The 71,755-nt window shown below is 34.8% G+C and overlaps 6 protein-coding genes across 11 annotated transcripts in view; 4 read left to right on the forward strand and 2 right to left on the reverse strand.

The window, feature by feature from the left end:
* Positions 1-3,873: 3,873 nt before the first annotated feature.
* LEA18 (Late embryogenesis abundant protein, group 1 protein) lies at positions 3,874-5,044 on the forward strand. The gene is made up of 2 exons (XM_006847659.3): positions 3,874-4,110; positions 4,540-5,044. Exons 1-2 carry the CDS (start codon positions 4,015-4,017, stop codon positions 4,807-4,809), a joined length of 366 nt encoding a protein of 121 aa, XP_006847722.2. The 5' UTR covers positions 3,874-4,014; the 3' UTR covers positions 4,810-5,044.
* Positions 5,045-11,158: 6,114 nt separating this feature from the next.
* On the reverse strand, positions 11,159-16,836 carry LOC18437452 (uncharacterized). The gene is made up of 2 exons (XM_006847660.4): positions 16,207-16,836; positions 11,159-11,551 (listed from the first exon to the last, which is right to left on the reverse strand). Exons 1-2 carry the CDS (start codon positions 16,426-16,428, stop codon positions 11,321-11,323), a joined length of 453 nt encoding a protein of 150 aa, XP_006847723.1. The 5' UTR covers positions 16,429-16,836; the 3' UTR covers positions 11,159-11,320.
* Positions 16,837-17,588: 752 nt separating this feature from the next.
* On the forward strand, positions 17,589-31,980 carry LOC18437453 (Clathrin adaptor complexes medium subunit family protein). The gene is made up of 13 exons (XM_006847661.4): positions 17,589-18,259; positions 21,397-21,574; positions 21,695-21,785; positions 21,897-21,991; positions 22,179-22,268; positions 22,355-22,403; positions 22,501-22,639; positions 29,637-29,753; positions 30,557-30,647; positions 30,860-31,002; positions 31,240-31,354; positions 31,439-31,483; positions 31,588-31,980. Exons 1-13 carry the CDS (start codon positions 18,177-18,179, stop codon positions 31,666-31,668), a joined length of 1,317 nt encoding a protein of 438 aa, XP_006847724.1. The 5' UTR covers positions 17,589-18,176; the 3' UTR covers positions 31,669-31,980.
* Positions 31,981-32,744: 764 nt separating this feature from the next.
* LOC18437454 (AT-hook motif nuclear-localized protein 10) lies at positions 32,745-37,065 on the reverse strand. 2 transcript variants are annotated; one of them, XM_088856104.1, is made up of 6 exons: positions 37,014-37,065; positions 35,581-36,561; positions 35,245-35,297; positions 34,455-34,586; positions 33,711-33,872; positions 32,745-33,478 (listed from the first exon to the last, which is right to left on the reverse strand). In XM_088856104.1, exons 2-6 carry the CDS (start codon positions 35,972-35,974, stop codon positions 33,179-33,181), a joined length of 1,041 nt encoding a protein of 346 aa, XP_088712230.1. In that variant the 5' UTR covers positions 35,975-36,561; positions 37,014-37,065; the 3' UTR covers positions 32,745-33,178. The 2 variants fall into 2 exon arrangements, with proteins under 2 accessions (XP_088712230.1, XP_088712231.1); XM_088856105.1 differs by having other exon boundaries at positions 36,729-37,065.
* An 8,797-nt stretch (positions 37,066-45,862) lies between these two features.
* LOC18437455 (uncharacterized) lies at positions 45,863-54,540 on the forward strand. Its single transcript, XM_011626287.3, has 3 exons — positions 45,863-46,340; positions 54,040-54,136; positions 54,213-54,540. The coding sequence occupies exons 1-3, from the start codon at positions 45,863-45,865 to the stop codon at positions 54,538-54,540; spliced, it is 903 nt and encodes a 300-aa protein (XP_011624589.3).
* An 11,813-nt stretch (positions 54,541-66,353) lies between these two features.
* Positions 66,354-71,755, forward strand: part of LOC105420914 (uncharacterized) — a 10,538-nt gene continuing 5,136 nt past the window's right edge. The window contains exons 1-4 of one of the 5 annotated variants that reach the window (XM_020669165.2): positions 66,354-67,129; positions 68,445-68,912; positions 70,820-71,008; positions 71,400-71,552. In XM_020669165.2, the coding sequence (XP_020524824.1) occupies positions 66,766-67,129; positions 68,445-68,912; positions 70,820-71,008; positions 71,400-71,552 (1,174 nt within the window). In that variant the 5' untranslated portion in view covers positions 66,354-66,765. Of the gene's footprint in view, positions 67,130-68,059; positions 68,165-68,245; positions 68,318-68,444; positions 68,913-70,819; positions 71,009-71,399; positions 71,553-71,755 lie in introns of those variants that run through there. The other 4 variants (XM_088856106.1, XM_088856109.1, XM_088856108.1 and 1 more) reach the window with 4 other exon arrangements.

A 71,755-nucleotide genomic window follows, 5' to 3' on the forward strand; every position in this document is an offset into this window, starting at 1 on the left:
CTCATGATAGGGTGTTACCCTTAAGGGACAACTGTACAACCTGGCTACACTGAGAAATAAGCAAGGCATATGTAGAGCGTTCCCCCAAAGCAATATGTTGCATCGATACATAGATGCGGTAAGAAATGAGCAAAAGTTAGCTAGGGTATGTCCCCAAAGCGATGCACCGCAAACAACGCCCAATTGTGATGATAAGCAAGCAAGGGTTCCGGCGTCATTCTAAATAAATTAGTCTAAGATAGTAGGATCCGTATAATCATATTGAATGTAAGAATGCTAACAGGTAAGAGCACGGAGTTAGTGATACAATGAGATGCATAAGAGTTAACATAGCTTATTTATAGGAAGCTAAGTGAAAAAGGGAAATGTTGTAGGTATAATAGTATATAAATATTAAACAGATAAAGTAGTTAATGTCAAGAGAGTAGTTAATTGGCTTCCATTAATCAAACTCATGTTTGGGGAGGTATATACACGACAGGTAGGGAGTAGAAGATAAAATTAAGAGACAATTATGGGAGGACATGCATAAGGTAGTCCAAAAAATACTAAATGAAGAGATGACATTTTTAAGAGAGGACTTAAATGGTCATGTAGGAAAAGATAGTAGACGACACGAAATGGTATATAAGGGATATGATTTTGGGGAAATAAATGAGATGAGTGAAACTAGTCCGGATTTTGCTATGGCCTACGACATTGCAATAAAAAACACCTACTTAAGAAAACAAGATGAACATTTAATAACTTATAAAAGTAGAGCGTATAAAAGCCAGATAGACATCATTCTAGTCAAGAAAATAGATCAACCATCATGTAAAGGCTGCAAGGTTATCCTAGGAGAGAATTTGACCACACAACACAGGGCCATGGTTATGGATGTCTACCTAAAGGGTTGGAAGAGAAAGAGTGAAACTACGTGATAAATTAGTTAAAAAGGAAAATGGAATTCTATTCACGAAATTAGTACTATGTGGAATAAGATGATCTTCTATATTAAGAAAGTGGCGAAAGAAGTTTTAAGAAAAACTAGAGGGAAAAAAATTTTGACAAAGAAATTTGGTGGTTGAGTGAAGAGATTCAAAAGGTTATTAGTGAAAAACGATTATATTATAAAGCATGGTTATGTAATAGAAATGATCAAAACTTGTATGGCTAAATTTAAAGCATATGCTGGAGACAAAAGAAGGCGAAAAAGATGTATTCAAATGAGCAAAAATGAGAGATAATAAGTATAAGGATCTAGATCATATTAGATGCATTAAGAGTGAGTATCAGAAGATCTTGGTGAAAGATGATGTGGTCAACGAAAGGTGGATAACATATTTTCAAAAATTATTAAATGACAAATACTATAGGAACACAACGTTTAGAGGAATCTACGACATAAATGAGGGCAGAGGTCATAGTTACATTCGCAAGATTGGGATATCTGAAGTTTTGAAAAAGATGAAAATAGGAAATGCTTTAAGACCAGATGATATCACAATAAAAGTTTGGAAGTGCATTGGGGATATTGGCATATGCTTACCAAATTATTCAACAATGTGTTGAAAACAAAGAAAATATCAGACAAATGAAGAAAAAGTATTGTGGTACCTACTTACAAGAATAAATGAGATATATAGAATTGTACGAACTATCAAGGGATTAAACTTATGAGTTATATTATGAAGCTGTAGGAAAGTGATTGAGCAATGGCTAAGACTTGAAATGATTGTATTATGGTACCTACTTACAAGAATAAATGAGATATATAGAATTGTACGAACTATCAGAGATATATAGAATTGTACGAACTATCAAGGGATTAAACTTATGAGTTATATTATGAAGTTGTAGGAAAGTGATTGAGCAATGGCTAAGACTTGAAATGATTGTATTTTGCTTGATTTTATGTCATGAAAGTTAACTATCGAAGCCATTTTCCAATTTAGCCACATGGTCTTTATTGATTTAAAGAAAGAATATAATAAGACACCTTGATAATTAATTTAGTGGATGTACGAAAAAAAAAAAGAAACACCAAAGGCTATATTAACATAGAGAGACATGTACGAGGGAGCACTAACTAGTGTACGAACAACTAGGGGACAGATATGTGAGTTCTTAGTAACAATGGGCCTGTATCAGGGGTCAGCGCCAAGCCCTTATATCTTTTTTTGGGTTATAGATGAGTTAACTAGGCTCTTGCAAGATGAAGTACTGTGGTGTATGTTATTGTTGGATGACATAGTTTGATCGATGAGATTAGAAATAACGTTAACGTAAAGTTAGAACATTGGAAGGATGCTCTAGAAACTAAAGGTTTTAAAATTAGCAAGATTAAGACATAATACATGGAATGCAAATTTAATAATAACAGGAGTAGAAACAAGGAAGTAGTTAAATATTGATGAACAATAAATACCTAGAAGATATTCTTTCCGATATCTAGGGTCAATAATCCAAGAGAATTGAGAGATCGAGAAAGACGTTACACATAGAATTAGAGTTGGATGGGCGAAGTGGAGATGTGCATTTAGGGTTTTATGTGTCGCTACGTACCAATGAGAATGAAGGGAAAATTCTATGGGACGGCAATAAGACTAGCCATATTTTATGGGACAAAATGTTTTTGCGGTTCAGAAACAATATGCATAAATGAGTAATCTCAATGTAAGACAAGCCATACTTTTATTTTAAGAATTAAAAATAATTATTTGCATCATATTTTACAATAGAGATTGAAGTTTTGATAAGGCAAAGTTTCTATAAGACTTCGGACTCATCTATAAAAATGAGTTCCTTATTAAAAAACTATTTTTCAGATGGCTATTGAACCTAATTTTTTAAAAAATACGTAATCCCTAATATGGAGATCACAAATATATAAAAATAAAAATTTCAAACTAAAACTGATAAATTATATATATATTTAGGCTATTGATTTTAACTCTTTTGTAGGGTCCGTCTATTTGGAATTAAGATGGATGTTATGTCACTTAGTGACTGCGCCCCCATGCATACAATAATTTTTCTTTTGATAATAGTATAATATTTTAATTTTAGTTAAACTAGAAATGTCCGGAATATGTTTACGAACTTAAGGCAATCATTTGTTTTTTTTTAGATTGATCTGGTTTAACTTTAAACAATCTAATTAAGGAGCATCTCAAAATTTTGTCATAAATATAATTTTAATATATATTTTTTAAGATGGGTTGAAAATCTATTTATAAAATTTTAAACTATATAAATGGTTAAAATCAAGTGGATATATAAACATATGAAAATCTTGAAAACAGACGGTCCAGATAATATGTTGGAAGACACTATTTTGTGGACTTCAAATAGTGGTTTATTTACACATTCTTATATGTTGAGATGATCAATTTGAGGATTTTTCAACATCCAAACAACCTTTTATGATGGATTTTTGATGTACAATTTTGATTCTATATTTTAAAATTACAATCTTATATAAACTTTTTTTTTAATTTAATGAATAGTTAAAAACTTACATTAATACATTATACACCAAAACAACAATGGGGCAATGAGAGTAAAATGTGAATAGTAGAAAATCTAATCTACTTTTTCATTAAAAAATAGAGAAATTTGCTGTTTAAATTTCCCTCCAAAATTGAACATTTAATATCTTTTTGAACGAATAAAGAGACAATTTCAAAAGGAATTTTCTGGACCGTCCGTTTGAGGGAGATCGTTGGATGCTACGTGGGCGAAGACTATTATGAACCCTAAAACGTGGCGCAAGCTGAGCCCTACGACTTCATGCGCGCTATCGCCACACCACGTTTCGTACACGTGGCAGCATGTAGTGAGCTTTCGGACAAAAAGCAAAGGCTCAATAAAGGGGCACAAGGTTTGCTTTTGTTGTCGATAAAAAAGAAAAAGGAAAGGTCAAAAAATAGAAAAAAATAATTTTGGCGTTATTTTTGCTGCTGATTAATTGGGTTTCTTTAGTTATTGAGATTTAGAGAGAAAATTGTGATTGAGATTTAGAGGGAGAAAATGCAAGCAATGGCGAGTGCAAAGGAGAAGGTGAGCAACATGGTGAGCTCAGCTAAGGAGCATGCTGATATTTATAAGGCCAAAGCTGAGGAAAAGGTACAAATTTAAATATTGATTTCCTTTTTTGAACAATTTATTGAAAATAATATGGAAAAGTATTATTTTTTAATATTATTGTCTTTCTTTAACAATTTATGGAATATCATTCTGAAAATCTTGAAAATAGACAGGAAGATTAATAGGTCATTCTTTTATTGAAAACAACGTGGAAAAAGGAAAAAGAAGAACCATGAAAATCTTGGTATATTTTTTCAAGATATTCAGGAATTTATAGATTGAAAATGATGTGGAGAAGATATATTCGGTCGTGTTATTTTTTGAAGATTTTGTTATTACTGTTATTTTCATGCAAGGAGGGAAAAAAACACCATAAAAGTAGGTTCTAGTGGGTTGCTTTTTCCATGGTACAAGGCATAGAAAAAATTGATATTTGTTCCTTAATGTTAGTGTTGAGAGATTTTGCAGGCTGAGAAGGCAAGAGCAAGGAACAAAGAGGAAAAGGAGATTGCAGATGAGCGTGAGAAAGCAAAGGTTGCCGAGGCGAAGATGCAGCATCACGGAGCCAAGGCGGAGCACAAGGCTGAAAAGGAGCATGCCAAGCACTCCCATAGTTTGCATGTCCCTGAAGCTGGTATACGCACCCATGCCCATGGCCTTGGCCTTCACCATGAAGTGGATACTTGTGATACCGTCTACCCCACTGCCGGAGCTCCACCTCCAAGCAAATATTTGTAATCTCTCTGGTTTTTTTATGCCTCTCTCTCTCTCTCTCTCTGGTTTTTCGAGGTCTGTGTTTTCAGTCTTCCTTGCACACTTGATTTTGGTGCGATTTTTATTTTATTTTATTTTATTTTTGAATGTGGGGCGTGAGGCTCTGTTGAGCTTCTTATTTGGAGTGGGACTGGGAGTGCAGCAATGTATGTATTGCTTATTAGTATTATGAATTCGAAGCTTGTAAATTAATTACCTATATTGGGCGTGTTAATTACATTAATTAAGCCTGACCCCTACAGGAGGAAGTGGTATTTTTAAATATACTTCGATTGATTAATATAGTTTTTGTGATTACTAAGAACTGGTTTGATTGGAAGTCTATTGATTTACTTCGATTTGAACAATCTAAGAGATAAAAATATGAATAATAATTTAAAAATATGTAATATATTAAAAAAATTAGTATTATTTTGTTTATTGAATTCGTCAATATCGGTGTTAAAATTGGTAAAATAAGATACTAGTTAGTACTATTTTGTTTATTGAATCGGTCAATATCGGTGCCAAAATTGGTAAAAAATAATTTAGTCGGTGTATTTTTTTTGTTTGTTTTTGTTTCGATCTTATGGTTAATGGTCTCCGGTTTAATCGGTCGGGCCACCAGTCGAACCATTCGTTTAGTATAGTATACAGACTCGTTTAACATAGGATACAGACGGAAGGTTGATGTCCATGGATCGGCCAGACTACTGGTCGAACTATTGGTTTGATAGCACGGTATAAATAGAGTGCGCATGTCAGGACTATGTGCACTAACAAAGGTAAAAGTCCACAAAAAATATCAATCGTTTTATTAGAGGTTGGTATTGTGCGAGATTTGTAAAGAGTGTACCAAAGAATTATATTGTAGAAAAGAGAGTTATGTGAAGCTTAATTCTACCTCGAGATATGTAGATATGATGAAAAATAGTCTCTAATTCTTTGGACTGCTATGTAGGACTTGTGGATTGAGTTAAGACTTGTATTATTTTTGATATCTTCATTTTTAAAATTTTTTGTAATTAGGCTTTCAAATGGATTTTGAAGCCATCACAAGTTTTGACATAAGTTTTACTTTAAAAATAAACTTACACGAGACTGGCGATTTACAAGAATGTCCGATCATATCGACTTCGACACAAGAATAATCTCAAAATCCTAAAAAGTAGTGTAATACTTGGGACGGTTAAATTTTAGGATTTTAAAGTGTATATAGATTTGCTCGATTAATGGATATAATCTAACAATTTGGGTAGATCGCTAAGGTCGAGTTTGGTACACGTGAAAATATTATAAAAATATATTCACACATATTAACTGGTTTAAAAAACTCTCATATCTAGTCATATGGATAAATTTGTGTTCGAAGCTCACAAAGGCTTTTGGGGAATTTTGAATCTGATCACAATTGAAGTTCACACAAGTTTTTCTTTTTTTGGAGTTTTGAGTATGATCAATGGTAGACTTCCAACCCTTCATTTTGACGGTGGACATGATTGTGATCTTCTTATTTCAAGTATAGATAATTCAAAAGTAGATAATGGGTATTGATTTTATGGCTATGTAGTAATATAATGCAATAATATTAAAAAAAATCATGTTAGAGCATTTGTTTGATCCAAATTTTAGAACCTACACTTTTTTAATTCTAACGAACCAAGGAAAATTTTGAAAAAGTAATTTAAAAACTATTAAATTTTTGAAAAAATAATCGAGAAAGTATTTTTTTAACTCAAATAACAAAGGCCGTCAATCTTGATATGATGTTTAGATTTAAGTTTTTCATAAGATGTTTAGATTTAAGTTTTAGAAAGATTTTTTTTATTTTTATTTTTTAAGATAGTTTTATTTGTATTAGATGAATAATATTAAAAAATAATAATTTTGAATTTTTAAAAGTTAAGATTTTAAAATTCAATGAATGGTTTAGATTCGTTGTTGGGGATTTACTTTGACCGTAACTAAAGTTCAAATCAAATGTGTTTTTTTTTTTTTGGGATTGACTATTGAGAAGAAAAATGTGTGTAAAAGTTTGGGCCATATATGCTTTTTTTAGAAGTGTGGATGTATTACACTATAATATAACCGTTGTATTAGATCATTGTCTTAATTTTATTGTTCTATTGGCAAAAAAATGTATATAAAGTTGTAATTTTAAAAGAAAAAATGTATATAATTGTAATTTTAAAAGAAAAAATGTATATAATTGTAATTTTAAATTGTAGAATAACATATGCACTTCAAAAATCGATTGAAAATATTGTTTTAATGTTGAAAAAATACTTTAATTGATCATCTCGACATCGAGATGTATGAATATGAAAAAAAAAAGGTTTTTGAGTTTTGAAAATAGTGCATCTTGCAACACATTATCTAGGCTGTTCATTTTTAAGATTTTCATATAGTTACGGATTTATTTAATTTTAATTATTTTTTAAAATTAAATTTTTTTAATTAAGTAAAAAAAAATAGATTTTAAGATAATATCAATAATTTTTTATAACAAAATTATATGATATGATAAAAATTTAAAGTGCACCTTAATTGGATTGTTCAAGGTTGCAACCTTATAGAAACCGCACCCTTAGATCATTGCCCTAATTCTATTCTTCTATTGGGTTAGAAGACCTTTAAATTCTTCCAATGGACCTCTTTAACCTCCAATGGACCTCTTCAGTAGAAGGGAACTGAAAAACACCCATCAATGGGAATGGGAATGGCGTATGCTGAGCCTCAAAAGAGCTATAAGACTTGTATTTATTTTCTATGTCATTATTAATCATTAACTAGCGTACCGTCAATAATTTAAGGAGTGCAGTTTATACAAGGCGGCATCTACTTTTATAGAAGTTAGGTTAGTGGTTTATACTGTTTATTTAAACTTGATGGTGTAAATTTGGTGCATCTTAAAATTTGTTAGATTTTCAAAGGAGAATATTTTGATTGAAAATTGTAGTTCTAGCATTAAAAAATCTAGATTTTCAAAGGAGAATATTTTGATTGAAAATTGTAGTTCTAGCATTAAAAAATCTTCAAATCAATTATGGTTGTGAAAAAGTAAGATTTTAAGCCTTGAAAATAGTATATATTGTGATACGTTATCTAAACCGTCTATTTTGCCCTAGAAATAAGTTTTCACATATATGTAAGATTTGTATTATAGTTGATTTTGGGAATTGATTTTAAAGAAATTATGGAGATTTTCAATGGCTAAAGTGCTTTCTCGGTGAGGATTCGAAAGTGAGGTTCTACCATGTTTTCATAAAGCTTAGACCTTTTAGATATGGGTGTGGTTTGTATAGAGCCTAGGCTCTAAACAATCAAATTAGAACTTACATTCAAATAGTATTGAGAAATGCGGTTTCAATACTGGAAACCTTTGTAATAGCTTTAAAATATATTTTAATTTTAATTTATAAAAGTTTTAAAAATAGTGTAGATCGATAGATCTATGAAAATCTTGAATATTGACGGTCAAACACATGCGTCACAAAATACACTATTTCTAAAACTTGAAATATTTTTTTTTCTCATGTCTATGCTTCTTGATGTGGAGATGATCAATTTGAGGATATTTGGGCATCAAAACAACTTCTTCTACGAAAACTTTGAGATAGGCTCAAATTTGATTGTTTAGAGCGTCTGCTATATATAAAATTTTTCCTTTGTCATACAATGAATTATTAAATGGTATGGTTTGTACAGAGTCGAGGCTCTAAACAATCAAATTAGAGCCCACCTTCAAATAGTATTGAGAAATATGGTTTTAATATTGAAAAGTTTTGTGATAGTTTTAAATTATATTTCATCTATTCCGTTTCTTACAAACAGAATCTAGTTTCAATGACACGCGTATGGAAATAAAGATCTTTGTGAAAATTGAAAACCTTAAAAATTGATGGTCAAAAAATGTGTTATAAGATGCACTACTTCCAAAACTTGAAATCTATTTTTTTTATCATGTCCACGTATCTTGATGTCGAGATGATCAATTTGATGATATTTGAGGATCAAAACAACCTCTTCTAGTGAAGATTTGAGGTAGGCTCTGACTTGATTGTTTAGAGCGTAGGCTCTATATAAACTTTTCCCATTATAAAATAACTTTTACAAAATTCTTGAAGCGCTTTGGCCAGGTGTTGTTGGATACGGATGCTAATCCAAATAGCCAGCGCTAATTCAACCCTTTCCATCTTAAACAATCTTAGCCATGTTGTTATTTTCATTCCCACCATTAATATTATCTTATTAATATCTTCAAAAAATTAACTCCTAATTTTTTAATCTACTTAAAAAATTGGATAGAGACCTCTCTTTTCCACTTAATTACTAAAAAAATAAAAAATAAAAAATAAAAATAAAAATAAATAAATAAATAAAAATATTAATAAAATAAAATAAATAAATCTGCAACATTGAAATGGTGGTCATGTTACAAAAAAATACAACCACATTGAAACCTAAAGTAGTCTAAGGAAGAGTAATAAAAGACTCTGGCCTTGGCTTCATCTTATAAAGACCTTTACATGTCCTTTATTTGCTAAAGGTTGAGATGTGGGTCATGCCTCTACGGTCCAAAATTGAAACCTAAAGTGGTCTAAAGCCTCGTGCTTAGGAACAATAAACAGTAAAAACTTGGTCATGGCCCTAGGTTGCATAGATGCATTGAAGGAAAAGTCGGGGTTCTAATGGGTAACTGCCCGGTTAGAACGGGTCGGTTATGGTTACGGCAGGTTTTGATGAACGGCCGAGTATTTTTAAATTTTTGTAGAAATATTATATAAAATCTTAAAAAAATAAGGGATTTTATTTGTAATGCATTTTTGTTTTTTATCATTATAGCAAATAAATTGTTCTGGCCATTAATATTTATTTATACATTTTCTCATTTTTTTAAATTTTTAAAAATACTTATGGATATACAAATTGATTCTTTAAAATCCATTTTTCATTAATTTTTAACTTCACTTGGAAGTATTTTGTTTAATCATTCTTTAATATACTTTTCATATTTTACTATATTTTTTTTTGGTATTTTTTTATTTATTCAACATTTTTTTGACAGCTTGAGACTTGCCCAATGAGAATGGTTGAACCGCTTCTGGGCCCATGTCTGGTTAACCGTTATGTTTTGATTTTTTCTACACTGCATAGATTTTTTTAATGTGTTTGTTAGTGTAATATAGAATAATCCTCAAGAATGCTAATATCAAAACTAATCTTTTCAGATACAAAATATTTTTATATCATCTTCAAAAAGAATTATAAGATTTTAGGTGATATAAGCATTTTTATATTTTAAAAAAAAATGTTAAAAATGAAAAAATAGTTTCCTAAATGATTCATATCGTGTGCTTAGTGTATTGACATGCACAAAAAAATCATTATGCTTACGACTGTGTTATATAACCTTCGCTTAATTCTAATTTTCATCTAATCATGGGCAGAACTAGGAGTAAAAGAAATGTGGAGCAAACCCATTAAAATCAAGTTAAAATTTATTTCTTTATGCAATCTTCTAACGAAGGCATAATATGATCCACATAATAATAAAATCTCCATTCTCCATAATCATTAGTGTCTTCACCATTACTAAGGCATGGACAGAGGAAAGCAGTGGGTGGCATTATGTTGTGGTGAGTCCTGCTCTTGCCATCACCATCACCATCACCATCACTACTGAATGGTGATGACACTTATGAACATATTTTTTAAGGCCACATGATCACACCATGCCTCCCATGACACATTTGGTTGCTAAGTGAAAAAACAATTTAGTTATCTGTAATATATGCCACTCTTGAGTTGGTGGTCCCTGATACCTAGGAGCAGGGGCATGCTCTACATTACAACTGCATTACAGATAGGGTGGCAATCAGGTTTGGTCGACCTACGGAACTGATAGGTTGACCCAGGCTGGGGTTCAGACCCAAATATTGGAACCAGCGGATTAAATCCAGTTCCATCCAGGATTTTATCCAGTGGGTCGCATCTAGGTTGGAGTTGACCCAGACAAATCCAACCTGATAGAGTCATAGTTTTTACATATTATAAATGTGTTAAAAACTTTTATAAAAACATTTTTTAATTTAAGCCTGAACCCAATACAACCTGGTGGGTCGGTCTAGGTCCAATAATCTGGACCCAACCGGGGCCTAGGTCAAAGTCCATGTCCAACTAGGACCCAATTGAGGAAGTATCCACCTGAAGCACCACAGACCGATTTTAACTCCCAAATCTCTCACACACACACACACACATATATATATATATATAGATATATATGGAGAGAGAGAGAGAGAGAGAGAGAGAGAGAGAGAGAGAGCACCCATACTGGAATACACTTGACTTAATTGAAAGAATTAGCACTTTGTCCATCAAGCAAGGGGACGAAAACCAGAAACCAACCAAGACAATCAACGCTCTACTTTCAAACCCGCTGCAATTTGCCTTGGTTCCACCAAACGAAGAAGTACATACCCAAGAAAGTCCATCAAACCCATTGCAATCTCCCCTTACACTCTACACTTTGATGAATATTTCCATCAATGGCAATTGCTTGGCTACCAACCTTAGCAGGGCGTATTGCATACTTTAGTCGAAAAGTGGGTTTTGCTTTTTGCGTGTTGGATTCCGATGGTTCAGGCAGAACCTCATCAAAGAATTCCTCGGCGACATCACCATCTTCATCCATTTGAAGCCTTTTTGCATACCATTTAAAGCCCTGTCATTTTGCGCACCACAGGACGCAAGAGGCCATGGTGAATTAGTTGTTCATGGTTTCAGATATTAGTCATATTTTGGCTGGAAAAAATATCAAGACAGATCATGGTTCACTAAAACCAATTGTGATTGTTATTGGGGCTGATACAGTGAAAGAAATGGAAATGATGGAAAATACGGGTTTAGTACCAGTCCAACTGCTAAAGTAATGAATATTTCCCATGGAACTCAATGCAATCACAAGTCTTTATGGCTTTGTTTTCTTGAAATTCTTGAAATCTCTCTCAGGAAGTCAGAGATAAAAATGGGTGTCCATTGGCTTTTTTTCTTAAAATCTTTTTCAACTTTATTTGCTTAAAAAATTGGTTGGTAAGCATATAAAAGAAATAACAAACTATAGAAACCAAAGAAGAGAAACCAGTCAGGAAAAATAGAACATAAAACATCAGAAAGTTTTCAAGGCATTTCAAAATTTAAATATGCAATCCTTCTGTATTCTGGCACTATTGATTTGATTTAAACTGTTACAGAAACAAGTGTCCACAGGGGAAGCATCTCAAATGCAAAAAAGAATGTAGCATAGAATGTTGTATGTTCATGAACAATTAAGTGGTGACAGTTATCTATGCAAGACACTTGCACTGTCAACATCTCTCTAGACAGAGAAAGTAATTCAAGTAACAAGTCTTGTACTTTCACTCTCTACAGATAGCTAAAAGAAAGAGAATAACACAATATTAAACCTATATATGCAAAATGCAACCAATCTAGACTTATCAAGAATCTGAAAAGTTTTGTTTGCTTCGGAGACTTTTTTCTTGATTCAATTTGTTCTATTGACCTATTAAATGGTTTTCCTAGGTAATTTATCAACATCAAGCAATAGGTAGAAGAACCATAATGCTAATAAACTTGGAATTTGGAAATAAAGCGAAATGTAGACAGCAGCATCATATCTGTACTTTTCTGTATGTGTTAGCCTATCTTCATTACCCAACTATCCAAGCATAGCTTTGTTAGTTTGTAACCTACGATGGGCTTCTCTAATACTTGAAAATGTAAAATGATCTCGTGCGCTTGAAATGAGAAACCATCTAACAAAATCGTATTGCCACATATTATTCATTAGTTGGCTGCTGACATGGGGTAACACATGCACACCACTGATATGAAAGGAAACATTTTGTATTCGACCCAGAAATATGGGAGTAGTTGTTGCAAATTAAGATTCCAAAGAATAAGCATCTGAGGCTCCTCCCTCACACACACCCACACACACACACACACACAAGTCACAAAAGTGATACTCTATTATATCATGAACCACTTTATAGAACGAACAGCATCAATTTCATGTAGACTTAGGAAAAGCTTTTCCCATAATTAACTTAAGCTGTAGACTCTGGGCCCATGTCCAAAGCATGGGGATTCTTGGATTATTCTTCAAAAATTATTTTTCAGCCTATTTATTGAAGAAAATAGATTTTCTATACATTAGATCTTAACAATTTTATTACTTTTTTTGCTCGTGGGTTTATCAGAGTGGGTCTGTGTATATGTGGACTGATTGTGAGTCAACAGCAAACTGTCAATAATAATATTACATAAATCCAATATCCACATAGCAAGACACACCATACCATTGGAAATGCGCATTGGCATTGTCATATGCCAACCACATAGAGGTTAGATTCGATAGATCGTTGGCCAAAAAAAAAAATCTTAATACGAAACTTAAATCTCTAGCTTCTATGGTGCTTTTTCTCCCCCAAGAAAGAGGAGCAACTTTCATACAAGAGGGCCTTATTTCTTGACCAGTGCAAGGGCCTTTATATCTTTTCATTTTTCTAATGTACTCATCTGTTTAGTTATTTAGATAAGTCAGAGTTGGGGTTTGATGGCAAGCTAAGATCTCATTAAGCAAGAGAGCTGCGTGAGTGAAGGCTCTCATTAAAAAGCTTCGCAATCCGCTCTGCTTCATGCCTATGAGAGTTCATGTGAAAGTTGTTCAGTTATAAAGGCTCAGTTCAGGCAAGAATGCTCACCTCATTGAGTGAAGAAGAGTTGCAGAAGGTAGTGAGTGTAAGCGGCTCTCTTTGCTCATAGAATGGGCGGGCAATCACAGCATCTTTTTGGCTTTTCAAAGTTAACTGCTCCTTTGATATAAAAGAAAAAAAAAAAATTCCTTCTACGAGATAAAGCAATCACAAAGCATTCCTGATAATTTAAACTCTTCGGGTTCAATGTGATTTCATAATATACCTCAAGCTTCTGTTACGTGTATCTCTTGGTTTATTATCTTCATTTTTTCTTTTGGATAGTTCAGCAGTAGGAAACAAACTTGCGATGTAGAGAATAACAAACAACTAAATAATCAAGCACAAGCCCAATTCCTAGAGCATTCTTTTTCTTGTTTTACTAATTCTTCTCAAACTCGCTAATTGTTTCAAACGTCACTACTTTTAAATATACTTTCCCCCAAAAAATTCACTCAAGACTTTATGCAAACCTCATTGACTAGAGGCCCAATTAGCTCAACTTTAAACCATGTGAGATGTAAAGAAAGTAAGAAATAAATGAATCTCACAACAGATCCACAAATGAAATTGCAAAGCAACTTGACTGGGCTATGCTATATCATTAGAAAATTTTTCTTATACTGAGTTAATCTCTCTAGATTTGAGTTAATACATCCCCTTGCTTTATATCAAGGTTGATTTATGGAACAGTGAACCAAACTAGACTTGCCCACTAAATATTTGTTGAAATGAGATGACTAGATTTTTAATGAGAAGCTCCTTTCGTTTTGCTACTTTATGATAGATTGAGCAAAATAGGAAGAAGAAGAACTCTGGATGCACTTCCCACTCGAACAAGTAATGCCAAATCAGCCTGAACATTGGTCTTGGAGCAAAGATCGACACCTCAATAACAGGTTAAGACAATTCAACAACCACAGTATGATATTTTTCTTTTCCAAGTCATCATTTCAATGCCTCACCATACATTTATTTCATGAACATAAGGTCAAAAGATTTCCCATCATTCATATCCAGTCTTCTACCATTTCTTTTTCTCTTTCTTTTTATGTTTTTCCTGGAAAATAAAATTCAGGCTCCATCACTTTGCTTCTTGACTTCATGAAGAAACCCTTGGTGCATCTTTATGAACCTTCCTCTCTTTGAAATCTCCAAAAATAATTTAGGGTTTCAATTCATCAACCATAAATGGAAGAGGTTTTCTTTCCTTCTTACACTGTCTATACTTTTTCACATGTCCAGACTCCAACCCTCATAAATACATATAAGAATACAATATTATCATGCAGCAAACTTGGAAATTAAAGATTCTTTTTCGAAAGTTGGGGCATTATTCTTCACCAGAATTCATAATTCTTATACTTAGGAAGCCCATCCCATGATTTTTTTCAAACGAAAATAATGCATCGGAAGCTGGATCTTATTCTGGTATAAAAAAAACAAAAAAATGACCCTAGCACAACAAAGTAAGTAAAACTAACATCATTCAGAAAGAAAGTATGTACACCTTCCAAATACACTAACCTTAATGGTGGACAAGCAGTACTATAGGGTATTCAATCTACAATAATTTTGTCACAAGCAAGAAACTACAAACAAGGTCAGACAGCTTGATGAAAGTACTCTTTCTCTCTCTTTCTTCCCCCACTGCCCCCCCCATGTGACTGTATTATTGAACGATATGCACTACGTTCCTTTCTGTTGTGCCAAGTGCCAATCCATGCAACTTGATACTAGAAGTTTATCCTCCATAATAAAATATCCAAAATTAGTTCACAGACCAGTTAAGAAGAAAATAAAACATATTCTAATTTTTAACGGCACTAAAATTGCAAGCTCCCAACCAACAAAATCACTGGAGGCCTAAATAATACTTGCAATGATAAAATAAAATAAAAGAACTGAATAAAATTTGTGAGAGTACCTATGTTTCAGTACTAGAACTGCAGTAAAGATTAAAAAAAAAGCCACATAACTGCATTTAAGCAAAAGCAATGCATCAAATGCAACTTAAGTTTATTACAAAGAACTAAAATGCCATAAACCAAAAAGAACAATCATAGAAAGCATGGAAAAGAGAAGAACCACAAACAAATACAGTTCAAGACTTGATAGTAATGCTAGAAAGTATGAAATTGAGAAGAAACACAAATAGATACAATTCAAGACTTAGTAGGAACAAGATTAAAACAAACCAGAGGATTCCGAGTAAGACAAATGAGAAGGAAAGAATGAAAGAAAGAGGGAAAACAATCTGCACACAACTAGAAATCTCATAGGCTTAAAAATGAGGAATAAGATAAATGGATAAACCAAACGGGACATAAAAGCAAAAGGAATTCAACAGTGCACAGATAACTAATGATAACCTCACCTCAACAATTGCCAAATCGTGAATCAAAGCACGTGTGCCAATGTGAGAGAGAGAGAGAGAGAGAGAGAGAGAGAGAGTTTCAACAAGACCAACCAATGAAATGAGCCCATAACCATGAAAAACAGTCCAATGAAATGGGCCCATAGACATGAAAAACAGTCCAATTAGAGAGAACAAAAATTCATCAGAAACACAGCAAAATCAATGGGGTAAAAAGGTCAAGAATTGAGAAGAATTTCATACCTGAACTCCACCTTCACCAAGGCTACACTGTGACATCACCGGGCCTTGATAAGCCCTCTCCACCATGACTGGTACCTGAACACTGAATCCCTTCGTAGTCCCACTAACCCCATCACCGTTTCCATCAAAACCCACTTCACCATCATCACCATCATTCACCTGGTTGCTATGATCATCTCTCACAAAACCTAAAAAATTAGCAATCTTCCTGAGAAACCTCATTGGACCCAAAAGTCAAACGACGGTCCTTTACTGAACCCAAAACCCAAAACCCAAATTCAAAACCAGATCTTGGTTAATGGAGCTTCTAATGAACATGGGTCAATGGAGGAAAACAATAAAAGGGGATGTTGGGGGTCCTAATAATTCTCTCTCTCTCTCTATCTGGGTCGGCCTTTTTCTGTTTTCTCCCCTATCGGTATTTTTCCCTTGGGATATCTCTCTCTCTCTCTAACTAATCTGTCTCTAGGTTGGAGTTTTTAGGAGCGCGCTCTCTTTACCTTGAAGGTGCAAACAAAGGTGACGTTTTATGGAAAGGGCTTTTTTTAGTTTCAAGTTTCAACACGCCATCTTCTCCGTTCTCTCTCCTCGAACGCGCACTTTCTCTCACTAAAGAGCTCTATCTCTTTTGAGTATTGTGATCAGTTTTGTTATTTAAATTTTGGATAAATTTTTTAGACTAATCTACTGCTGCTGGATTTTTATTGATCTCGATCTAGTTCATACGATCCTATACATTTTGAAGAAATAAAATTTTTATAATAATAATAATAATTTAAAAATAAAAAATATGAGTATAAGCGGAGTAGGTCGATTTTGATCTGGTATGGATCAATGTTTTTTTTCATCCAAATCACTTAAGAAATTTATCTAATTACTCATAAGAAATGAATTATTTAGTATTTTATCTTTTTGTAAGGATTGGCTTTTTCTATTTTAGTTGAGAGGAGCCTTTGATGATACAGCTATTCTACATCGCGTCGTATGTCTATTTTGAAATTAAATTTTTTTTTTAAAAAAAGGTATTGTAAAAAAATTAAATAAAAAATTAGGAAAACCTGGAAATAGTTTATATCTAATTAGTTTTTTTTGATAAATATCCCTTCAATCACAGAGAGTAATTAATGAAAGGTTAATTATCGTTTCTTGGAATCATGGTTGATAAGTTTCGTAACTTCAGTTCACCCTCATGGCCGAAACTCACCGAAATGTCCGAAAGTTTGAAAGTATTCCTTAAGTGGGCCCACGTCCTAGGACAATGCCCTAGAGAGATGACTAAGACTCGAAAATTAAAAAAAACAACAAAATTAATTTATAAAAAATTAATTCTAAAAAGCAAGAAACTGAGAATAATAAAATGAGATCCTTGACCCTCCCCCCTTGGTCTGGCCAATTTTTTTTTTCCATTTGTCCGTTTTTTCCATTGATTCAAAAGTAATCATCTCTGTGATTTCAGTTACTTGTGCCCTAGATCTGAATTCTAGGATTTAGAATATCCTGTGCTTTTCTCCAAAGTCATTTATCTCTCGAGAATTTGCTCCTTTTCTCCCTTTTCGATCTGGTTTCGGGTTTCTTATTTTCTAAGGCTTTTGGGTTTGATTTCTCTCTGCTACGTGGGATTTCTGGTCCAGGAAACGCTCTTTGATGCTTGAATTCGCGGGTTTCTAGATCCTCTGTCTTATTGGTCCCGAATCCTTCAATTTGATCCTTTTGTTGCATTTCTGAAGGTATTGGGTTTCAGAATTTTTAGGGACCCTTTTGTGTTCTATTTTCTCCCCTTTTTCCTGCATTATCTGGATGGAGAGCGGTCGTCTCCCCATAGATTCAGTGTAATCTCAAGTTCTTGGGTTCTTGGTTATGAGGTTCACTAATTAGTAAATCAATGCGAGGGTCTTTCTAGAAGCAATGAAGTTCTAGGGTTTATTTTGGCCAACTCTCTCCCTTTTGGCCTGCGAGTTTGTCGATCCAAAATGCCAGTTGCTGCGTCAGCCATATATTTCTTAAATCTCAGGGGAGACGTCCTCATCAATCGACTCTATCGAGACGATGTCGGGTAATGTTCCTCTTTGTAATTTTTTTTAATTTTCTGCGTATTTATTCCTCTCGGTTCCATTTTTTCGTTGTTGTTTTGAACTGGTTTCCTCTAATTTGAGTGCTTCTTAATGTTCAGAGACCATGATATTTATATGTAGCCATATGAATTGACAGATTGAAATTTTTTTGCCTTTTTGTTATCATACTCGAGTCGTGACATGGTTGGGTGATTTATTTGCTTGTTTTACTTTTTGCTCGGTTTCTGATATCTCTTTAGGTGGAAATGTTTTGAGGTGATCTTGCGTTTCTTAATTATCACTGGAGGAATTGTGTAGTTAGGTTAGTATGATCAGAGTGAAGATTTATGGCAGTGCAAAAAAAAAAAAAAACGGGGAGTTTTATTGCATAAAACCTTGATCAGACCATGGGGATTGAATTTTGGAGCCCTTTATTCAATGAACTGGAGATGTCTCTTTGGGAATTGTTTTCATGATAGCTCAAAATGAAGATTGTGGTTTCTATGATTCATGACTCAGTAAATTCTCTCAGAGAGAGAGCAAAGTTAGGGCTTACTCTGGATGCATTTTTCATGATAGCTCAAAATGAAGATTGTGGTTTCTATAATTTCTGACTAAGAAAATTCTCTCAGAGAGTAAAATTAGGGCTTACTCAGGATTTATAAATCGGTTCTTTAGTGAAAGTAGCAAACTGATTGATGACAAAAATTTACTTTTTAGGCTTGACTTCATGGCCTAATTGGAAGGCTCCTGTTTGTAGCCTTGACATTGTTAGTTCAGATACAGTTTACCTTCCTAGAAAAATTGACTAGGATTTGGATGCAAATTGAACCCGTACAAAGTTTGAGAAACAATGACTGAATCGTAGATGATGCAAATGATGATATCGAATTCCCTGTTAGCAATCTGGTAATATGACATTAGCAAGTTTTCTTTTTATTTCATTGTTAACTGAAATGCATTATCAACTTCTCAAAATGGTATAAATTTTGAGGAACCACGAACTTTTTCTAGATTTTGGTTACTATGATCATCACAAACACTTTAAAATGGTAGGAAGAATGGGCACCAAACAACTCACGTTGGCCCTCTGTATGGACTTTTTCCATTACAACATATGGCAGTGTAGCGTCCAAACGAGAGTTATATCATGTAATAGCTGCTGTGCATCACTATTTGGCATCATTATTAGCTAGTGACTAATAGGATGGTTGTTATCTTTATTACCAAAAGTGTGTTGGGCCAGTATCAAGTGAAGGCTCTAGATGAGGTGATCCCTTCTCCTTGGGGATCTTTAGGTGACTATAAGGGAGTGTCCTGTTTGTATTTTGTGTCAAGATAGTGCATGTTGCCATCAACTTTGGTCCCTTTTGGGGCTGCTTAATGTGGGAAGAACCAAGTGGGTGCCTGAAACTATAGACTTGAGATAATTTACCAAAAAAAAATTTAAAATTGGAAATAAAAAGTATTGAAAAGCAGAGTATAAATGTACAATATACACAGTAATATAGTCGAGACCATATCAATCTAATTTGTTCAATATATCTGTCATGCTATTTGCATATTTCATGATTTGTTTCTGCTTGATATAATAGTGTAGCCATGTCTGATTCATTTATTATTCTAATTTAGACTGTCCACAATGTGATTTTGTATAAACTTTCTAGTTCTATTAAAAATAACTAAGTCAAGTGTATGATATATGAATTATAAAAAGCCTAAGAACTAAGAATGTGTTAAGGTGTTAGACTCTTGGCTTTTAAATGCTACTTCCCATGTTCGAATCTTACTGCTGAATTGCTCTAATTACGAATTGCAAATGCACCTACTACTTATTGCAGGTGTATGATCAAATTTGTACACAAAGTGAAGTGATGAACTTAATTGCAAACAATAAATGATAAGTAGCAATTTGACAACTAAGAAATGACCTGTCTAATAGTTCCATACGGAATTTTCTACACATCTACTAGTAACGCATTCACTAGGCTCGAGCGAGTTTGTATGACTTGACAACTACATCTTGTTCTTCATCACTTGCTGATGCCCAGTCTTTTTTAAAACAAAACAACTTAACTAGTATATCTTGCTACTAAGCCATTATTTCTCATGTGATCATCTTATTCCACATGCCCTCATTCATCATCAATATCTTAGGAATCAACCTCTTACTTTTTCGCGGGATCTGGATTTGATGTGGCTTTTGCCCTGTATCTTCAAGTTCTTGGTGCGCTCTACTAATCCTTGTACCGTTACAGCCGCTTCGCTTTTCCAGTTTCCTATTCTTTAAATATTTTAAGTCCACTGACAATTTCTTATCCTGGTTTCTTTGCTTTGCTTAATATCTATGAAATTCACTTTTCTTTACTACTTTTAATTATTTTATCTCTTTAGTTTAGAAATAAAGATGGGTCTGGTCTACTAATTTTCTTTAATGGGGTGGCTTGGATTGGGGCCGGTCGAATGGTGTGTAAATCCTTCTAAAGCATATCTCCCTACTAAAGTTAGGGAAAATTCAACAAAATACGACATAAGCCATGCCATTGTACCGTTTTCCTCCTCTGAGGACATGATGCCAAGGTGGCAGGTTCCTCTCCTTGGCAGGCCAAACCAGGAAAGATTTGACCTCTCTTGTCTAAGTGTTGCCTAGGTTCCCTTTTAAGGTGCTTTTGACTAATTTGGGTATGTAAAAACGAAGATCATTGCCTCTAACATTACCCATGAAATTGAGTACTTTTGATTATATGATTCTTTCAATATCTGTTCCCCAAATCCCTCAGTAAGGCCTTTAGCAACATGGTCCTTCTTTATGATTGTTGTATATGCAGATATATTCGTTCTACTATTGGAATTATCATTCTTTTTGTAGGAATCCAGGTATTTTATCTCATAGTCCCTATATTGACAGTATAGCTTGTAGTCATCTGTTTTTTGGGTTTCTAGAAAAACTAGGCCTTTGTTTTTAACATAGTGCATTGTGGATATGGTTTTTATGCCTTACGGGACCTTTATTGTTTGATGCCAATTGGAAATGCTTTTCCTATGCTGTTTGTATTTTATTTTGGGAATTGGATGTGCTTGTTTGCAAGATTTTATTTATGATGATTTGTCATATTTGTATTAATTGTTGAGAACACAGGGGAAATATGGTGGATGCATTTAGAATGCATATAATGCAAACAAAGGAGCTTGGTACATGTCCTGTTCGGCAGATTGGTGGGTGCTCATTCATCTACATGAGAATCAGCAATGTGTACATTGTAATTGTTGTCAGTAGCAATGCCAATGTAGCTTGTGCATTCAAGTTTGTTGTTGAGGTACCCCTTTCTTTTCATGAGTAGGAGCTTCTTATATTCTACTATCTTGGATGAGGATTCAAGCAATTATATCATGTCTTTCTGCATGAATGATTGAAAGGGATTTTCTTTGTGCACCAGGCAGTTGCGTTGTTTAAATCTTATTTTGGTGGTGCTTTCGATGAAGATGCTATCAGGAATAACTTTGTTCTGATTTATGAGCTCTTGGATGGTAAAATTTCCATCCTTAGAAGGGTTTCCTTGATGTGAACTTTCAGTCTTCTTGTCTAATGATTGGCTTAATGTCAGTGAGACCTGACAGATGGTTCTAAAATGTTTACAGAGATAATGGATTTTGGATACCCTCAAAATCTTTCTCCTGAAATTTTGAAGCTTTATATCACTCAAGAAGGAGTGCGATCACCGTTTTCGTCCAAGGTTAATGCTTCAAAGAGTAGATGTTTTATTATATATTATTGAGTAACACAAATGTACCTGTTGTCTTTTGGAGTAGTCTTTTCTTCTGGAATAGCTTATCATGCTACTCTACTTGTGTCAATAAGAGTTGAGAATATTGTTTTGTTGTTGAGTTCTTATCAGTTTTTGTTTTGTGAAACTTAAATAGCCAGCTGACAAGCCGGTGCCAAATGCGACTCTACAAGTTACTGGTGCCGTAGGTTGGCGTCGTGAGGGCCTTGTATATAAGAAGAACGAGGTGAGTTTTGTTTAACATTATATTCAGTTCAGGTTGCCAGGGTTTGTGTGCATTGAAGATGCATTTACAAGTGTCCTCTTTGGCAGGTTTTTCTTGACATTGTGGAAAGTGTGAATCTTCTGATGTCATCCAAAGGTAACTAATGCAGACTCAGGATGCTCTTAAAGTGTTCCTGCTTGGTATGCCTTCCTTTGCCTTGAATGGAATCATTGAACATTTCATTTTGTTGCAGGTAGTGTTCTTCGTTGCGATGTGACTGGGAAGATTCTCATGAAGTGCTTCCTTTCTGGCATGCCTGACTTAAAGCTCGGTTTGAATGACAAAATTGGGCTTGAAAAGGAATCACAACTTAAATCACGTCCTGCTAAAAGGTAATGGTTGGGACTTTGGCGCTCATATTTTTCTATATAACTACCAAGTTGCTATGAACTTGTGCTTTAGAATATTCTTCACTAAGCAAGCAATATATATATATATATATAGATAGAGAGAGAGAGAGAGAGAGGGGGTAAACCTTCCAATAGGTGGGCAGCTATAATGAATAGTAATATAGGTAGAATCCCAGCCGTCAGACCTTCATCATGTGGTGCAAACTGCATATTACTATATGAAGTTTAATTTTTTTGTCTATAAATTTGATTAAGATGAAATTTTGGGTGTATATACCTAACACTATTGTGCACCATATAAAAATATAAAAAAAATTACTTTCAATCATTTAAAATGACCAAATTGCCCCCATCAGTTTTCAGGGGTATTTCAGTCATTTTATATTTTGGGAAATATTTTTTTTCTATATTTTTTAATTGTGTGCCCTATTTTTTAGTACACACATCTAAACTTTCATTATGATCCGATTTCTAGCAAAAATATTAAAATTCATATAGTGATATGCATTCTGAGCCACATGCTGAAGATCTGACGGTTAGGATTCCACCTATATTGCTATTCATTATAGCTGCACCAAATAGATATATATATATATATATATACATATTTTGTTCTCACACTACAATTCGTACTACACTTCAGAATCATACTCTCTGTTACCTGTCATGTCATCCGTCATTTGTTTTCTTGATTCTTCTGCACATATGGATGATACAAGCTGTATTTTGTAAGGAAAATGCATAAATATTTAAACTGTGGCATTACTTTAATGTCTATGCTTGGCTTCTTATTATGTATTTTCTTCCTTTCCTTTCCTCTTTGAACTTCGTATAAAGCTCCTATTGCTTTACGTGATGGAAATAAGCGCATAAATTACCTTTCCATGTTTGGTTGTTGCTGGGGAATTCATCAGTGGAAAGATTATTTTGACTGAGCAAGCATCTCATTACACAAAAATATCAGTACCAGAGTACTGGTTCATATGGTATCCCATAAAATTTGAGATGATTCCATGGTGCCTATCACAATATCCTGTTTTGTACCTTTTATATGTGAATAAAGTATGACTTTAAGAAAAGGGAAGTTTACTTTATGCTAGTGTTTAGAAACACGGGATTTGGAGTCGGGACTTGCTGCATCCCTGGCCATTTGCAGATTCGGCCGAGTTCTAGCAAAAAATAATAAAAATATTATGTATTGGCGAGACTCAGTTGGTTCCCATCTATGTTGCATGGATGTGGGTATGGGTGTCAGTGTAGGACACGGGTACGGGATGTTGGTTCTTCGTGCCCAAAAAATAGGATTCAGCGACAGGGCTATACACACACACTCACACTCACATTCACACTCACACTCACACTCACACTCACACACATACATATATACATACATATACAAACATGCGCGCACACACACACACACACACACACACACACACACACACATATATATATATATATATATGAAGTTTTTCTAACGGTAACACCCCATGAAATCCTATAGGTTACATATAGAAAGGGGGTGTGAAGTGCTAAAATTACTCTGGTTGCTCCTTTCTAAATCCTATTTTATAAAATGAATAATGGTAGTATTCTTTTCATTAGAAAGGGTAATGGTGATATTTGCACAAATGAGAAGGGTATGTTTTTCATCTTGAGAAGGGCATATTTGAAATAATCACCAAAAGACAAGGGCATTTGTATAATAAAGTACATGAAACTTCACTCTATAATTACCCTTATCTTTTAGTGAAAATATTAACAACACCCTCTATAACGATAAAATGCCCTTATTCATTTTAAAGATATTGAATAATTAAAAGGACAACTATAAAAATTTTAATTGTTCACACCCCTTTCTAAACGTAATTTATAGGATTCTATCGGGCGTTCATCATCATCATCATCATCCGCAAAGCCTTTTCCCAACTATTCATGGTGGCTACACGAATCCCAGTTCGCCACTGTGCTCTATCAACAGTCATTCCCTTAGTGAGGCCATAAATCTCCATCTTTTTCTCACTACTTCCAACCATATCCTTGTGGGCCTGCTTCTTACCCTTTTAAAGCCTTCCACTTGAAGGATTTTATAGTGTTACAGTTAGAAAAACTCACATATATTCCATTCATGATGATAGATGCTTACAAAGACTAGTAAAACATTCATTATATTTCATTCATGATATCATAGAAGATAAGAAGTGTCCGTAGAAAACAAGATGCACCATGACTCTAAAGTAATAAATACAAATAAAAAAATTTGCATGAAATATATGATAGGTCATAGATGCTTTTGATTCAACACCAAAATTGGAACCCCTATGGTTTGAGCCCAGCATGCTGTTAGGTCTACTGTATAATGCTTTGCCATAACCTCCCATTTCCCGAAATCACCCCATCCAACTGAGAGTCCAGAAGAATCCGTATCGGTAAGCGTGTCCATATGTCTCTCACACTGGTATGGGGCCCTTGTCGAACAATCCATGTTACATATGCTCCCATATGTTTGGTTCTGGACTCAGCAGTCTGTGGAGCCATGTACTCGCCCGAGTCAAGGTTCCAGCACTGCTTTTATCATAAGTAAACCAATATGCACAAGTATGTAGGTGCTACATGTACATTGCATTTCTAGTAGGGGATTGCTATCTACACCTAAGTTTTGCTCCTTGCACTTAATTTTTGTTTATTCCTCCCAAAACATTGGTGGGAATATGAGAAATAGGTGATGGCTAGATTCCAAATCGAGCTAATAAATGGGTCTTACAGCAAAAATATTGGTAGAATAGTAATGCTTTTACAAACATAAAGACATCATGGAACCTCATACAGAAATTACCATATGCTCTACTATTAGAATAAATGATGTTCTCACTCAATTTTTTATTATGCTGTCCAAAAACATATATATGGCAAAAAAATGGTGGAAGTAGCACTCCCTTTGTAACAATATATCATAGGACTTCATATAAATATTAGCAAATGTAATTCTATAAGGGCGCTAGCACTATGTTTTGACCAAAAGGGTAGATTTGGACTTGGTGAGCAGTGGGTTCTATATATAATTATGTACATCAATATTTTGGGTAAGAATCCTTGATTGATTCTTTCGAGGATTTATTTTGAGCTACCCATTACTAAAATAGATATATTACAGTAGTCACACAAGATTACCATAGAATGAGTCAAAGACATGGTCAGAAGGATCTCTGCAGATATTATAACACACCATCCCCTGCAAACTAATCTGATCAGTTTGGATCGTTACAAGTGAAAGCATCGCTACAGCAATCCTTTTGCGAAGATGTCAGGCAGCCGATCCTAGCTAGAAACATTGAACTTCGAAAAATACGTGTCGATGGAATTTGACTCTAGTTTGATGCTATGCTTAATTGACATTTGAGATGGAAAGCCATTGCGGTGGATTGCTAGGTAAAAGACCGTTCAAGAGCAAGCCAAACATCATGAGAAGTATGAAGACCAATTACTCGAGCAAGATCAGATTTTCATAGAGTAGTATTGATGCTCATAAGAAGCATTTGATCTTGAGGATACCACTCGGTGTACTTAACGTTGGCGATTGTAAGCTTCCCATCTTTATCTTCGAGGAACTGAGGGGGAGCGGGATATGCACCATCCACAAACCTATGAAGGTTTTGATAGGCAAGCAATGGCCGAAGTTGGTGGAACATTATAGATAATTCTCTGCCTTAAGTTTGACAGAGATAAAGTTTGTGATGTTGTTCACGAGAAGAGGAGTGGAAGAGTTTGATGTATCCATGAGAAGAAAGAAGAGAAGGAGAAGTTGTTGGTTGTAGAGTGAGAGAGATTCAAGTTGTTGGTTGTAGAGTGAGAGAGATTGATTTTGCTGGTTTTAGAGAGAAATTAGAATGGGTTAAAAACAAAGAATGGAAGTTGTGGAGGGAAAAGACATCCACATGGTCTTTATTGATCTAGAGAAAGCTTATAATAAAGTACCTAGAGATTTTGAGTTGGTAACTGTTGGAAAAGAAAAGATTCTCAAGACATTACATCGACTTGGTGAGAGATATGTATGAGGGAGTGCTATCTAGTGTATGAACAACTAGTAAAGAGACGATTGAATTTTTAGTGATAATAGATCTACATCAAGGGTCAGCATTGAGCCCATACCTCTTCATCTTAGTTATGGACGACTTAACTAGGCACCTATGAGGTACCGTGGTGCATGCTGTTCGCGGATGACATAATTTTGATTGATGAGACCAAAACAACGCCAACACAAAGTTAGAACTTTGAAGGTAACATAGGAAAATGGAGAGATTGAGGAAGATGTCACATATAGAATTAGTGCTGGGTGGGTGAAATGGAGGTGTACAACCGGAGTTTTATGTGATCGCTGCATACTGATGAAGCTAAGGGCAAGTTCTATAGGATAACTACAAGACCAACATATCAATGAAGCTAAGGGCGACATACCAATGAAGCTAAGGGCAAGTTCTATAGGATAACTACAAGACCAACATATCCATGAAGCTAAAGGCAAGTTCTTCGTGGGGCGAGGATGAGTGTTGTTGAGCTGAGGATGTTGAGATGGATGAGTGGCACATCAATAAGGAATATAATTTGAAATGAATACATTTGAGAGAGTTTAGGTGTGGCACCAATAGGTGATAAGATGAGAAAAAGTAGACTTAGGTGGGTTGACCATGTGTGGCGTGGACCCAGTTTAACACTTGTTAGGAGGTGAAAGTTAGTTCAAGTGGAAGATTTAAAAAAGGGCAAGACTAACATACCAATGAAGCTAAGGGGAAGTTCTTCGTGGGATGGAATGTTAGGTGGTCATGAAACAACATATCCATAAAATGAGTGTAGCTGAGATGAGGAAGTTGAGATGGATGAGTGGCACAACAAGAAGGGATAGAATTCGAAATGAATACATTCGGAAGAATTTAGGTGTGACGTCAATAGGTGATAAGATGAGAGAAAATAGACTTAGGTGGGCTGACCATGTGTGGTGCAGACCCAGTGTAGTACCTGCTAGGAGGTGGAAGTTAGTTCAAGTGGAAGATTCAAAAAGGGCAAGGGTAGGCCCAAAAAGACATAGTTGGAAGTAGTGAGAAAAGATATGAGGACTTATGGCCTCATTGAGCATATGGCTCTTAATAGAGCAGAATGGCGGACCAGGATTCGTGCAGCCGGCGTCAATTAGTTGGGAAAAGGCTTTGATGATGATGATGGAGGTTGCTAGTTTAGAGAGAGAGAGAGAGAGAGAGAGAGAGAGAGAGAGAGGTGTTTTTGGTTTGAGAGAAAGAGACAGGAGATGGGGCGGTTTTCGTACTTATGAGGCCCTGACCAATGTGTTGAGATTTGTAGGTGGTATTTATAATGCAGGAGAGGGAATATGCGATTGTTGGTTTTAATCGGAGTTGTGGAGCCAAGAGTACGCGGTAACTTGTGGACCATGGGCTATGGGATAGTATGGACCATGGATCGTGAGCAAAAGGAAAAGTTGTGGGTGAAGTGGATATACTTGCCAATGTGTGTGTGTGTGTGTGTGTGAGAGAGAGAGAGAGAGAGAGAGAGAGAGAGAGAGGACCTATCTATGTCATGGGTTTTCAGATTATATACAATATAAGGAGAAATATGGAGTTAGAGAGGGGCTATGAGACTATTATGAGAGATATGGAGGTAGAGGGAGTGATGAGAGAAAGAGGGTGGAGTTCACATGGGAGAAGTAGATAGGAAATGGAGAGAGAGCGAGAGAAACGAATTGTGGAAGTGAACCAGTGAGTGCGGGTGATGCTTTACAATCTAGAGAGATTGAGAGCATAAATGGAAATGAGAAGAGAGAAGGACTCGCTCTTGGAAGAGAAGTGGTTGATCGGTGGGCTTGCTCTCTTGCTAGTGTTGCCTGTCGAGAAAGGAGAGAGTAGATTGGGTTGTAAGACACCTAGACCTCTAATACCATGAAAGAGGGTAGATTTGAACAAACTATGCACATTTACTCAACTCTTTATGAGCAGCAGGTTCTAGATATAACTGTTTGGTACATCTATGTTTTGGGTAAAGAAATAATAATCGTTGATTGATTCAATCTACGATTGTTTACAACTACCCTATACAAAAATAGATAGATTACAAAGTATAAAAAAAAAAAAAGGGATTACAATCATGCAAGATTGCAGCAAAATAAGTCAAAGATATAATTACAAGAATATCCATGGATATCATCTTTCAACACTAACTACATTTTTAATAATAGACATTTATTTATAAAATATTTCTTTTATATTTATTTTATTGCAAGGACATGGATGGGACATGGGAGTAGTGAGAAATAGTATGGTAACTTATGGTCTGACTGAGGGTATGGCCCTTGATAGAGCAGACTCGCGGACTGAGGGTATGGCCCTTGATAGCCGACTCTAAATAGTTGTGATGACAATGATGATGATGGTGATGGTGGTGACAGTGATGATGATGATGGTGGTGATTTATCTTATTGCAAGGAAATGTTTGCCTTGTCAACGATCATTGGAATGCTGTGTTGCACCACCCTACCATGTGCTAGAAATGACATGTTTCTTGACAGCCGTTAATTAGTTTTCATTGTCTAATTTTTGTTTTTGAGGTGATGATCTCATGGGATTTTCCTGCACTATTATTCATATGCAATTTCATATATTAATTGATCGACTATTTAGTTTATTGGGAAATTAGCATCACTTAGTTGAACCTTAATGCTGGAACCATGCATTTTTTGTTCTTTGAGTAAATGCTTGATGTTACAACTCAAAAACGACATCAATGTTATAGAGAGGTTATGTTGGTAACTTTTTGTTTTCTCATGTTGAATTAAGGTTGATAATGATCTTGCTTATTGCTACGTTTTTTTTATTGCTAAGATCGTGTACTGATGTTCATTTCTTACATTTTGTAAGAAAGAAAGTTAATAATTTAGTTAGATGTGACATCTAATACTGCTTTTCCTTGTCTCCAGTGGGAAGACAATTGAGCTTGATGATGTTACTTTCCACCAATGTGTGAATTTGACAAGGTTCAACTCTGAAAAGACTGTTAGTTTTGTTCCACCTGATGGGGAATTTGAATTAATGAAGTAAGTTTACTACTTTGTGTTCTCTTTTCACATTTTATGTTACGTTAATTAACTGTAGATTATTCACTCTTGCTGAATGCATGTCGTACATTGGAACCAATACATGGATTATTCACTCATGCATGAACAGTTTTAAGCATGGACGTGTTAATTGTCGAATGTTTTTCCCTTTTGGAAGCTTTTAGCAGAGAGGTTTTGTTTGTTTTCCTGTTTGCAAATGATTGATGTGTAAATCTGGACTACATAATAGTTAGGTTGTGAGCACTGAGCTATTGCTCCTCCATGGATCAAATGGTGGCCTGCTAGAAAGTACACAGATAAGGGACGATAGAGGCTGGCTAATATGGAAAGGCTCTGATTTTGAGTAGATGTGATCACCACCAGTTTAGCGAAGGGAAGGCCAACCTATGGCTCTTACACTTAAAAACTCTTATGGATGATACCTATTGTTGGGAGCTTGTCAGTGGGGTAATGAGGTTCATGGTGCCTAGTGAAGTTCAATAAAAGAATAGAACAGTTAAAATGCTATTTGGTGTGTAATGAAGAGATTTTAATCAATGAAGGGTTTTTGAGGGTTTATTAATAGTGTTTCAAGTGGTTGATTATGAGGATAGCAAGAGAGAACTCATTGCAATAATATTGACCAAAATCATTGCCACATTATGAAGCTCTTTAACCATTTGGTTGGCCATGCTTTATGATGAAATGCCTGTTGCTATTTTTTCTGAATCTTTATTTTGCTGCTGTCTAAATTGTTGAAAGAAATTTATACTTTTTTTATTGTTCTTTTTTATTCTTAACAGATATCGTATTACTGAAGGAGTAAATCTTCCATTCCGGGTCTTGCCAACAATCAAAGAACTAGGACGGACACGCATGGAAGTTAATGTGAAGGTCTGTGAATCTCTTCCTTAACAGTTTCACTATGATCTAAATATAATGGTGCAAATGGGTTGGTGCTGGTTGGGGGGACTAGTCGGTTCGAGCCTGACCCAGGTATGTCCTGCATGGAGCTGAACCTGGAGCCTATAAGCCAGCCCGATTTTGCAGCCCTAGACTTGATCTTGTTTGAACATTACCCTTAAGTAGATGCTTTTTTCCTTCAGGTGAAGAGTGTCTTTGGTGCGAAAATGTTTGCTCTTGGGGTGGTGGTAAAAGTTCCTGTACCGAAACAAACGGCTAAGACAAGTTTCCAAGTCACATCAGGTCGAGCCAAGTACAATGCCTCTATAGATTGCTTGGTTTGGAAGTGAGTATTCAGTTCATGCATCTGGTGTATTTTGCATGGATCTTTATTTAAGTTTGAATCTCTATTTTAATGTGATCCTTCTAAAACTTCATGCAAAGTTGATTTTACGAATGTTATTTTGCATATGGTGTTGTGTTTATTGTACATGTTGTTTACATTTCTCTTATTGTACTCCATCATAGAAATTGATGTGTAACCCTATTTGCTCAGGGTTTAACGTGTTTCACTATTTTTTAGGATAAGAAAGTTTCCTGGTCAAACCGAGTCAACCATGAGTGCAGAAGTGGAGCTGATATCAACAATGACAGAGAAAAAGTCCTGGACTAGGCCTCCTATTCAGATGGAGTTTCAGGTTCATCTCTCTCTCTCTCTCTCAAGAAATGAAACCCATTTCTTTTTGTTTGGGGGGATTTCAAGTGTAACTGGCCTTATGCAGGTTCCAATGTTTACAGCATCAGGTCTGCGAGTACGGTTTCTCAAGGTAAGTGCAAATACTAATGAAACATTTTGTAATTTTCTTTTAAGAATTGGACATGGCTTTTCCAGTGCACTGGCTCTTATTTTACTAAATTTTGTAATCTGCAGGTTTGGGAAAAGAGTGGATATAATACTGTAGAATGGGTTCGTTATATCACAAAAGCTGGGTCATATGAGATCAGATGCTAGAATCGCAGGTTGCTTGCTGTGAGGGAAGTTCCCATTCAAAATGAAGCAGATGATTCCAAGCCTGCTCAGTTGCCTCATTTGTTAGGCCAAAAGATCGCTTCTGTCTCTCTCTCTGTTGTGCATTTGGAATGAAATTTTCTTTTAATTCTTTGGTGTGGTTGTTCTGGAGAATTGGTTGAGAATGTAACAAATCAACTCCGAGCTTGGTGTTTGGTGTTTGGGTGTAGGCTTCATATTGGTTTTGGCAGACTTAGAGTTGTTCATGAATAGTAAGGCTAAATTACAAGGATGTATCATTTGAGTCTCTCTCTATAACACTCTCTCTCTCTCTTGAAATTCTACAGTGCTTTAGGGCAGGGATATACTGACGAATTGGTGTCTCGTGATTGTGAGCAAGTGGGACATTTAGATCAACAATCACATAAGAGATTGTTGCATGGGAGCTTGTCCAATTGAGATGCATGTGGAGTGTTTATAAACCTCTTCACGAATGCCCTATAGGATATACTTGTTCTGGAAATTGTTTATGCTTTTTGTATAGAGTTGAGGCCCTAAACCAATCAATTTAAGGCATACCTTAAAAAATTTACTAAAAGACGTCAAAATTTACCATCTCATCCTCAAGATATATAGACATGTGAAAAAATGGATTTCTAATTCTTAGTGCATTTTATAATATATTTTTTAGACCATTAATTTTTAAAATTTTCAAATGCTCATAGATATGTTCAATCTACACTTTTTCAAGCTTTAAATTTTATAATTAAAATTGAAAATAAATTTCCAGGCCATCACAAAGATTTCTAGTACCAAAACATCTTTCCACACTGTGTGAAAGTGTATCTTACTTTGATTGTTTAGGACCCTCAGCCTTAGACAAACCACATCCTTGAGTACCCTCAGCCTTGTACAAACCACATCCTTGAGTAACTGTTAGAGACAAGGTTGGATATCTAGTTCCAGTTTGCCTAATTACATAGAATTATCCTCTCCCTTTCCCCCATTAGAGAACCTCTGTCAACAAATAATCAAGCATTCTCCCTTTCCATCATTAAGGACTCTCATCCAAATAGACATACACAAGCAAATACACAGACAATCCATTAAAATTAGTAATGTATCTAAGCAATAGAAATACATGTTAGAAATCAAACACAACAGTACAGAGGCAGACAGCCTTGAACCCTCCTCAGATGAAAACTCAATATTGTTACTGTCCATAACCACCTGAAAACAACACAAACTACAACAAAAGCCTAAGGAAACAATTCGGACTTCAAAGTAAAAGACTACAAATGAATCTCCTAACAGGCCACTTATCTGCTTAATCTTCAGATTCATCAGTTTCTCCATTAGTGAGTAGGAACCCAGCAATCTAGATAAAGGCCGAAATTGCCAGATAGCAATAGTTTAACGTGAAGAGAGAGAGAGAGAGAGAGAGAGAGAGAGAGAGAGAGAGGGGGAGGGAGAGAGACAGCTTTAGCACTAACAACCCATTGAGAGAGCACCTTTATGTCGGATTTGTGCCTCTTGCAGATTGAGAACTCGGCCAGTTCACAGCCGAGTAAGAGGAAGGCATGTTTTGGACAGAGTGACCATTGTTGGCAACGGTTGGTTGTGATTGGTGAAGTTGGTGGGTGCTAACAGGGCTTGCACCACCCCCTGAAGACTCATCACCACTCATGCCGCTGCCATGAGAATGTGGGCTTGAAGATTGGTTAGGCTCAAAAGCTGATGCTGATAAGGGGTCTCGGATCTGTGGCTTTGGCTTCGGTTTCTTACCCTCTGCAATGAAGCTCCCCACAACAACCTGACGATAATAACACAAAGATGAAAAAAAAATAATTAAAATTTAATTTTTTGCCAAAAAGTAAAGCTTTTTAACAAATCATGGGAACTTGGGGAGAGAGACTTGTGAACTATTCGAAGGGCAACCAAAAGAGGGAGACTTGCAGTGAATTATGGGAAGAGGGGCAGATTAATGGAAAGGTAAATGCGAGAGAGAGAGTGAGAGAGAAAGAAAGCTCTATAAATCTGAGAACCTGGACCGGGGTTGCTGCCACTAATAACCCGGCAACTCCACCACCTAGAACACGGCCATCTGGTCCTGCCAATGACACGCTCAAGCCACCAGTTCTACTAAGGATACCATCTCTCTCAGTGAGCAAGTACGAACCAGATAGAGATATTATCTCAAACCGCCCCTGTAAAAGCAAGACATCACTACTTTATAACTCATAATTTCATGAAAAACAGTTCCATGGTGAAAATTGAAAACCATGCATAGAGATTGGAAGACATCAGACTTCAGACTGACGAGGGAGCCAAGTAGAAGAGAGATTCATTGTAATTTTCAACTTTTTACATAAAATCATTGATAAAATATGGCCAAATAACAAAAGGTCTTGTATGATACGATCCATATGGTCATCAAACCCCATGACCATCTGGTTATCACCGTCTAATCAACAGGCTTGGTCAGTGAATGAGGGGAGTGGGTCCCACATTACAATTCAATCTTTGAATTAATCGGGCCAAGTCATGAGAAATTCAATAAAATTATTCCACTTTCCATATATAATAAACCACTAGAAATTGTTTTCGATAGGCTTTGATGAAAAATAAAAGAAAAATTGAAATGGTTTAGTAACACGTGAAAAAGTTCCTCTCATTTGCTCCCCAAAATATTTAACCTCTTCAAAATGTATTTGACCACATCTTTAACTTTTTATATGTGCTAAAATACTTACAAAAAGGAAAAAAAGAAGAAGATAGCCGCTTCAAACCTCATATGTTACTGTCCCACCAGAGGTGGCAGCTTGACGGAGAGTCACATTGGAAATGGCGCCATTGGCCGAAAGAATACAAATTGCTCGAGGCCCTTGTTGTGAAAAAGACATGATTTTTGATGCCACATCCTTCAAAACATGAAAGACAGTGAATAAAATCCTCAGCAAGCAAATTAGTTTTTTTATCACTGGACATACTTGTCATCACAATTATATGCTGAATCCATAACAATCAAGTATGAGGAGAAAAGGGTTTGTTCCACCTAACAGCTGCCTTTTTTGACAGTTAATAATTTATAACCCAAAAATATGGTATGCACTAATTTTTCTTCCAATCCCAGTAGAAATCAAAGTTAAGTAATAGTAACAAACAGATTTACTTATCTGTGCAAGTACTTTCCAAAAGTGTTGAAAAAACATCTTTAGGAAGTTTTATTTTTACTCTATTTTGATAGAAAAGTCAGTAAAAATTAAATGACGAGGAAAGCACAGAAGACACATCTCATATGTGTGGCCATTGATAGGGCCGGATTGGCAGAATAGGATTCATGTAGCTGATCCCAAGTAGTTGGGATAATGATGATGATGATGATGATGATGTGTGTGTGTGTACCATTGCTAGCGTGCGAGTGTGCGCAACAGTGGACAGGAAAACAATGATAATACGGATTGATAAATTCTCCAAGTTAATTAGGAAAATATTTTTACGAAATAAATTGTGTGGAAAATGACTTATTCAAACCTAATGCAAAAATGGAAAATGTAAGAAAAATGGATAAATGACTACCTCTCCAGCCATGATGGCAATGATATGTGGGGTAAATCCTACTCCTGCAGTGCCTGTCATGAATCCATAAATAGACTACATCAATGTAAGGAAAGTAGGGTAAATGAAGAGAGAGAGAGAGAGAGTTTCAATGTCAAGTGACTGAAGTAAATTGTGAGTTCACTTACTGCAATTTAATAACTAGGAAGAATAACCAAAACCCAATTTGAAGAAATCAAATAGACATAAGAGGTACCATAAAACCAAAAGAATGTAAATATCCAAAACCAATGTAATGCATAGAATCCAACGAAGCTTTAATGGAAAACAGATAGCACAAGGACCTCACAAAAGTACCTAATGCAGCCATTTGCTGTTTCCTTCCTCCTGCACCAGCTGGCCGCCCTCTATTCCGTTTATACGAAGGTGTAGTAGAGTAGCCTGGAACTGAAGAAATTGGTGATGCCAGAGCCAATGAAACACTACCATCTGGTCCATATTTTCTCGGTCTTCCTCTCTTCTTCTTAATTGGCTCACTCATGCTTGCCCCATGCGGTACTATGGCACCAGATGGGTTTGGGTAGTTTAATGGAGCATTAGCCTCTGTTTGTTTAGAAACAACTGTGTTAAAGGGCAACCTCATATTCTGAACCAAACCTCCCTGAGGGGTGGCAACCATAGGACTATTTTGCATACTAGAGCCATAAGTCTCGGTGCCCATCATCATATTAGGTGGCTCTCTTCCTTCCATTCATATGATAAAAACCAAAAAACTAGAACAGTGAAATACGAATCGATCTTCTACACTAACTGCTCAAACCCCTTTCAGCATACTTCTACTGTCTCTATGATAAAAGTCCCAAAAACCAGGAAATCTAATCTCAATCAAAATGGTAAGATTACACTAGATTAAAGCTGGCCTAGCTTAGTGGTATGCAGCTCTGTGATTCTGTCGTTTAACACCCAAATCTCTATTTCTGATCTTGTCACCAGCTCATACAAAAAAAATTTTGAACTCTAGTTTCTGCCACCTTGGTATACCAACAGTGAAAAATATGACAATTTTACAAAGAACAATACTCTATAAAATAAATACTACAATCAATGGTCACATTCTCTGAAGAAAGTCAGAAGAAGCCTTTTGACAAATTCACTCAAATCATATGCTATGAGTGAAAATTATGCCCCTTTGTTCACACTTCAAATGCCACCACCTAAGTTCAGAGAGCCATCTACATAAAGCACATTCTTTCACTTTCCTCAGGAAAAGTTGAAACTTGAAATCTCAAACCTGCAACTTCCAAAGCCCCATCCTCTTAGAATGTCCAGGAGGCGATTCTGTTCAAAACAATTGACAAACAAAATCAGAAAAGCATTAAGAAAAATCAGAAAAAATCCAAAAACCACAAATAAAAAAAAAAGAAATAAGAAATAAAAGAAAGAAAGATCTTAGAAAAAAAAAACCAAATAACCCCAAGTTTTCCAATTAAAAAATAAATCCATACAATGTAGAAACGATTTGAACTTTCTCTCTTTTTGGGTAGATAAAGCTCTTGTTTTTTTCTTATAACTTGCAGATCATGGATTCACATAGGATCTAAAAGGCACAAGACATCAAATGAAAGAAACAGTTCATCACCCAAATATATAAACATTAAAAATGCAAGCTTTTGCCTAAAAATGCAAACTTTTTCTCAAAAAAATCATGTCTGAAATTTTTTTTTTGAACAAAAAACTCTAAAAAATCATGTCTGAAAACTTTCGAACAAAAAACCCAAAAAGTTTCTTACCTCGGCGTGAAAATAGCCGAACCAGGGCCGAGATTTAGGGTTTTGACACAGTACCTGAGATTTAGGGTTTTAGAAGACTTTATGCTAATTTCTTAGTCCTTTTTATTATTTATTTGAATTTTTTTATTCAAAATCCTCGGGTTTCAAAAAGGCAGCAAAAGAGAGGACTTGTGTGGAAATATTTATTTTTGCAAAGTAGCCAATAAATAAATAATTAATTATTCCAAATATCTTTCCTTTGCCCAATTAAGGTCATTGTTACTAAAATTAAATAATCAGTACTTTGCTTTTCAGAGGGCATGAATTGAAATTGCTTATTAAAAATTTCCCATTCTCATTTTCCCATAAACTTTCACCTCTGTCTCTAGAGTTGTGCCCTTTTATAAAGTACTTGCTCTTGACTTAGTCTTTACTCATTACTTGCAAAAAAATAAATAAATAAATAAAAAGGTTTTGGTTTTGGCTTTTGAATTTTAAGCTGCTTCTTTTTCCCTCCCATTTTTTCGAGATTCAAGGTTTTCTCACTGTTTCTAGGGTTTGAAATTTTTCATGAAGGGCGGGCGGGGCGCCAAATTGGCATGTTATGTTTAGATGAGATTCCTCCACCACTCCAATCCAATCATATTGACTACTCTTTTAAAATAGGGTGAGGTTTGTATAAGGTTTCCTCCTTACACTGTAGAAGTAAGGTACACTTATAAATTTTACTTAGAGATGTTGTTTCGATGTTGGAAGTGATAGCTTCAAAATATCTTTTTATCGTTAACTTTTAAATTTTAAATGTAAAAAATAGTACAGATCGAGTATATCATCAATTTATAAACACTTAAAATCTTAAAAATAAATTGTCCAAATAACTTGTTATAAAATGTATTATTCTTTGGACTTAGAATTACTTTTTCTTCTTTATGTCTATTAATTTCAAGGTCGAGATGATCAGTCGGAGGGTTCTCTTAGAACACACTCCAGTGTAGGATTTTTGAGATGCATCTTACTTCAACATTATAAAGTTTCAACCTTATATAAATTTTTTCCTTTAAAATACTGACCCTGGTTCGAACACGAAAGTGGTCTTCAAATGCCGTGCTCGGCCGAGCCTCGATAGCAAATATAGAGGGTTTAGTACTTGGCTCAAATTCATCGAACTTTTAGAACAAGACTCGGTTAAGTCTCAATAAACAATACATAGTAATTGGGAGTTCTTTCACCTAGTCCCAACACCATGTTAGGCCTGAGAGTTTAAGCATGAATTAAATAATTTTAAAGCATAGCTAAAGATATATAAATTACTCCAACTCTGGGCATTTGGAGGCTTTATTAAAAGAACGCTAGAAAATGCTGCTTTGTTAAAAAAATGCTGCTTTGTCTAATGTATGTGTCCAAGAGAGCGAATCAATCCAATTATAGGCATCAGAGAGAGAGAGAGGAAATCATTGAAACTCTAGGCATTTGGAAGCTTTAATATAAATAATGCTAGAAATTGCTACACTTGATCTTAGCTGAAAGTTCGAGAAAGGTATAGAATGCTAGAAAATGCTTTGTCCACTGTGTATGAAAGAAAGAGCGAGAGATCCCAACTGGAGGCATTTGGAAGCTAACAAAATGCTAAAATGCTGATTTGTCTAAAAATAGAGAGGGTGAGATAGAGAGATGTGAGAAATCTCTGTTTTTTGTAGTCAACTTGTCGGAAAAAAGTTCGTATTTGTGTCCAAAGGTGATATAAAAAAAAAAACGAAAAAATAATTATACAATCGGTATGATATTACAAAAAATGTAACAAAAAAATATCTTAATACAACCTGTCTAATTAAGGAAATATTATCCAAGTTATAAAGTAAATAACAAAAGTATATATAATTTCACACTTCCCCTCAAACTCGTGATGGTCGGAAGCGAACCGTTGAGAGTTTGGAAACAAGGCTTGAAAAACGATGAGCATTATGAGATGTCGTAAAGAAGTCAACAAGTTGTGCATAAAATGAAATATATGGTAGAGAGATTGTCCCAACTAAATATTCTTGTTGTTTAACCAAATGACAATCTACTTCAATATGGTTGGTGAGCTCATAAAATTCTAGATTATTGACAATATAAATAACACTCTTGATATTACAATATAAGGGATTAGAAGCAAAAGGTTCCACACCTAAATAAACTAATAACCATCGAAGCAAGACAATTTTTGTTGTCGTTTGAGCCATGGCTCAATACTCAACTTCAATGGTAGATCGAGCAATATATTTTTGCTTCTCACTCTTCGAAGAAGTAAGACAGTTACCAAGAAAAATAAAAAACTTGTAGTAGACTTCCTATTGGCAGTGGCCCTTGCAAAATCAGAATCAATGTAAGCATGAAGCTCAAGCATGGAAAATGAAGAGAACAACAGAGCACGATCAAACATGTCATGAATATAATGAATAATATGTAAAACTACTGCAAGTATGCAGCATGAAGGGTACTAAAGAATTGACTGACAAGACGAATAACCTAAGCTGTGTCTAGCTGAGAGAGTCAGATAAATCAGCTTCCAACAAGCTATTTATAAAATGTAGGATCAAGAATAGGCATGGCAATGGACCCGAACCCGATATGAGACCCGACGGGTATACCCGACACAAGTCTGGGTATGGGCCCAAGTTATGAACCCGCAGGTAGGGTCCGGGTCCAATGAATGATACCCAAACAATCACGAGTATGGGTGCGGGTATGACTATATCCGACCCGATGGATAACCATACCCGTATTTATTATATATAATTTAACCTTAAATTTATTATTTTGCATGATTTAATTTTTTATAGCAACTTTAAGTTCCCCCACCCTTTTATAAAGCTTACATCCTAGGGATTCCAGACACCTCTTCGATGTGAGATTAATCCTGTGCCAATAAGAGAGGGAAATCTTAACATGAGAGATATATGAGTTGGTATGTCTTGCATGCCAGCCTAACGCCATCCCATTAAGAGAGAAATCATGTCAAGGAAATGAAGGCATCTTGCCTCTTTATTAGGGTGTGACCATGTGAGTTTTCACTTTAGTGTCAGCCTGGTGCCAACCAATTTGGTGTGTCATGAATTTTTATCTCTCTCTAACCCCAACCCTATGTGCATGTACCATCTTCTATAGATAGGAAGATTAGTTCCGAATCGATGGGAATAGAAAAAAATGGGTGGGTTGAGATCTATAAAAGCAAAGGGGCATTTAATTATTTCCAAACCCCCTCATTGGGTAAGTATCGGGTACGGGTCCCGGGTCCAACACTACCCATTGGGTATGGGTAGGTTCACATTGGACTCGTAGGGTATGGGTTAGGGTACGGGTCTATATAGGTCATTTCGGGTTCGGGTTCGGGTACAGGTACTGTTGGACCCAACCTATACCCAACCCGTTGCCAACCCTAATCAGGAAGGAGCTCACTATCTGTAGAACAAAGTTTGACATTCAACTCAGTATGTATGTCAACATGCTTTGTATGATCAGCCAGACAAGCTTGAAAAACAATATCAGAGGTATACTTAAGTTGATAAAGTAAATATTAATGCAGAGAATAAGCAACCTCTCGACCAAAAAAAATTCTAAGAATCCAAAGTTGACTAAGTTACTGCTTGATTAGATGAATGGTGGCGTCATCATCACTAAATATAATCATATCATCAACATATAGTAGGAGATCTGTACATCATCTAGATGTGACTGAGACAAATATGGCAAGGTCATAGTACCTCTATTGAAAAACTGCAGAGACAACATCAGAACTAAAATTTTCAAACCAAGCACGAGGGGCTTGTTTAAGCCCATGGAGTGTGCGCCGTAGCTGTCAAATTCTATCTTCAGGATCTGAAAACCCAAGATGTAACTTCATATAAACTTCTTTTGCATGATCGCCATTAAGAAATGCATTTTCCCATTGAGTTGATATAGTGGCAATTGGCGAACAACAACTAATTAATCAGAGTGCAAATTGTTATATGGGCAACATGAATAAATGTTTCAGCAAAATCAATCCCAAATTGTTGATTAGAAACTTTAGCCACAAGGCGTTCCTTATAGCACTTGATGTTACCATCATCTTAAGTTTTGATTTTGTATACCCACACTTTTATTTTTAGGAAGATGGACGAGATACCAAACATGCATTCTATTGGGTGATCAATTCTTCTACCATGGCATGTTGCTACTCATGTTGTGTGTAGCTCCTTCAAAAGTCTACGGCTCAAAGTAAGAATAAACATAATCAATTTGCTCGATACTCCGATAAAAAGGTTTCATAATCAACAAAACAAACATGTAAGACAGATGCATAATTACTACAGAAGAAAGAAGTTTGCATAGAAACAACATGTAGGAGCTATGGATGAGGTTCCATATGCATCAGAAACATCATCAAAGAAAGGGACCGGAAAAGAAGTATCTATGTGTGCATGAGTACTTGAGTCCCTTTTTAGTTCTATGTTGTATCATCCATGAGGTTGTATATGTGAATCCTAAGAAAATATTGTCACATAAATTATTTTGAATAGTATGGACGTGAAAGTCCAATATTTCTCTCTTCTTCTTTTTTTCCCTTTTTTTTGAAAGTCCAATTATTCATAATGATCATGGATAGCAAATATTAACATTTAGAAGGATAAAAACTAATATATAAAGACATAAACTATCCAAGCAACACTATGTCCCAGGTTTGAATCCCATTTTTACCTTCGTAAAAATAAATATCATCTAAATGGAAATCGGGATACCACTCAAATGAATTTTTGGATCTGGAGCATTTCAATAAATAAATAATTTAAATACTCTGACAATAGATGGTTACGGTGTGTTGTTCCCACCAGCTTTAGGCGAGCCATTCAGACTCACCCCAATTACTAACGAGTAGGAACCATTAGGGCTAGCAGAGGGTTGGGCTTGGGCCAGACCCCCCTAGCCATAGCTTAGCCTTGGTTCCCATAGGGCCAGCTAATGTCTGGCTTGGGCAGAAGTCCCTGGCCCTATCAAGGTAAGCTGACCATGCCAAACATAATCAAATAGAAAACAAAATATACAAAAGGAAAAAAGGGCCAGATCGGGCTGGCCCTGTTGTGGCCCTAGCCCAGGCCTAGCTCGGCCTAGCCTTTAGGCCACATTCTATAGCCTAGGCTATAGGTTTTCAGGGTCGAGCCGAAGGTCCGAGACCAGGCCTCTTGCCCCATTGCCAGCTCTAAGAATCAACCAAACTCGACTTCTTCCAACTCATTATCACTATACCTTTGTATAAACTCGAGTAAAGATAACTCCGACTCGATCCCCTACAAGTCCCTAGTCCATGCCTTGTTTTTCAATATAATTACCTACATTGCCTAAAAAATTACCCATGCCATACCATGTCAACAGTGGGCTGCTTGGGTGTGTCATTCCTCAGCGCAAAATCTGTAATTAACATTGTAAGTTGAAGCATGTGATCAAGCACGGTGTACATAAATTAAAAGTTTTCTTATTCTTACACAGGCAAGATCACTCACAAACAAATAACTCTTGAAATAAATAAATAAAAGAAAAAAAATACGTTTCTCACTTGCTATTATTATTGAATACAATTCCTTAAATCAAAACCTTAACTGATTGCTTTATGGGAAGAGGAGATCAAATCACAAATATAGATTTAAAGAGGTAAACTTGCTAGAGATTACCTCAACCGAGTATAGGATACCCCACGCCGAGTCTTTTCCTTTCGATAGTGCTCGGGATCTATGATTAGTCAATTGATTCTTCTACATACGACAAAACCCTTTCAAATGACATATGGATCTCAATCTAAAACCAACTATCTAAACCCTCAATGCCTTAGTCTTGCTCAAACCCCTTTGGCTTGATCTTTGGAGCGATGAGAGATAGATCAAAGAGAGAGGGAGAGAACTACTAGCAAGGGGATCCTCCCCTTTGCTACCCAAAAATCAAACCACTACAAGCTATCTTTAGCTTGGGCGTGCCACCTAAGAATAAGAGACCCTTTGCTACTCAAAAATCAAATCACCACAAGCTAACCTTAGCGTGGGCGTGCCACCGTTGCTCCCTTTAGAAAAACTTAGGAGAGATCTTGATTTTGGTTGGTGTGTACTCCCCTTAAAAAAACTTGGGAGAGATCTTGAAGCCTTACATAGGGCGTGTCACCTATAGAGAGATATTTGAGAGAGAGAGAGAAACCCTTACAGAAAGAAGAGAGAATAGGTGTAGAGATTTTATGAGGTGGGAGAGCCTCTTTTTATATATTTTCTATGTCTTGGTTCGTAGGGTCAAATGTTGACGGTCGATCTCGGAAGACGTATGGTAAGAGATTTGAGTCATCTATCTCTTTGATCCACCATCAATATCCAAAGAGATGAGCTAGAGCATTATCCTCATTTTTCTAGATTTATTACCATCAAATCTTTAAATAAAGAAAATATATATCTTACTTTCTATTTTAATATATCAAATCCTTATTTCTTATATCAAACAATTTTGATTCAAAATCGAATCCTTATTTCTTAGATCAAACAATCTTGATTCAAAGATGTACTAAATATTTCAAATATTTAATTTTATCATGCAATTTGGATATACCTAAAAGATAACCATCAAACAAGGTGATAACTATCACCCAATCTCGGAGAACAAGTTAATCCATATGAGTGTGTCGTGCCACCCTTTAGTGGCCACACGACCCACCCAACTCCACATGTTATAAATTGGGCCTATCTATTTATGGAAGGTTTATATAATTTTAGAAAATATTTTATCTTGTATTTAGAGTTTTTCAAATCTTTATATTTTATTTAAAACATTGAAAAATTAAATTATCTTAATTTATAAATTCAAATGTAAAAAATAAAATATCAGAAGATTCACAAAAATTCAAATAAACATTCTAAAAATCATATATCATAAAATTAATTAAAACTAATAAATTTTGATGGGAATCGAATTTATTAGATCTAGAAATTTATCAATATATGAGAGCACTCTACTTTCAACTACGGTCCACGATTTACTTATATTTCTCAAATTGACCCTGCAGTTTTCATGACCCGTAGTTCATTGTAGGGGCTCATGATTGGACCACCAAAGTCTGCCAATAGACTAGGTGACACAATCCCAGTTTATGGATTTCAGGTTCTCCCCTAGATACAAAAAAATCATGGTCATCAAGACCATGATGCAACCATAAATCTATGGTGCAAAGGGGTAATCTCTCGTACATGTACACGCTTTACCTTTATTGGTGAATCTCAATACGACTATCTATGTACATGCCGTGTGATGATATAACAATGAGGTTTTTAGCCTTATCTCTAAAGGTTATTCATTACACGTAAGTGTCATATAATCCCTCGATTCTCATCTGGGCATACTCTAACGTCATCAATGGCTAACTTACTAAACCGTTCTCAGTAGATCCCTATGCCAAAGTATCTTGGGTTTTTTAAAACTCGGCTGGCCTAGCACGTCGAGCCTAATCCGAGTACCGGTAAATTACATTTGTCTAATATGATATACAAGAGGACGACACTCTTACTGAGTTTATGTTTTAAAATATAAAATGTTCATAAAAACTTTTATAAGGCTTTTAAAGGCTACATAAACCTATCAAACGTCACATTTATGTAGTGATGTCAAAGCACTTTAAGCAACATGACTTTACATTGAATACAAAACGTTTATAAAAAATATTTTTCATTATTTATATATTTAAAAAGACATTTGCATGTGCTTATATTTATTTAATTAGAGGAGTCTAAGGGAAAAGTTTTTCAAAAAGTTTGAGAGTACTGTTTGTAATGAATGTCTCAGGCATCAAACTTTTCAAAGGAAAGGTATCGCTTGGTCGATTTAAAAGTCCAAAAGATGCATACACATGGTTCCACAGCACTGGGCACACGTGTTTTCCATGCAATCGGTTATGATTTTTTACCCAAACCTATATAATTAAGGGTGGTCAATGGACCCGGACCGGAAGGGTAGACCTGATCTGCATATGGATTTAAAAATTGGACTCGATAGGTTAGGTTTCGGTCCTGGATTCAAATACTATTTGGATCCGAGTCCGGTAATATTTTCTTGGGTCCCAATATTGAAATATATTCAAATATAATTACATATATAGGTATTTTAAGTTTTTGGTTGGATCCAATAGAATTCAGATACAGGTCTTATGAATTCGGGTTAGGTCGGGTCTGGGTCTAGGTCTGGGTCCATCCTGACCTCCCTATGCACAAAGTTAGGAAGTACATTAATGAAGTTTTAGACTTGAGAGAGAGATCCTTTCCCTTTAAAACGGTAGAAAAAAAAGGTCGAGAGAGAGAGCCTCGTAGAAAGGCCCATCATAAATATTCTAGCACACAACACAAGATCACTTCTTCATCTTTTTGTAGGCTTTTATAAAAACCAATATTTTGTTAATGACTTATTTTTCATGCAATTAAGATGCAAATAACACCACAAGTTCAGAAAAATAGACATGAATTTTGGAATTGTCTCCATTGCCTTCTCCATTACCTTCTAATTTTCTTAAAATAATTGTGTTTTTCTTACAGCTTCTAAAAGCAACTTCCCACTAGAGAAGAACGAAAAATTCCAAAAGCAATATGGAAGCCACAAGTTCCATCTCATCAATGGTTAGAGATCTAGTCCCTGCCCAATCAAACGGCTGAAAAGTCCATGCTTGAATGGTGTGTGATCGATCTTGAGAGTTCAGAGTGGAATTACAGCCTCAAAATTATGTGAAGCTTTCAACTTTGTTAAATAACCATTATACCCCAAAATGGTTTATAACACATTGTACAAGTTCCAAAAGACTTGCAGTTAAGAGGGCACTACAACAAACATTAAACAAAATGGATGCAAATTCAAGTGTGGAGAATGGAAGTAAGATGTATAGAGCTGCCAACAAAGGGAACTGGAGAATGATAAAGAAGGCCATCAAAGAAGAGCCAAGTTACCAAAGTGCCCCTATGTCGCCGTCGGGCGCCACAATTCTCCACCTAGTTGCGCAATTCCGTCAAGAGAAAACACTCGTAAACATTCTAGAGTTGATGACAGCGGATGCTATGAGCTCGAGGACTGCTCAGGGGAACACTGTACTCCATGAAGTGGCAATAGTGGGGAGCATGGAGATGGCGGCGAAAGCAGTGTGTAGGAAGAAGCACAGGTTGGTTACAGTTTGCAACCATTTCGGCGAGACCCCCGTGTTTCTCGCTGCTAGCTATGGTCGCAAGGACGTGTTTTGGTATCCAGCAATGGAAGCGGAGATGTCGTGCCAAGGGAATTATGGTGCCACCATCCTTCGTGCTGCCATGGTTGGAGAATTCTATGGTATGTAACTTAAGATTCGCTGGTCTGCATTTCGAAATTTTATTGCATACATACATACCACATATATATCTGCGCACATGAATTAGAAGTATATTTCCTTTTGCACTACCTATGTGTTAGAAGAAAGAATTGGATTGAAGAATCGCTTCCAAATTTTCATTGGAAAAATTGAAAATGTTGATTAATAGTTAGCATTACATTTTCATACCTTTTTTGAACAACCCAAATGCACACATCCACATGTATTAACAATATGATCTTATACATTCTTCCTTCATGTTAGAAAAGACTTGTGCCAATGTTCATATAAAAATGAAGGTTTTATTTGTTTTTTGTTTTGTTTTTGTTTTTTTTTCAGATTTGGCACTGAGAAAGTAGAGAGATATCCAAGTCTTGCTGTTGCAAGAGATGAGAAGGGAGTCTCACCTTTACACATCATGGCAAACTCCCCAAAGTCATTCAAGAGTGGGACTCTTTATTACCTAACAAATATTGGTGTGTCCACAACAGTTGTCTTGGAGATTATTGGAAAAGTCATCTACTCAAGTATGTTCTTATATAAAGCATTTTTTTTTTTTGGTGTGAGCAAGTGAGGAGAGGCCCTGTTTTTGGTAGGAATTGAGTCTAGGATGTAGTGTTACAAATCTTCAACGCCAACTAATTAGGCTCATGCTCTTTTCCTAAATTATTATTATTATTTTTGAGTGAGTTAGTGGGGAGAGGGCCCTTAACCTTGGTAGGAATTGAGTATAGGATGTAGTGTTACAAATCAAGCGTTAACCAATTAAGCTCCGGCTCCTTTCTTAAATTTTTTTTTTTTTTTGGGTGAATCAATGGGGAAAGGACCCTTACTTTTGGTAAGAAGTGGGCCTTAGGACATAGGGTTACAAATTGTCAAGCGCTAACCAATTCAGCCTTAAAAAGTATAGAGAGAAAGACAGAGTTGTTATATAAAGCATAATTTAGCTTAACTTGAGATATATAAATGTAGGCATACACAATGGAGGTGTGAATACGCGTATATATTATGATCGAATTGTATTTAGCTGCAGCATGCATGAAGCCGTGGCTCCGTGATAAAATGTAAAGCTGCATCTGAAAATCCTCTCGAAAAATGCTATTTTCGTAGTGAAAACCCTTGGGATAGTTTGAAGATATGTTTCCATTCTTAATTATGAAATTTGATACTATGAAGAAGGTGCTAATCTAGGAGTGGGCCCTTGGCTTGGGAGGTCAAGGTAGTAAAGCTGCGCTGTGACATCGAAGTTCTATTCCTACCCATCAACATATCAAAAAAAAAAAAAAACGAAAAGAAAAAACAAAAAAAATGGTGCATGTCTACATAGGAACATTTGAAAATGGACAATCTGAAAAATATATCACAAGACACATTGGGTTTTGGGCTCCAGATTCTTTTTTCTGGACCTATAATAGTTAGAGGGCTAGATGACCAATTCGATAATTTTATGGACAACAATATTTGGCATAGTTTGAGTTGCTACTTTGAAATTTTGCTACCCTACCCTAACCAACTTTTATATATATAGGGAAAGGTTTATATGCTCCCCCTACCATCCAGCCATCCAACTTTGATCGAGAGAGCCACTCATCGTTTGATCTTAGATCCGATGTCTCAAAGTATTTTATTTTTAGTTTTTTTTATACAAATTTTATGAATATGAAATTTGGTATGTGTCTTCTTCTCATTGGGGCGCACTTATAAAAAATATTAAATTTTTTTTTGATAAAATATAATGACCAAAATACCCCTTAAAATTTACAAGGTATTTTGGTCATTTTATTTTTTTGAAAATATTTTTTTTATATTTTTCACTAGTGCAAGTTTAATAGAGGAATAGACGTCCAAAATTTGGTGTCAAAATAGTTTATAGAAAATTTTTTAAAATAAAATAGTGTAGAGACTTGATATTGTGATTGGGGCAATCTTAGCCCTCCATTCAGAATGGACGGTTGGATAAGGGGGAGGATAGAACTTCTATGCTGTAGGAGAATAGAAAGCTTGCCCATATATATATATATATATATATATATATATATATATATATATATATATATATATATATATATATATATATATATATATGTTTTGGGTGTAACTAATGCAAGGTGTGTCAACCTTAAACAATCAAAGTAAGATGCACCTCCGAATCCTTGTAGAAGATGCAATTTCAATACTTGAAACCCCTACAATAGCTTGAAAATATTTTTCCACTCCTAATTATGTAACTTAAAGATCTAAATATGGTGTAGAAGGAGCAGATCTACAATTACTTGAAACTTTTGAAAATAGACCGTATGAATAGTATGGTACAAAATACACTATTTTTAGGACCAGGAGTCCTTCTTTTCCCAAGATCCATTCATTCCCAGGTCTATACGATCAATTGAATTTCCAACATCGAAACAACCTTTCTTGGTGGTATTTGAGGTGAGTCTTAGTGCTGGCACCTTATATAACTTCTCTCCTTATGTTTTTATGTTTTATACATGAAATTTCACTCACCATTGACTGCTATGCCCACCTCAAAGGAACCAAAAAATATTGAAGCTTATTTTGTACACCAATGCATTTGGTGGATCATATAACTGACCGATCTAATGGGGAGCATGACTCTATGTGGTCAAGAAAAGATTGTATGCATGTAATAATATGCTGATATCCAAAATCACCTCAATGCGGAAATTCTATGTTATTGAAATTAATATCGATATTGATATTGATATAGTTATTAATAATGATGACTTTCCATATTTATTAGAATTTTTATATTGTAAGATGTGAAATCTCTTGTTTTTAGGAAACCAAATTGTAATAAAAATAAATCCATTTTTTAATGGGATAACATTTGCTAGTTATAGGATTTATAACTTTATATATAGAGAATGAGGGATGAAGGAATATGCCCTATTAGGGCCACCTAACGGGGAAGATGGACTTCCTTCTAAAGGAGGCAAGAGTGTCCTACGCAGAGGACGAGCGTCTAAAGAGAAAACTGAGCTTCTAGTAGAGAAATGGTTTGGTCATGGCTCGCTTGGAGAGGCTTGTTTCATGTAAAGAAACAGTTTTTATGAAGATTTTGGGTAATATCCCCAGTGTAGATAGAAAATTAGTTTCTCACTACTCTCATATCTTTGTCTAGTGTGTTTAATAATAATTGTTAGAAGTAAATAGAATAAAAAATGATATGCAATGTCGGTTAGGAGAGTGCTTTCAATGGTTGTTTGATTGGGTATTGTCGATGGTTAATAAGATACTTTTTGTATCCCAAAATATGTGATATACTCCTATTAGTATAGTAGATCTCAATTTTCTATACTCATGGATTTAGCCCTTAGGGGTGAACCATATAAAATGCTAATGAATGTTAGCATGATGAGCATGTGATTTTGATATCAAGATGGAGATTGTTGGATATGGTGATATTCAAAATCGCATCCATAAGAAAATCCCATATTCTTGGAATTGATATTGACATTGACATTGATGAGTTTCCATATTTATTAAGGATTAGGATGTTAAATCTCTTATTTTTAGAAAATAAAATTGTACTGGAATAAATATATTTCAATAGGGTAAGGATTTTTATTTGTTATAGGATTCATAACCTTACATACGTGGAATGAAGGAGAAATAAATATGTCTGCCTATTTGGGTCGCTTCATGGGAAATGTGGGCTTCTCTATAGCAAAGGCCTATTGCACAAAGAAGGATCTTCTTGAGAGAGAAATGAGCTACTAGTGAGAGATATGATTTGTCTGTGCCTCACGTGAAGAGAGATGTTTATTTCTTATAGAGAAATAATTCTTATGGAGATTTTGGGTATATGCCTTTTCCAGAGAAAAATACAATTTCTTGTTGCTCTTGCATATCCATTTAGTGTGTTTCGTAATAGTTGGTAAAAGGAGAGAGAAAGAAGAATGATAGGTGATGTCAGTTGGGAGAATAGTTTCAAGGGTTGTTTGACTAAGTATTGTCGATGGTTGGTAAGATACCTTGTCTCCGAAAATATTTCATGTAAGCATTCGTTTGGTGAGCTATTACGCAATGGTCCTAACGTAGTGAAATTCTTTGTCGGGTAAGTTCCGACATCCCAATCAATATAAGATAAGTAAAATGGAGATGTGGAGTATCCAAAAGGACTTTAGAAATACTTCATTTCGCTTTTTGTAGGTATAGTGGATTTCAGTTTTCTATGTCCGTATATATAGCATTTTGGGGTGAAACATGTAAAATATTAGTGTTTTTTTTGCATTATTTCTTTTTTACTTTATTTTTCTTGATTTTTGCATGTTGCATTTTTCTCATTCTTTGTTGCCAAAAATCAACTCGTCGGGTTATGTAATTTTCACGTGCACAACAGTAAAAACATGTTGCATAGTTATGCACATATGTATATGTGTACAGAGACAGAAAGATTTTGTGTGTGAGAGAGATTCTTATGAATTGTATTTTTCTTTTAAAAGACGCAATCATGCTTAGAAGAGAATCTTATGATATGTGTTTTTGAGAGAGAGATACTTATTCTTTTGAATAGCATCTTCTTTTCAAGAAATGTTTAGAGAGAGAGGAATTACTTGCCATCTGCATCAGAGAGATAGAGATTCAAATTGTATTTTCTGTTCAAATATTTATTTACGCTTAGAGAGAGATTCTTATGAATTGTATTTTAGATTTGTTTATATATATATATATATATATATATATATATATATATATATATATATATATATATATATATATATATATATATATATATATATATATATATATATATATAGGTGCAGTTTGTGTAGAGCCGAGGATCTAAACAATCAAAGTAAAGCGTACCTTCAAATAGTGTCGAGAAACGTGGTTTCAATACTGGAAACATTTGTGAAAGCCTTAAAATATATTTTCATTTTTAATTATGAAATTTAAGGCTTCAATAATATTGTAGATCGAGCAGATCTATGAAAACTTGAAAATCTTTAAAACTGATGGACAAAAAATGCGTTACAAGATGCACTATTTCCAAAACTTAAAATCTATTTTTTTCTCATGTTCATTCATCTTGCTGTCGAGATGATCAATTTGATGATATTTGGAAATCAAAACATCCTCTTCTAGTGAAATTGTTGAGGTGGGCTCTAATTTGATTGTTTAGAGCCTTAACTCTATATAAACATTTTCCCCCCTATATATATATATATATATATATATATATATATATATATATATATATATATATATATATATATATATATATATATATAGGGAAAGAGAGATTCTTATTAATAGTGTGTTTTTTTTCCCCCTTCAATTATGCAATTATTCCTATATGGGGACATGAAAGAAGGCATGTAAGAGAAGGAGGGGATGTTGAGGAGGCTTCCCCATCCACACCCCAACACGACGATGCTCCCCAAACTGTACACCATCGACTGCTTATTCCCATTTTAGAAAAATGCATGAATGGCTGGAATTCAGGTTTGCTACTTCCTACACTATAGGTTGTGATATGAATTGGAGGATTGTTATTGTTTAATAATAAATAATAATGATGATCATGATTATTGTGAAAATGAAAATGAAAATTAATAATAATAATAATAATAATAATAATAATAATAATAATAATAATAATAATAATATTATTATTATTATTATTATTATTATTATTATTATTATTATTTTCACTATAATCATGATCATGATCATCATTATTATTTATTTACTTAATACTAATGAGAGATGAACTATTTATCCTTTTTATTATGAAATTCAAAATATCTAAAGGATACATGATCATGGGCCAGAATAGTTTCTAGCAGGTATAGTGTTGAATAGTTACCGTCATGGTTACTTTGACAAATTTTCCTTATTATTATTCCTATTATTATCACCTGCCTCATTATTGTTGTTGGGAATTGTTCAGGTTAGATTTCAGACAAATGATACAAGATCGCTAACCCCTTTTCTTGGTGTAGGTGTACTTTTGTAGGGGTCATTTTCTCTGGTAGTTCTAAAAACGCTAGATCACTTGATGAACAATTTTTGTAAAAAAGAAAGAAAGAAAGGATTTTGGGCATCAGAAAATCTCCAAGATGGTGTTAAAATCAATTTTCAACATCGACTATGAAATTCGAAGCTCAAAAAATGGTACAGATATTACGGATCCATGAACATTTATTTTCAAGATGACATGGATGAAATTTTCAGGATGACATGGATGACCCTACAAAACCTTCAAATTGGAAAATTTTCTTTTGAAAAAACGAAGAGAAAAAATGGGGAACTTTTAGAAAAAAAACCTTGGAAATAGAACAATAAAAGTAATTGAACAAAATACATAAAAATGGAAAATATGGAAAAAAGAGAGAGTGGGCCCACGCCGAGCCACAAGCTTGACGCCTGGAGTCAGAAAGAGGCCTTTGAGGCAAGTGTGGCCACAATGGTGTATGGTAGTCCAATGGTGGTCTGTAATACAATTTAAGACTTTTGAAGTCTTTCTAAAGGTCGAAGAGGTGGTCTCAGTTCCTTGTGGTTGCTAGGGATCTGAGGAGCCAAGGGTGCTTACAAGACAATCTGGGCATAAATGGTCTCTATAAGTACGCATTCAATTGACCCAAGTCCTAATGTGCATTAGACTTATTCGCATGAGTGTATTGACCCAATCTGTAGAGGGACCAAAATGAAATTTATGTAAATAAACCTTTTCAGGTAATTACTCCTATATCGTATATTAAGTTTAAGTAATTCTTAAACAATTGGAAAGCTTCTACAATTTTAAAATCAATTTTAAACCGATTTGACTGAATTTTGAGGGGTCTAAAGGGCTTGAGCTTTAGGGTATTAGTTTTCAGGGTTTTGGGTATCGGATTGGTAAGAGGCTCTTGTCGTTCTAATGAAAAATCATAGAAAGGGAAAATTTGAAAATACACTATAAAATATTTTTAGCCCCAATTAATATAGTCCGTCCATTTTGGTTGGATACTTAGATCTTGGCCTTAAAATGATATTTTTTTTCTCTCTTTGCAAATTTTCTTGTGGCTTTATTATAGGAAAGACTTCATAAACCCAAATACTATACATCCAATTGCTCAGATTCATCTTGGTTGATGAGATGCCCACAATTGTGTTCCATCTTTGAATTTTATTGTTTTTATAAATCCAAATTATTTGAATTTTATGGTGTCCACTCTTGAAAAGCAACATGATAAAAAATAAAAAAATATTTTATAAAAAAATAAATTGACCAAAATATCTCTGAAGCATTCAAATGTAATTTGGTTAATTTATTTTTTACTAATTATTTTTTATATTCTATTAGATGCACATTAATTAAAAGAGTAAGAGGTCCAAATTCCAAGTGATATGAATTTATATAGAAAAGATTACAATTCAACTATAAAATGTCATTGTTACGGTCAGACGGGCCTAGTTTGAATTTAGGCCATTGGGCCTATACTCTCTTCAAATGTCTTATTCATTTAAAAGAATGAATGTGCACACCCATCCGAGTATTTCTAACTAAAAACAGTTCAAATGTCCCTTGTCTTTGCTACTCCCATCAAAATCGATCTCCTGAAGTTCAGGTTGTCTTGAAAACAATACATTGCACAGTTGAAACTTGATCTCCTGAAGTTCAGGTTGCCTTGAAAACAATACATTGCGCACTTGAAACTGGCAATCTTGCAGGGTTTGCCTCGAAAACAATACATTGCAAGCTTGAAACTGGCAATCTTGCAGGGCTTGCATGGATCAAACGAGTCTATTGGACAAAGCAAAAGCACAGGTGGGCCGAAAAACTTGTAAAAGTGTTGGTGAAGAGTGACTCAAAAGTATTGTTATGAACAAGATGTCAATTCAAGGGATATTGGGGTGGAAAGTCCCCTGATTTTGGCTACAAAGAAGGACATAGTCGAGGTGGTGAGAGAAATCCTTGAAGTTTTCCCGGAGGCCGTGGAGTTCTTAGATAAAGATGAAAAGAATATATTGCAATTGGCTGCAGAGTACAGAGCAGAGAAGGTATTCCAGATATTGAGATCAATGGGAACACGCACATCAAACATGGTCTTGGGAATTGACAAGCAAGGGAACTCTGTTCTGCATCTTGTAGCAACCTTCAATCTTATCGACCTTCGCATATACGTGCGAGCTCTCAACATATGCAGTGCGAGTTACTGTGGTTCAAGGTAATGTGTGTTACCAAATGACTTATACATTTATAGAGCTGCATTAGCAAATCACTAGAATACCATTACAAAGCTATGAGCTCCCCCACTCACAATACAAACTGGATGAATCTGATGGGACAGAAAAGGAATCTTTTTGTGAAAGTTCTCTATCACCTTTTTATTTATTTATTTCTTATTTTTTTTAAAAAGGAAAATAAAAACCTCGTGGTTTACATGTAAACCATGAGGAGGAAATGAAAGACTCAATTTATTTTCGACACCTATCTCGATCCATTTAGTATGGCTTTCTTCTAAAGAAGGTAAAATATAATAAAATTGAAAAAGTAAAAGGAAATTTAAAGGGGTGAAAAATAAATCTGAATAGACCAGTGAAATAACTTAGTCTTTGTACAGAGTGTGAATCACATGTGCCCACCTTGCATAACCGCTCACAAGAACTCAAAACAGCAAACGGCTTAAGAGTTGTTCGTGGCGATTCGCCAAGGTCTAATGGAAAGAGGTGAGAAATGGCTCAAACAAGGAGCAAAGTCATGTATGATCGTGTCCACGCTCATCGCCACCATTTTGTTCGCCACATGCTACCAAGTGCCAGGAGGCAACCAATCGAACAACACACCTACGGCTACGGATGGCCTACCGAACTTCATCGGCCAGCATGATTTTTAGAATTTCTTGGAGTACTTAGAATGGACCATTTTCTTCACCTCATTATCCTTAGCATTCTTTACCTCAATATTAACCACTCGTTACGAGGAAGAAGACTTCTTTCTTATTCTACCTCTTAAGTACCTTGCTGCCGTTACCTCGCTCTGTCTCTCATCAGCAGCTAGTCTTCTCATCTTCGCTTATTCCTACGTTCTTATCGGCGATGGACTCCTGGGTGGCTCGCATATGGTTGGTAAACTATCCATCTTCTGTTCAGTGACTGCCCAGGTTTGCACCTATATTCATTCCACAATATCCACTATAATGTACTGTGTGCTAATCTTGTTTGAGGAACTAGGTAACAGAAGAGAGTTTAGCAGGTCTTCTGATGATAATGAAAAAGTAGCCTTGAGTTGATTGAGATTTGGTTCTCACTAGTTAGAATTTAACAAGTAAAGATTTGGTTTCATCTTGGACAGGATTCTTATTATATGTGGACCTTCCTTGTTACATTAAAATGTATAATGGCAATGGCTGATTAACAGTAAACTTTGTTATGAGTATATTTCTTGCTGTACTAATGCTTAACTGTTGTTGATGATCGTCCTACATGAAAACAAAAAAAAGAAGAAAAGTTTCAATAAAGGATGATGTTTCTATAAGGCCTAGGTTTTATGAAAATAAAATAAAGCTTCATCTCAAATTTTCGTATGGAAAGTACTTTTTGGCAATAGGAATCTCTATGACGGCGCTAAAATCAAATTTCAACACCGACAATGAAATTTGAAACTCAAAAAATGGTATATATCTTAAGGATCCATGAAAACTTATTTTTCAGGCAAAATAGATGGTCTAGATAATTTGTTAAAATATACACAAGTCAAAATCAGATGGATCGATAGAATGGAGCGATACAAATCACGGCTTGTAGCTAAGGGATATGCTCATTCATATGGAATTTCTTACGAAGAAACCTTTAGTCTGGTAGCAAAGATGACCACAATTTGGACCACTATCGCAATTGCTGTAGTCAAAGGGTGGCCCTTATATCAGCTCGATGTCAAGAATGCATTTCTGCATGGAGACCTTCAAGAGGAAGTATAGGTAAAGCTTTCTAGAGTTTGAAATCCTATTTCTTTTTTCACAGCCATGATTGATGTAAAGGTTTTCTAATGCTTGGATTGTAATTTTTTGATGAGCTATGTGGCGAGGCTTTGCCTATTTTTAATAGGGTTGCAGCCAGTTTCTTTCAATAAATATTAGATACTACTATTTACATAAAATATCTCATAAAACTAGCCATCATTTAAAAATGCTTTTCTTCCAAATTAGTGAATCATTGGCGGGCGGGAACAGTGATTTCCATAAATTTTGAAATAATGCCAATTCCCATTTATGCCGTTTATGATAACTAGAATCCATTATAACAGGTATGCACACTTATTATAACTGCCAACAATGTCAAATTTCGAGCAACAAGTTCCGTACATTTAATCATAGAATGAACAAGGGACTTAACATGAGAGTTGTATTTGACAGTTTGATATTTAGACTTAGGGTGTGGTTTGTTGCAACCTTAAACAATCCAATTAAGGTGCACCTCCAAATTTTATCATAAGATATAATTTTGGTGTAAATTTTTTTTAGAATTGCTTAAAAATCTATTTTCAACTCTAGTTATAAAATTTTAAACTCCAAAAATAGTTCAAATCAAGTAGATATATAAATATATGAAAATTTTGAAAATAGACGATTTAGATAATGTATTGCAACTGCACTATTTCTGAGACTCGAAATCTTGTTTTATTTATATCATACATCTCAATGTTGAGATGATCAATTAAATGGTTTTTCAACATTAAAAACAATATTTTCGAATGGATTTTTGAGGTGCAAGCTTGTATAAACTTTTTCCTTCTAACTTATATAGCAATAATACGCAACATTGTGATATCACGTACAATATATTGGCTTGAGATATATTCTTTATTGACATCAAACACTAACGAATAATCGATCCAATTCTTCAAGAAATTGATTTATGCAAATTCTATTTTCTATAATCACGCCCTAGAATATATTGCCTTTTGAAGAAAACCAAAAATAAAAAGAAAGTTAAAAAAAGCAAAGTACCCTTAAGGAAAGAAAAAACATTTATGTTTATAATAACATAAAAGAAAAAATAGTAAATTCATTATTGACTAAAAAGAATACAAAAGTTGGAACCACTTACAAAAAGATTCACCATAAAATTCGAATACATATCTAAAAAAAGTTCTATTTTAAGCATTGCAAAGCTTCGTCTTACATGCGGGAATAAGAAAAGAAAATTATTGATAATAATATGAAAGAACAAATAGTAAACTAATCATTGACTAAAAAGGAAAAAGTTGGAATTACATACACTAAAATTCAAAAAATTCACCATAAAATTTGAACACACATATTTATAAGATCTATCTATCAGCTCAGTAGGTATATCAACATGCTTTATATCATCAACTAGACGAGCTCAAGAAATAATATCTTACTTAAGTTCAGAACAACAAATACCTGCAAGGAGTATAATTAACTTTGAAGCTCAAAAAATATTTCAAGAATCCCAAATCTTTCATCTCAGAAGTTGAAGATGACTGGTGGCCATATCATCACCAAAGATAATCATATCATCAACATAGGGATGGAGAATTGCACGTCCTCCTGGTGTGACTGAGACACACATGGCAGGGTCATGGCGACTTTGTCCAAACCATGCAGAGACAACATTAGAGCTAAAATTTTAAACCACCTATTGAATGCACACTGCAGTGGACAGACTCTATTATCAAGATAAAAAACGCTAGGAGGTAACTTCATACAAACTTCTTCTACAAGATTGGTAACAAGAAATGCCCACCTTAGAAGCTTTCATAGTAGTACCATCAGTAGTATAAAGAGTATTAAAACATGGTTTATAGTCAACGAGAACAGACTTATTGGCTGTCACATGGAAAGAAGCACCAGGAAGTTGAATCTATCACCCAAGAAGTGAAGTTGAATCTATTAACCAAGAAGTTGAAACAATATTACCTAAAGAAATAGATATAGATTTGTTGGACTTATCTGAAGAAACATGTGTAAATTTATTGGACCATTGGGATTGTAATAGCAACCACTGAAATTGTTCAATTGTAAGAATGATTGATGAGAAAATTTCAATTGTAAGAATGATTGATGAGAAAGCAACACCAACATCGTGTGGTGTTATATCATTTCCTTGAGAAGGTTGTTTACTTGAAGACACATATATAGATTTGTTGCACAATTCGGATCGTGAGAGCAACGAATGAAGTTGTTCCATTGTAAGAGTGATTGACGAGGAAGCGAACACCAACATCATGCACTGGCTGGCATTTTAGAAAGAGATTGACAATGTTTTCTCGGTACGGGCTGGTTGGCTGGCATTCTAGAGAGAGAGAGAGAAAGGCAACATCAGAAGGCACATGACCTGGTTGGTTTGGCGATCCCATAACGGATCCGATCCGAGCTGAGCAGTTCGAGTGGTTTAAAAAACGGATCGGCGACCCGGATCGAGCATCCCAAAAACCTATCCGGATCGACGAATCGGAGATCCGGATCGGGAATCAGGCCGAATCGTTCGGATTAAGTTTTAAAACAATCCAAAAACATTATTAAAATTCATTATAAATGTTGTTTTTTAAGAATCCAATAAGAAATGAGAGTACTACATTATTAACTTTCATTGTTTCATCAATTTATGAATATTGAGATGTTCTTTCTTTATATGAAATTATGTTGACCATTAAATTTACATCACACAAAGAAATCATAGAATTATCATGGATTAAGTATATAATCATATATGGACTACAATAAAGAGTTGAATAAATCGATGAAAAATTGGCCACTAAAATCTCGAATTGGCGGAAAACCCTAATCCGCTAAAAAAACCCAAATTATTACAACCTAACTAACTATAATATTATATACCAACAATATTTAATAATTATTTTATTATATAAATAATAACAAATCCAAAATATTTTATAATATCATCTAATTTAAAATGTATTATTGACAACTGTAAGAAAAATAGTACATTACATGTTTTATAATACAAAAATTAATAAATAAAATAAAAGATTTGGTTATCAATGTAGAAATTATTAGAATGCGTACCAATTTTCTTTAAGTTTTTCGGTGTCTAGAATAAATTAGTGGAAGAAATTGTTAGTAGAAAGAGAGAGATTTCAAATGGCCTCATTGTATAAATCTTATCTTTAAATTAATATTATTAAATTTATGTTAAAGACCATCATGTTATAAAAATAAAAAAATATAATTAGACCATTTATTCCTAGGTTGTATTAATAAATACCTTTTATTTTTTTGACAAGAAATACTTATTGTGTTATCTTTTATATTTTTTTACAAGAAAAATATGATACTTGTTGATTATCTTTTTTTTTGTTTTGACAAAAGAAGAAGATGTTGTGCTAAATTTTTTTTTGCTTGTTGTATTACTTTTTATTTGTTTTTACAAGAAAAATAAAAAAATGATGTTGCCAAAGTACATTTTATTTTTTTATTCTTTTTGTTTTATTTTTTTGTAAGAAATAGTTGTTATATTACCTAGCATTTTTTTTACAAGAAAAATAAAAAAAATGTTGTATTATCTTTATCTTGAAAAGCCTTTTATTTTTTTTATTTTTTATTTTTTTACAACAATATTTTCTGCCTTTGTTTGTTTTTTTGACAACAAAAATAAACGAGGATGCGCGCTAAGGTTCGAAATCTAGACGCTCACCGAAAAATCGGAGTTGTCAACCAACACCATTACGTCGCCTAATGTTATTTTATTAGCTTCTATAATAATATATATTCAATTGTTTTGCTTTTATTATTTTTTTTGGGAATTATCCCACATCGAAGGATGAGCGTCGCTTTGCTCTCTATAAATTCCTGTGTAATAGATATTGTAGAGGGCGTGTAGAAAAGCGAGGGGGCAGACTTGTGAGGTGAGTTACCACGTGTGGAGGATTTTTAGGTGCCGCGTGTTGCTTCCGTGAGGCAGCCACGTGTAAACCCAAAAATTACTAGAATGCCCAGGTTTTTTTGGTGATTTTTAAGTGCCACATGTTGCTTCGCGATTCACTATTTTTTGGCCACGTGTAAACCCAAAAATTACTAAAATGCCTAGGTTTTTTCGGTGATTTTTAAGTGCCACATGTTGCTTCGCTATTCACTACTTTTTGGCGGCCACTTGTAAACTTTAGGTGCCACGTGTTGTTCCCATGAGGCGGTCACAAGTAAACAAAAAAATTTACTAGAATGCCCAAATTTTTAGATGCCACGTGTTGCTCCCGTGAGGCGGCCACGTGTGAGTAAACAAAAAAAAATTACTAGAATGCCCAGGTTTTTAGGTGCCGTGTTGCACCAGTGAGGCGGCCACGTGTAAACTTTACGTGCCACGTGTTGCTCCCGTGAGGCGGCCACGTGTAAACCCAAAAATTACTAGAATGCCCAAGTTTTTAGGTGCCACGTGTTGCTCCCGTGAGGCGGCCATGTGTAAACCCAAAAAATACTAGAATGCTCAGGTTTTTTCGGTGAGACTCGCGATTCACTATTGGGAAATAGTGAATCACCCGGTTCTCTCTAGACAGAGGTGATTTCTAGTTTTTTCGTAGAACTGGCTCGATAGCAGACGATTCTCGAGTCGAACTGGGCGAGTCCTACTCGATTCGGCGAGTTTTCAAACCCTGGTGCAAACAGATTGATCCTTGACCATCCAAATATGTAGCAATTGCGTGTACATGACCTAAATCACTTAACGATCATGAAATAAAATATGCGTTGGGTTAGAGATAAGGGGTATCGTGTGAGAGAGAAAAGAATGAAAAAGCAGGATAAGTTCAAATGAGAAGATAAGGATGTTAATAGAGGAAAGAGAGGAGATAGATATGAGTGTAGAAGATTAAGGTCAAAGACTCTGATCAAAATCGTATAAGAGATATCTTAAATTTAGGAAAATCCTTAGGTTTTTTTTTTAACAATAATAATAATAATAAAAGGTCAAAATAGAAACATCAAATTTCAATGACGAAAACGATGGAAGATTGTGTAGAGAGAATGGGAGTGATGGTGGGTAGAGAGAGAGAATGGATAAGAGAGAGAAAGAGAATGTGAGAGAGTGGGCAGGAAAAGAGAATGGGAGAGATGTGGAGAGAGAGGTAGAGAGGCAAAGTGTATTTCGAGACAAATTGGTAACATGTGACCAATCTTTTTAAAAGGGAACGAGAGGCGACAAAGGGCATTTTGGTTCTAAAACTCATTGATTATTTGATTGTGGGTAGATATAAGAAAAAAAAGTGTTGGGGTTTAGTGTATAATATAAAAAGTAACGGTGATAGAATGTGTGAAAAGTTGAAATTGGAGGTATCTATAATTTTCTCTAAATATTCTAATCTCTCCAAAAAATTTAAGAAATTTGAGTTGTAGGAAAATGAATTAACATTTAAACGAGAACAATCCCAAATAACATACCATGTTCTCTTAATCTAAAACCTAGCTTAGCCAAAAATATGATTTTCAAAGTTCTACGACATTCTTGATAAACCTGATTTTGTATAATCCATAGGTCACTCTAAGAAAACTAGATTTGCAGACATATCTCGAAAATATAATTAATGTTGGCAAGAATATCTTAAATATCCAAAAGCATACATGATTTTAGAAATATATCTGAATTCCAACTTAGCGAAAAACATGATTTTCAATTTGTAGTTCACTCTTGGCAAACCAGATGAAATATATCTAAAATTCGTTTAAATGTGATAATAAATATAGAAAATCATAGAAGATTATATTGGTATGTCAAAATTCCTACGTACCACAAACAGGATTTTCAAATTTCTAGGTCACACTTATAAAACCAGATTTTTGAGATATATCTAGAACCCCCGATTATGTCGGAAAGAAGATCATATCTTGAAAATATTTCTAAATTCCAACTAATCTTTAACGAAAAACTTTGATATTCAAAATTCATTGTCACTCTAAAATCCCATCAATATTGGCAAGAAGATCATAAATATCCAAGAGCAAGCAATTCAATAAGATATCTACTTCCATTTAAAAGTAGGTGGCCAAAAGGAAACGTTGGAGCATAGACAAAATAATCAAAACCTTGATATTAGCAAAATAGAAATTACTTATCATTAATACAAAGGGGCCTCTTTAGCATTTCTTATATTTTTATGAGATTTCTGTCCAGAGAGCATGAAACCAATTGAACGTGGCGATTAAGTCGTGGATAGTGTGACTTCATACGCACAAATTGGTGTTTTGTAAGGGCCGATATTTGCAGTACATTAGCTTTGCCTATATATTGTTATTGTCGCTTTTGGATCTAAGTTTGAAATAAATAAAAGGATGTCTTAAACATAAACCAATTTAATCAGTTTGGTAGGGAGCTTGTATGCCAGAACGAATCAAGCTACAAAATCACAGAAATCAATGTTAAATTGAAAATTTAGGGTATGTTCGCTTGTAGCATATAAAAGGAACTGTCGGATGTTGATGATATGAAAAGAATTGCAACACTTGGCATAAATGTAGAACATGCTTATACTAGTTCTACAATTGCAAAATAATTGCTATTACCATAAAAGCATGGTGGACATTTTGAGATGTATGAGTAAAAGATAAGAAAGGATAGAATTCGAAATGAATCAATTCGAGAGAATTTAGATATGGTACCAATAAGTGATAAAATGAGAGTAGATTTAGGTGGGCTGGCTTTGTATGGCGCTGACCAAGTACAACACCGGTTAGGAGGTACGAGTTAGTTCAAGTAAAAAGACTGAAAATGACATATAGGGTATGCCGAAAAGGATGTGATTGGAAGTAATTCGAAAAGATATGGGAACTTATAGCCTCAATGAGGTATGACCTTTAATAGAAGAGAATGGGTGTGAGTTAGTTCATAGAAGAGCTGGAAAGGGCATGGGGTAGGCCCAAAAGGATATGGTTAGAAGAAGTCCGAAAAGATATGCGGACTTATGACCTCAATGAGTTATGACCTTTAATAGAGGAGAATAACGTACTAGGATTCATGTAGCCGATCCCAATTAATTTGTAAAAAGCTATGATAATGTTTATGATGAGGGCTCAACGTATAAAGTGATGTAATGGATTTTTTTTTTATTTTAAAAAATTTAGGTTATAATTATTTTGGGTTTCTAGGATTTTTTTTTTTTTCCAGAGATATTCATATATATTTAGTTGTATAGAATTAAAAGTAAAATTAGATTTTTTTTTAGATAATTCAGTGGGGAAGTCATGCCCCTACCCATTTTTCAAGGGAACAAAGAATTAGCTTTTGAAAGGTGTTAGTAGGTGGTATTAATGATGGGAATGAAACCCACAACATGGCGACTAAGGGACCCAGCCTCTTTCCCAGAATTAGAATTCTCTCTCTTTAAACAATGAAACGTAAATGGTGCACTTCCAACTTTAGGTTGGTGTCACTAAAATCACTATTCCAATTGCATGGGATCTGGAAGACACATGTGCCCAAACTGTACAATTTTATAGACTTTTGAATCCATCAAGTCATCCCTTGCCTCAAAGAGTCCCAATGTTTGTAACATTCAATGCCAATAATACCCATGGGCTCTTGGTAAATTTCTTTCCAGCTTACCCCTTAATTGGTGATGGAAAACATATTGCTCATTAGCGGAAATTTTAAGTGCACTGATTTCTAATGCCTCTGGGAGCACACTGTCTGTTTGCTACCTCCGGTAAAACACAAGTTAAGAGTGTCTAGGACCTTAATTTTTTAGGATACAACCCCTTGAATGTAGCTACCAATCTCAATTAAAAAATAAAAAATCCAAATCTCACACTTTATGTGCCCGAAAAAAGCTATATTTCAAGATTGAACGAGCCCATCTAATTTTTAGCGAGAGCAAGATATAAGTAATTAAAAACTCAAAATCCAATTTCTCTTTTTAAAATAAGGGATTATCTATAACGAGACCAAAATAGCTGTATTGCCCCGAGATTGTTTATATACAATCTTGCGCCAGATAATTTAATATAACAATGAGCCAACAATTAAGTCACGAGCAGTGTGACTCACTATGGCTTCATCGTCAACCATTAAGTCACGGACAATGTGACCATACATTGGCCCTACACAAATTTGTGTTTGGTATGGGCTGATATTTGCAGCAAATCGGCCTTGCTTATATATATTTTTTGTCATTTTCAGGCATAAGTTTGAAATGAACAAAAGGACGTTTTACTCTAAAGCAATTTAATCAATTTCGTGAGGTATCTGATATGCGGGTCCAAACAAGCTCCAAAATCACAACAATCGATGATTAAATTGAAAATTTAGGCATGCTAGCCTGCAACATATGGAAAGAACTGCACAAACATGTTGTTCTCATAGTTCTACAATTGCCAAAGAGTTGCAATTACCATATAAGCATGGCGGACATATTGATATTTATCAGCCCCACACAAAACAGTGACATCCGTAACATATATGCCATGCAAACAAGCCCTTACTCCTTTTCGGATTAGCTTAAAGAATTCTCAGGTTTCGTGAAATTTTTCTTATATTTTTTCAACTTATGATTAAACCGACTTGACTAATAGTTGGATTAGTTTTGACCGAACCAAACCTTTCAATGATTGGATGGCCGGTCCAATCTTGATGACTTTATATGTATTTTTATGGGTTCTATAAAATCATAAAAATAAGCAAAATATCAAATAATGCACCATTTCATCTTATTTCATAAATCTCCTAAACATTTATCCTTCCAACAATCAACAAACACCTAGAGGAAATACAGATCAGCAATTTTGAACTGATAGAAAATCTCTCCTCTCTCTCTCTCCCTCTCCCCCTTTCTCTTTCTAAAAAGTAAAAACAATAAAACGTAATTGGCGCACTTCCAACTTTATGTTGGTGTGACTTAAAGCAGTATTCGAATTGCATGGGATTTGGAAGACACATGTGCCCAAATTGTACCATTTCCATACTTTAAATTCCATTAAGTGACGCCATGCCTCAAGCCTTATAATGCTTGTGAGATCCAATGCCAATAATACCCCATGGGCTCTTAGTTATTCCATGAAATTTTATGTGAACTGAATTCTTGCGTTTGCAGGAGCATTCTGTCTATTTTCCACCTCCGGTAAAGCACACATTAGGAATGTTTAGGACTCCAACTTTTAAGATGGAACCTCTTCAACGAAGCAACTAATCTTAAACAAAGGGAAAAAAGAAAAAAAAATTCACATCGCACACATATGCGTGTGTGAAATAAAAATACAGCTCAAGAGTGAATAGGGCTTATCCAATTTCCGGTGAGAGCAAGATATAAGTGTTCAAGAACTCAAAATTTAATTTCCCTTTCTTAAAATAATCATCTGGTCATTCTTATGAGATGGATGGTATCATATTCAATATATAGTATTTTCCATTGTGGTCACTATTGTAAAGAGTGGGATCATTTGTTTAACATTTTTGAGAGAAAGAGAGATGACTTTCAATTTATTAATTTTCACTATGGCCACTATTGTGAAAGATGGGATCATTTTCTTATCCTATTTGAGAGAGAAAAAGGTGGGATCATTTCTTTAACATAATTGATAGAGAGAGAGAGATTATGTATGGTCACTTTTGTAAAGGGTGGGATCATTTCCCTCACATATTTGAGAGAGTAAAAGGTGGGATGATTTATTTAACATATTTGAGAAAGAGAGAGTAAAAGGTGGGATGATTTGTTAAACATATTTGAGAAAGAGATGGGGGGGGTAGATTATTTCTTAAACATATTTGATTGAGAGAGAGAGAGAGAGAGAGAGAGAGAGAGAGAGAGAGAGAGAGAGAGAGAGAGAGAGAGAGAGAGAGAGAGAGAGAGAGATTGTGATATTCTTCATTTTTGACACAAATGGGAAAGGTTGGAGTTGGTCATTTCGAATAATTTCAATGTTACCTTAGGCGAACTTGGGGACAGTCTCTTTATTCTCGCATTTCCTTTTTGAACATTGTATTCTATCATTTCTTTTGAAAAGCCCTTGCCTTGCCTAAGGGGTCCATCCTCCTTTTTTTTTTACTTTTTCATTTAAACTTGGAGTGATGAGCAAGAATGGAGACTAGACGATGGTATCGATGCCCTCCTTTGGAATGTCACTTGTATGTCTGGGTTCTATTTAACATTGTCTTGTATAAGCTCAAATTCATTAATCCTTCTTCCTGAGGATCCTCTCTCTCTCTCACACACTCTCTCTCTCTCAATTCATTAGTACTCCTTAACGACCATCTCTCTCTCACACACTCTTTCTCTCAATTCATTAGTACTCCTTAATGACCATCTCTCTCTCTCTCTCAATTAGTCGTCCTTATCGACCATCTCTCTCTCTCACACACATATAAACAACCTTTCTCTCTCTTTTTCTCTTTCTAACACATATACCAATAGTTTCCCTCGTTCACTACCAAAACTCTTTCAGAATCCCTCTCTCTCTTTCTCTCAAGTACAAAACATTGATCCATTATTCAATGGCTGATATTGCCAAGCCTTGGCCATTGAAATTTGAGTTGGAAAGTGACTACAGCAACTTCAAGTATTGGAAGTCTTGTGTGGAGTCTTACTTAGAAGGAGAAGGTTTGGTTGAGATCACTTGTGGGTCAGGGAGTGAAGTTGATGATGACACAGTAAGAGAGGATAAAGCTAAGAAGTGGAGGGCCAAGAGGGGGAAGGCCCTTTACATTCTAAAGACCACCATAAACAAAGATCTTCATCGATATATAGAACATGCTAAAACCCCAAGGGATGCATGGTGCATTCTCAATTCTCTCAAACTCTACAAGTTTCAACTCCACAAGTTTCCAATTGGGGGAGATCGTAAATACCGTGAGCATGGTAAGGTTCTCCATGACCACTTGGGTAACATGAGATCTAAGAGGGGCAATGGGATGGATGACCTTTCCCGGCCCTAAACGGCCTAGGCCCGGGTAAATAACTTTTGCCTGAGGGTTGGGTCCTAACTGGACCAGGGCCATGAGTCATGGCCTAATCAGGGTAATTTTGTTTTGTCTTTTTGAATAAAAACAAAACTTCATATTTAGTGTCCAGCTCGGGCTAACCCCCCCATTAGTAGGGCTTGGCTGGGCCGTCTAACTCAAGAGTAGGGTCTGGACTGGACTAGGGCTAGTTTGGCTCTGTCGAGCTTGGGGTTAGTTTCGCTGTGCTGAGCTTTTAGTGTAGATGTTTGATAACTTGATGAAATGTTCTAGGTACCTGTGTTTGACACTGTTGGAATATAAAGTCATGTTATTTAAAAATTATTTTTATATTAGACATAAAACAATATATTATATATTGTATTGTAAATATCTATTACATACATAATATATTATATTTTATATTATGTAATATAATATAATATATGAAATATATTTATTTTTTAATAATTATAATAAAATATATTATATAACATAATATAAAATATAATACATAACATAGTGTATTTTATAATTATTTTATTATATAATATATATTACATAATATAAATGTAATGTATAACATAATGTAATCTATAATATATAAATAATTTAAATATAAATATATAATATGTAGAACACAATATATATATATATATATATATATATAAAATATGAAACATACATTATATATAATGTAATATAATTATATTAATTTTATTAATTTATATTTATATTATATAATATATAATATAATAAATTATTAATATTTATTTGTGTTATATAAAAATATATAATGTAATATACTGCGACTACAAATATATATTAACAATATAAATATAAATATGAGGAGGGAGGCATTATAGGGTTTGAAGAACCGAGTTCCTATTTTAGGTTCCATCATTTTAGATGGAACGTTTTTCTTAAGCACAAGGGAGTACGGAAGTTCTAGCTGGTAAGTTCTTTACTGTATAAATTCCGTGCATCAAACGTAGAAATGATGGAAAAGTCGCTTAGTGTCTCCTTCAATACGATGGGGGATCTTGCCTGGAGGCAAGTCCACCTTTCCCATAAATAGGACACACATATTCTTCAAGACCTATGAGATGTAATTGAAAGTCCTAATGTAGTTGGACTTCATCTATTCTACCCAATATTAAATCTAGTTAAAGGTAAGATTTTTTTAGGTCAGGGTCTAACAGACGACATGATGCAATTATATGGTTTTGATGCAGGTCTCATTGCGGAGAGAGCTAAGGAGGTGTATGAAGCTGCAGAGCAAGGGAAGTTTGAGACCTTAGAAGACATTGTCATGGATTATCCAATTACTGCCTCAGGAAAAAATGGTCTGCACGTAGTTGCAGAATTTGGCCACATAGACGCCATGCACAAGCTCTTGGATAGGGCATCTGCAGAATCCTTGAGCTCCATCGATAACCAAGGTAACACCATTCTGCATAAAGCGGCAATAGCCGGTAAACGAGCCATGGTTCATGCCATTTTAAGTAAGAATTCGAGCCTGGTTACGGCTCGAAACCATATGGGTGAGACTCCTCTCTTTCTAGCTGCTCTCCATGGTCATGAGGATGTGTTTGCATGTTTAGCAACACAAGTAGATCAACAGAGTGAGAGAGGCGAATGTTGCTTGAGAAGGAATGATGGTGCCACAATTCTCCATGTTGCAGTGAATGGAGAATTCTATGGTACGATAATCGGTTTGCTACACACCCACTGAATTCAATTCATGTAACAGCTTTATTTTAATATAATGAGTTAACATTAATAATTATGCTAGGATCATTTATTTGATTTTCATATATATATATATTAAAGTCCTCCCACTACCTATAGGCGACCGGTACTGTTTCATTTTTTATTTTTTTTATAAATCAAAATAATCTAAAATTTGGAGTGTGCGTACATATTAATGAGGCACTCCTAATAAAAATAAAAAAAATAATTTTTGAAAAAATTATTGACTAAAATACCCCTGAAATATTTTGGGGGTATTTTGATAAATTTATTTCTTGTAAAATATTTTTTTGATATTTTTCGTAGATTCATCTATTTTTGATGAACACACGCTCCAAATTTTAGATAATTCTGATTTGTAGAAAACAAATGAAAAATGAAATACTACTGGAAAATCGTGATCGTGCGATGAACTTTGGATGGTGATGAGGGTTGGCGAAATCACTGTTCATTTTTTCATATAGGCGTTGGGAAGATTTTTGGTGTGTATATATATACGCACACTCTTTTTCATTATGATGAACAATTGCAAAAAAAATAAATTTCAAAATGCAACCTAAAAAGTGTTTTTAAACCCAATTAAGATGTGTCATCCATTTGGTGGGATGCTTGCGTCTAGGCTTTAGGGTGAGTTTTTCTTTTTGCCCTTTTCAATTTTTTTGAAGGGCTTTATCATTAGATAAACAATATTAGAAAAGAAAAGAAAAGAAACGAAAACTTGATTTTGAGTTTGAAAAGGCCTAGATCCCCAAGTTTACCAAATGGATGGTACATATACATTGTCGGAGGGCGACTTGTTTTGACCATATCACAAATTTTTCTTTTTTTTTTGGGGTTTGATTGTTGGGATGAGGAGAGTGTTAAAAAATATTCCTAATTTGTGGATGTGGCTAACAAATATTATAGAATGGTAGTATTGTCTACAATTTAAGTAAGATGGTTATCTGATATAAAGATAAAAATCATTGATAGCGACCTCCCTCCACTCCCTTTTGAGGACAACTCCCAACAATAGGTTAGGTTTGAGAAAACAAAAATAAAAAGAAATTTAATGTGACGGCCCCATCTCTTGTTCATTCTCTATAAGAAAGTCCCCCATCAGTCTTGGAGGAGAGAAGAGATGAAGACCGGTTCACCCATTAAAAAATCAGATTTTGTTTCTTCGTGCCAGTTATGTTCAGATCTGTTAATTTACGTTCTTGTTTTTCGGTAATCATGAACAATGATCCAACACAGATTTACAATTTTTTTTTGGTTTCTTCAATCTAAAAATATATATTTTTAAAAAGAGCGCATGTGCAAAATTTGGAAACATACAAATGCCATAAACATAATTTTCTAAATGTGTGGTGTAATTATATTACAACGATACAGTGAAAAATATAAAGTAGGACAATTTAATTTTAGTACACGGTTAAATTATATAATAAGACTATTTACTTTCAATACAACGTTTACGTGACCACTCTTAGCAATTAGGTATGAAATCGGGTCGCTAGGGTTGTGTCATTATATAATAGGTGTGGTTGTATAAGGCTAAGGCCTTAAATAATCAAAATAAGGCGCACCTTCAAATAGTGTTGAAATATGTTATTTCATGTTAAAAAGTAGTGTAGATCGAGCACATATATGAACACTTGAAAATCTTGAAAATCGACGGTCTACAAAATGCATTCCAAACTATACTATTTCCAAAACTTAAAGCTGTTTTTTCTCATGTCCAAACATCCTGAAGTCGAGATGATCGATTCGAGGATTTTTGAGCATCAGAGTAACTTGTTCGAGTGAAATTTTTGACGTGCACCTTAAATTTGATTGTTTATACAATTAACAAAAAGGTCGAATTCTTGATTTCCAGGTCTAGCACTAAAAATCCATGAAAGATACAAGAAACTGGCGTTCGCACGTGACGAGGTAGGGTTCACACCAGTGCACATCATAGCGAACTCTCCAAACTCATTCCAAAGTGGAACCACATATTCTTCATCAAACATTGGAATGTCCCCTTCATCTCTCATGGACATCATTGCAGTTACCATCTATTCATGTACGTACACATATATAAATGTAAAAGAGAAAGAGACGCTCTTAAGAAAATGGTGCATTTTTGTTGTTGCAAGGGGTGGGGTTGGTGGTTCTCAAAGATTTTGTACTTTCAAAGAGAGAGAATAATCACAAAAAAGGAAAATTTGAAAACGTAACCTAAAAAGTAGTTTTTTAACCCAATTACCATAGGTTGTTCATTTTGGTGAGATGCTTAGATCTAGGTTTTAAAAATATTTTTTCATTTCATTATCATTAGATAAACAATGTTAAAAGGAAAAAAATGATTTTGAATTTATAAAGGATAAGATCTTAAAATTCACCAAAGGAATGGTCTAAATTCATTTTTGGAGGAGACTCATTTTGACCATGTCTAGAGTTCAAATTGTGGATAGGTATGCCCTTATTGGACTTATTATTGCAAGGCAAGGAAAAGCGAAAAGAAGATTCAAGTGGTGATGTGGAGGCTTTATGTGGTGGAGATGATCAACTCACTTCTTCTCGCTCTGTTCAAAGTAGTTCTTCCACCTCTGTTCGCATAATATTTGGTATGGTACACTATGCTTTTAAACCTAATCCAGTGGTTCATTATGGAACGCATTGTAGGAACTTTTTGAAATGATACCATATTGTGTCACACGTAGCTTTAATAACGATTGTAGAAGTATGCTACACATGATCTCAATCATCCATACTTGGCAACGGTTGATATGACTAAAAAATTGGGCAGTTCAAATCGTAACATGCCACT

The sequence above is a fragment of the Amborella trichopoda genome, chromosome 13, assembly GCF_054954075.1.
Source record: "Amborella trichopoda isolate Santa Cruz 75 chromosome 13, AtrichopodaSantaCruz75HAP2 v2.0, whole genome shotgun sequence".
Classification (NCBI taxonomy): domain Eukaryota; kingdom Viridiplantae; phylum Streptophyta; class Magnoliopsida; order Amborellales; family Amborellaceae; genus Amborella; species Amborella trichopoda.

Excerpts from the sequence above, each read along its gene's own strand:
- LEA18 (XM_006847659.3), top strand. The coding sequence starts at position 4,015 with ATGCAAGCAATGGCGAGTGCAAAGGAGAAGGTGAGCAACATGGTGAGC. Across the intron at positions 4,111-4,539 it reads AGGCCAAAGCTGAGGAAAAG|GCTGAGAAGGCAAGAGCAAG; the intron begins GTACAAATTTAA and ends GAGATTTTGCAG.
- LOC18437452 (XM_006847660.4), bottom strand. The coding sequence starts at position 16,428 with ATGAGGTTTCTCAGGAAGATTGCTAATTTTTTAGGTTTTGTGAGAGAT. Across the intron at positions 11,552-16,206 it reads TTGGTGAAGGTGGAGTTCAG|GGCTTTAAATGGTATGCAAA; the intron begins GTATGAAATTCT and ends GCAAAATGACAG.
- LOC18437453 (XM_006847661.4), top strand. The coding sequence starts at position 18,177 with ATGCCAGTTGCTGCGTCAGCCATATATTTCTTAAATCTCAGGGGAGAC. Across the intron at positions 21,575-21,694 it reads CATTCAAGTTTGTTGTTGAG|GCAGTTGCGTTGTTTAAATC; the intron begins GTACCCCTTTCT and ends TTTGTGCACCAG. Across the intron at positions 22,640-29,636 it reads AAATCACGTCCTGCTAAAAG|TGGGAAGACAATTGAGCTTG; the intron begins GTAATGGTTGGG and ends CCTTGTCTCCAG.
- LOC18437454 (XM_088856104.1), bottom strand. The coding sequence starts at position 35,974 with ATGGAAGGAAGAGAGCCACCTAATATGATGATGGGCACCGAGACTTAT. Across the intron at positions 34,587-35,244 it reads TTGCCATCATGGCTGGAGAG|GATGTGGCATCAAAAATCAT; the intron begins GTAGTCATTTAT and ends CATGTTTTGAAG. Across the intron at positions 33,873-34,454 it reads GTGGGACAGTAACATATGAG|GGGCGGTTTGAGATAATATC; the intron begins GTTTGAAGCGGC and ends TTGCTTTTACAG.
- LOC18437455 (XM_011626287.3), top strand. The coding sequence starts at position 45,863 with ATGGATGCAAATTCAAGTGTGGAGAATGGAAGTAAGATGTATAGAGCT. Across the intron at positions 46,341-54,039 it reads CATGGTTGGAGAATTCTATG|GGTTTGCCTCGAAAACAATA; the intron begins GTATGTAACTTA and ends GCAATCTTGCAG. Across the intron at positions 54,137-54,212 it reads TGGACAAAGCAAAAGCACAG|GGATATTGGGGTGGAAAGTC; the intron begins GTGGGCCGAAAA and ends TGTCAATTCAAG.